At 53.1% G+C, this 70,513-nt stretch overlaps 1 protein-coding gene across 2 annotated transcripts; it reads right to left on the reverse strand.

The window, feature by feature from the left end:
• Positions 1-11,035: 11,035 nt before the first annotated feature.
• Positions 11,036-23,457, reverse strand: Cxcl12 (chemokine (C-X-C motif) ligand 12). 2 transcript variants are annotated; one of them, XM_005411778.2, is made up of 4 exons: positions 23,263-23,423; positions 19,793-19,910; positions 17,886-17,972; positions 11,036-13,707 (listed from the first exon to the last, which is right to left on the reverse strand). In XM_005411778.2, the coding sequence occupies exons 1-4, from the start codon at positions 23,321-23,323 to the stop codon at positions 13,692-13,694; spliced, it is 282 nt and encodes a 93-aa protein (XP_005411835.1). In that variant the 5' UTR covers positions 23,324-23,423; the 3' UTR covers positions 11,036-13,691. The 2 variants fall into 2 exon arrangements, with proteins under 2 accessions (XP_005411835.1, XP_005411834.1); XM_005411777.2 differs by lacking the exon at positions 11,036-13,707 and adding an exon at positions 13,714-15,668 and having other exon boundaries at positions 23,263-23,457.
• Positions 23,458-70,513: the final 47,056 nt, after the last annotated feature.

Consider the following 70,513-nt stretch of genomic DNA (forward strand, 5'->3'; position numbering starts at 1 on the left):
CTGGGGTAAGGGAGGAGGGCATCCTAAAACTCCCACCCCACCTGCTGGATATATATACGCACAGATAAACACTATGGTGCATTGACTAATGGTCAATTTGTAACACCCAGCTGAACTGAGTCTGTGGTCCTGGGTGTGGAAGGCCCACCTGCGGACTGTTGCCAACAGCACACGAGGAGAACTGGGGGAAGATAGTGTGCTGTTGATTCTCCTAGAGAAGCTTGTCATGCTGGTTTTCCTGATACGAACTCAGCTGTTATCATCATCAGAGAAGCTCAAGACCTCAGTGTCTCTGAGAATGGCTGCAGTTCTTTTCATGGGAGCTCTGGTCCTTACCTTGAGCATTACTTCCTGGCTCCAGTGCAGATCCCTCAGCCCGCTGGCACAGATCCTTCATCCTGCTGACACAGACTTTCTACTTTCTAGCTCCCACCACTGACCTTTGGGCTTTCTCTGTGAAGATCTTTGATATGGACTTGCAGATCTTTGATATGCACTTGTCTCATAAAAATGCATGAGACATTTTCGTGGGCTCTAGGCCTCCAGCTGGACCTGTGGAAGACATTGCCCTGGGCTCTAAATCTTCAGCTGGACTCATACAGGACATTTCTGTGGCATCCAGGCCCTCAGCTGGATTTTTTTGGTTTCTGGTGTGTGGACAGCTCTTGCACTTTTCTGAATTTGACTTTTTGGGTGATTATCATAAAATAATCCTATAAATTATGTATTCTGTTTTAAATCTATTCCCTTGCAGACCCTGACCACAACAGACATACAGACATGCAGATGGATGTGTGCAAAAAGCCACTGACAGACACACAGAGACACACTAACAGATAGATACACAGACCAACACACAGATATATGCACAGACACAGATAGATGCATACAAAAGCACACTGACAGACATGCACAGAGACACACTAACAGATGACACACAGACCAACACACTGACACACAGAGAGATACACACAGACATACACACACAGAGATATACAGACACACACACACACACACACACACACACACACAGACAGACACTGGGCAGCTCACAAGAACACAAGGTAGATGCGATCACTGTGGAGGTGCATGGAGCTCTGGGGAGCTCTGAAGAGTTCAACTTTGCATTTCCAAGGTCAGGTGTGTACATGTACATGCATGCAGGGGTGGCTCCAAGTGTTGGGTGGGACAGAGTGAGCCCGCATCAGGACGCTGGGTGGGGGTGGAGGCAGGATCCAGGTTCGTGCTGGTCTGCCTGCTGGAACCCTATATGTCCAGTGGGGCTGCATCAGCAAGTGGGTGGTCGAGTGTCATAGGGCAGGGAGAGGGTGCAGGACACAGGGGGCTCCCAAAGCTGGGACTCACACTGGGGCGGTAGTGCATGGGGAGAGGGCTTGGCTTCCTCCATGCTGGCTGGGATGGCACCCTGTCTCTGTCTTTCTACCTCTGTCTCTTTGTCTGTCTTCAGACCTGAAGCAGGACCCTTTGCCACAGCCTTCTGTCTGCACAGGTCTGAATAGAAAAAGCCATGCTGCAGGAACATCCTAGGAAGGAGGGAAGGACCAGTGAGGCCTGGTGGAGGCCTCAGGAGGGCTTCGGCTCAGAAGGCAGAGACCCCTGGGCTCACGTTGTCTGGCACCCCTGAGCTGCCAGCCTTCTCCTCCAGTACTCTGGGGCCATTGCTCAGTAAGACAGTGCTTCCTTGAGCACAGCACTGGGTACTCGGCTCCAGATGACCAGACCATGGGGTGACTCACAGGTGGCAGTATATGGCTGCATGGACGCAGAACAGGGCCCAGCCTGATCCAGGTGCAAGCAAGAAGTCCTGGGTAGGCTGTGGGCTCCCTGAGCTTAGGGGGCTGCTCCCAGCATCCAGGTCACCTGCAGAGCCTCCCAAGCACCACTGTCTGTGCTATTCCAAAGCCTCAACTCACAGTGCTGTGGCTGTGGCTGGGACCCCGAGTGTCCCTGGGCCCCTGTGCTGTGGGCCTGGTCACTGTGTGCTGCACGGAAGGCTGGGGACCTTGAGAAATGGGGTCTCACAGGGTCTCTTGGTCCTCATGGGAGCACCATCTGCACAGGAGCAGTGACTGCAGCATAGTCCACTCCGAGGCTGTCTGCCTGCTGGGAGGGACTGGTCGGTCTGTATTACCTACTTTTTATTAAAATGAATGTGATGTTTGAAGTTAATGTCCCTGTGAATATAACCACAAGAAGTCTTCAGAGTAGTACCACTGGCCACAGATCCACATGAGGATCATTTGAGGGTAAGGCAAAGTCCTTAGGGTATGTGGGCCTCTACTAGAATGAAACACCCTTTCCTAAACATGGAGCTCAAGGTCCACGCCCTTCCTTCTGGGGGTGGCACATCAGGCTGTGACCACGGGGAAGGAGAACACTTGGACATGGCTGAGGACAGAATACCTCAGAACCAGTGCAAGGCTGGCTGTGCAGGTGAGGTGTGGGGGAAACGGCTCCCTAGGGGCTCACACAGGGACACGCCACAGACCTGTGGGTAAAAGGAGACTGAGCTGGAAGCAGGCTGGGGAGGATGCAGGGGTCAGAGAAGAGGGTATTTAGTAGCTGCCCCATCCCAGCCCAAGCTTCCTAGGGTGCCCTTTTCTTTGCAGTGGTGGGAACCTGGCTTGTCCTCTCTGAAACTCCTGTTGAAAAGATGACCATTGACCTTGGACTTTCACCCCCACACACACACCTGTGAGCTGAATAAACTTCTTTCCTTTATAAATCACCCAGGTGGGGGCTGGGGATTTAGCTCAGTAGCATAGTGCCTGCCTGGCAAGCACGAGGTCATGAGTTTGATTCCCGGTACTGGAAAAAAACCAAAAAAACAAAACAAACAAACAAACAAAAAATCACCCAGGCATAGGTATTCTCTGTTAGCAACAGAAAACACACAAGGACCTCTGCCTTGTTCTGCTTCACTCTGATGCAGGATGGTGGGGAGATGCGAAGGAACGACACTTCAGTGCCGTGAACTCTGAGCTTGCTCTGCTCTGCCCCAATTCCTGTGAAAAAGCTCATTGGAGCAGGGAAGGGGAAATCTGTCTACTCCTAGCCTTCATCGGATGTTTCTGCTGATCCTCAGCAAACTCTGGGTGGCAGCAGGCTGAGGGCTGAGGGCAGGCATGCAGAGGCCCTGGGGAGGGCTGTTTGTCTTACTTGACTTACTTACTTCTTTTAAGGGGGGTTAGGAGTCCATCTGGCTGGCAGAGGGGGACCCTTTTCTGTGAGGCTGATGTGCAGTGGTGCTGGGTCCTGCTAGACAGCTGGTGGGATGAATTTGCTGAGGCTGGAATGATGGGGGGGTGAAGGATGGAATTTGGGAATCTGATCTCCCCAGAACATATGTGCTCACAACTGTGAGATTGGTGGTTTGTAAACCATCAGCAAAACAGAATGAGTGAAATGACAAGGGAAGATTTGCTGTTCACAGGTGAAGAAGGAAAAACGATTTCCAACCTTCTTGGCAGCAAATTTATACCTCGCACCTTGCCCTGAATGCTGCAAGGACAAATGGCCCTGAGGAGCCCCAGCGTCTGGTATGGAAGCATGGCTACCCGCTGCTCTGGGGCCGCAGGTCTGAGAGCTATGCAGTGGTGATTTACACAACCCCGGGCTTTTCCTATCCTTAATGTTCTGTATTAAGATGTCTTGCAATGAGTTCATGGTGGGTTAGGATGGAATCTTAGGACCTGGAGATTTCTGTGATATTTGGCAAGCTGGTAACTCAGATGGATAGATTTAGGCTCAGAGCAAGGCCCACAGCCTGGGTTGGGCAGGGCATCTTGGCAGAGAATTGTGGTGGGTACCTGGGTACACTGAGACCAAGGCCAGAGCCCGAGTACAGGACAATTCCCAAACCCTAACCTACTATGAAGAAGTGAGTCTTTTGGCTACTCCAGAGACCCCAGCCACTCCCGCCAGAGTGTGGAGGGAGAGGCCTGAAGAGGCCGGGGGTGACTCTAGCCATCTCCTGTGGAAGGAATGTCCTCAACACAGATGGCTGAAGGAACAGCACCAAGAGGGCCTGCACCTCGCTAGATGGGGTCTGCCTGCAGAAAGGGGCAGCAAGGGCAGCACAGAAACTCAGAAAGGACACACAGCTTGCAGGCTTCTAGGGACAGAGCCAGGGGGCAGACCCCATCTCAGCAAGGTGCTCCCCAGCCCCAACAGCTTGCCCAGCCTCAAAGCCCCAGCACAGCCTCAAGCCAGCTGCGATAGGCATGAGGTAGAGGCCCGCAGGGTGACCAACAGCTGAGCCTGTGAGTGACCTCTTTCTCCCCGGCCGGCAGCTTTCATGACATCATATGTCTGGGGTAGCCACCCTGCCTCCAGGAAGTATTTTATTGCTAGTGTCCCCTTTTAGCAATCCCTGCCCCAGCTCCCAGAAGGATCTAACCCTTCCTTCTTCCACTTCCATGAACATTTCTGTCACCTGCTGCTGCTTGTGGCTCCTGACCCCCGCAGTGTGTCAGCACACCACATCACAAGTGCTCGAGTATGTGCCAGGAGCCCACAGAGCCTGAGTCCTCTCACCCTGTAGTCCAGACGTGTAGTACACGCTTGGCTGAAGGTGACCTCTCCTGTCCCCAGAGCCCCTTCCTACCCTGACATCCTCAGGATCCTGGGTGTCTGTGTCTTGGACACACAGGAAGCAGGAGCTGACTGGTAACACTCTGTGTGGACTCAGGGTAGCAGTGCTGTTACACGTGGCTTAGGAACGTGCTTCACTTGGCTGTTTTCCCATCAGCAGGACAGAAGTACCATCTCTCGTGCAGGGCCAGCACGTGCCAGGTGCCTGGCACACAGACACACAAGGACTGCCAGGTCGGTGTCCTATCTGTGCCAGGTCCTCCCCTACCCTCTCTCCCTGCACCAAGGCTGGGCAACTTCTTGGGGCTCCTGTGTGGTTTGATGAGTCTGCATTGACCTGTGTCCCGCATTCCTTCCAAGCCTGTGGACTCTGGTCTCCCCTCCTCCTGCCTCTTGGTCTTGCTTCCTCCTGGTCTCAAGAGAGTGGGAGAGGCCAGCCTGAGATTCTGATGCCCCAGAGGCAGGTCTAGGTTGGAGAGAGAGTGGAGATGAGAAAGGGGACTCAGGCCTGGTCCTGGTTTCCAGGAGGAAGTGAGCAGGGGGAGGAGTTTGGGGGCAGGATCCTCACTTCCCCAGGGGAGGGCTCAGCAACCCACAAACTTCTTCCCTCTGACAGTTTGATGCAGACATGCAAGGGAGCATCGACAGCATCCTGGGTACTATGAGCACCCCTGTAGATTCTGGAACTGCAACTTCCCCTCCCAGGACTTCAGGGCCAGGTGTTGCCCCTGGCTGCTTCCTGAGTGCAGACCCAGCACGGTGCACAGCAGCCAGGCTTGCTTGGGGGTGACAGGAGCTCTCTGTGCCCTGCTGTACTGGAGTGACTCAGGGACCTGGGACAGGGGCATGGCTCCTACAGGGGACTGAGGTTTCCTTGTTCTGGAGATGCAAAGTGAGGACTGCACTCTTCCCATGATGTTCCAAACCATGGGAGCTCCCAGCAAAGCCCAGAATGAGTCACAGATAATGGCTTGGGTCCCAGAGCTGCCACTGTGTGAGTGTGACATCCGGCTAGGTGGACCAGACAGCCCTTATCTGTACCCATGATCGGCATCTTGGTAACACTCCGTCACTGGTTTCATTACAGTGTCCCTGGCTGTGTAAGGGAGGAAAACAGGAACTATTAGATCCATAGCTTGCCTGTACAGTGCAGCCCAATGTTAGGAAGGTCAGTGCTCTCTTCTAGTGCTTCTCATGCCCGGTACATCAGGTGTTACCATCTGCCAACTTGTTCTTCCCTTTCTCGGAGGAAAGCTGGGGAAGCTTGTTCCTGGTGTGAGCACTAGAGAGGGAGCTGTTCTGACCACAACCGAGAATAAGCCTTGTATTTTACACCATCCCATGCACAGATGCCCACATGCACACACGTGTGCACACAACATACGCACAGGCCCACCTTTCTCTTTTATTCTTTCCTTTCTCCTTGACGCTCTTTCATTTTTTTTTGCTGCTGCTTCTGAAGGGTGTATGGGTTTCACAGCCCAGTCAGCCGGCATTTCCCCAAATGTGCTCTCATTGAAACCTGGCAAAATCCTTGGGGCATGAGCACAGGCTGAGGTCCCAGCCCTGCCTCGGGTGCTGCTGTGCAGATGGCAGGGAGAGGCTGTGGGGTGTTGCTGCCCCACTTCCCTGCCTGTAGCTCAGGTCGGTGTCTGGATCTACTGAAGAAGGAGCAGCAGGAAGAGCTGTGTGGGCTCGGCTATCCCGGGAAACACCAGCCTGATGGAAAGCCCTGGCCAGGTATCCCTGTGTCCCCAGGAGCTCAGTCATGTGGCCTGTGTGAATGTGGTGGCCTCCCACTCCCCTGGGAGGAGTGCTCCAGGAGGAACCAGAAAGAGCTGGACCCAGCTGCTGCTTGCACCACACTAGAACGCACCTATAGTGGCCGGAAGGACAGCAGGTACCCTGGGGCTCAGAAATGCCCAGAATGGTTGTCCACTCACGGCTGCAAGGCCATGTGACGGGGGCCCATGGTCCCATGTTGGGAGGATGCCAGGGAAGAGGAGGAGACAAGGTCAGTGGTGCTGCGCCTGGGCTCTGCGGACTCACGGAGCGGCCACACCTCCTTCTGAGCCACCTCTCTGGCTGTAGTTCCAAGCTTGGCCAGCAACTGTTCTGTACATAGTCTGGCCCTGTCCCTTGTGCTCCCTGGGACTGGCCACCCTGCCCAGGGTGTCTGGGAGCACCAACAACTGAGCCAGGCCACTGCTCAGTGGGCAAGCACCGTGCCCTGGATCAAAGGACAACAAGCTCACATGAATAGCTCTGCTTCGAGCCTGGCAGCCCTCTCTCCAAAGACCCACTCTGTCACTGCCAGCTCCTTTCACATGTGGTGCGGAAGGACCCAGAGAAGGCTGCCAGGTGCTGTCTGTTTGGCTTGGCAGTGTCTGGGTCACCTCCACCACCAGGGCGCTCCTGGGCCCCCAGCCTTGCACTGCCCACATCACTAGCCTTGGGACCTGTGCTAGCTGGCGCTATCACCTGTCCCCACGTGGCCACCAGCTGCGAAGGCCAGAGCAACTAGGCCAGGGTCAAGGTGGTCACAGCACTTTTTAGGGCACTATGCCAGAGCACTGGGCAGGGGATCTGGGGAGCAGGGGCTCTGGAGAAGGAACTGATGCCTTAACCTGGATTCCCAGGAAGGGAACTACAGTGGCATCCACATGCTGGGACCTGGAGAAGTGTCAGACCCAGGAGACCCAGAGAGGCAAAGTGCGGGCCCCATAAACAGACATCAGAGTGAACCAGACCTGGGTCTGCAGAACAACTTACCAAGTGGCAAAAGGGCGCACAGCCAGAGGCAGGTGTTGCCACCTTTGTCACAGAGAAAAGCAAAGAAAGTGTCCGAAGGGTGGGGGATTTTTAGCTGCCACCTACAAAAAGTGACTGACTGGAGGGGGAAACGGGTGTGGAAGATGAGCGGAGAACAGAGGCGCTGGGCAGGCGTATAGGGAGAACAGCACGAGGAGGCACCTGCTGGCTGCTCTCACCATGCCGCAGGAGCAGAGACACACAAGGGCCTTCTCTGGCGGAGCTTGAACAATGCCCGGCGCTGGGGTCCTCCGCCCAGGCTGGCAAGGCTTGACTAGTGGCAAGGGCCACATCAGAGGGGCCAGGAGCCAATGGCTTGAGAGACCTTCATGGGATGTTGCTCTGCGCCCTGTGGCTGCCTCTGTCACAGCCACCTATGGTGGGCAGAGCCACCCCTTGCAGGAGCGGTGGAGGAGGTGGGTCTCGGAGTCACATGCTTGTGCCTGTCATGCCTCTCAGAGGGGAGCCGGGAGTGCAGCCTGGAGCCCAGGAGCGAGAAGGTCAACCAGCTGTGAGGAAGAGCTGGAGGACTGAGCCCTGGGGTGCTGGCCGCCTGGAGGAGGAGGGACACAGCAGAGCCTGTGAGGTGTGGGGCGGGGAAGAGTCAGGGTGAGCAGAAGCACTGTCCGAAGGAGACGATCAGCAAGGTCTAGCCATGTGGGGGTGCTGAGGGGCCAGAGTTGATAACTGGCTTTGGGTTTCCCAGTGTCCATCTTCTGGAGACCCTGACAAAGACCAGTTCTAGTGTGCAGCTGAGAGATGGGAACTTACTGGGGATGGGGTTAAGATTAAGGTTAGGTTTAGGGTTAGGGTTAGGGTTAGGGTTAGAGTGGACATGGGGACACAGCACTCTATGGGATGCTTGTGTGAGGCAAACTGGCACAATGCCAGGACAGAGGATGCACTATTTGGGCAGATTTCACTGTTATATTTTATTTTTCATCAGGGGTGTTATTATGCTGGCGTGGTGTTGTAGACCGTGAATTTTTTCAGGACTCGGGATTGAACCCCTTTCCACTGAGCTATAACCCAGCTTTTAAAAAAAATTTTGAGATAAGGTCTCACTAAGTTTCCAGGTTGCCCAGACTGCCCTCGAAATTGTGATCCTCCTGCCTTAGCCTCTTAGAGTACTGGGATTACAGGTGTGCACTATCATGGCTGAGTTGCAGTGAGAGCTTTACAGCATGGAAGGGAGGGAAGTCAGAAGAGGTGTCCTCTGATCCCCTCCCTAGTGAGCAGTGCTGGATTCCACCTCTCTGGGGCTAGGTGGCCGGGCAGCCTGGGCTCCACACAGGGGACAACAAGGACAGTGGCGGCCTTGGATGAACAGTCTGGTAGATACGAGGTAGAGCTTGTGTGGACCCCTCTGCCTGCTATTCATTCTGTGACACAGGAAGCTGGACGACAGCTGGGAGTGAGGTAGAGATGCTGCCAGGTGGGGAAGGATTGACCCCCGCTTGCAATGAGTCCAAGCCTCCCTGCTTGTGCATCGGCCATCAGCACTTCTTTCCTATACACCACCCCTTCCTTCCCCAGAAGGAGCAGGAGGGCTGGGGCTTGTGCATGTGGCTGCCTCATCTGTCTTGTTCCCAGGTCGAGCAGTGACCCTACTACCCCGAGGTGCTGCAGAGCCCCAATCCTGGGAGTTGAGAGCAGCTCCCACCCCAGTGACAGCACCAGATGTGGACAGGGCTGCCCAGCAGCTGCCATTTGCCCTTGGTCCAGCCTGAGGACAATAGTTCTGTCATCCAGTGCCCACTGTGCCCTCCCACGACTCGGGGCTGCAGCAGGTGCCAGGGTGCTAGGCACAGGCTCCTCTGGGAGCTCCAGGTCCCCAGAATGCTGGTGTCTGGCCGTATGAACAGGGCCCTGGCAGAGGAGGAGCAGCTCAAGGAATGGTGGAGAGCAGAGAGATCAAAGGAGGAGAAGGGAGGAACTCTGCCAGGCCACACCCCCAGTGCCCCACTGCCTCCTCCAGGCTTCCCCTCCTAGCATCACCATTAACTGTAAACTCACCAGTCTACCAGTATCACACCCGATGATCCAGTCACTTCCCAAAGTCCCACCTAATAGCACATGAGGCTTTGGGGTGACATCTAAATACGAAGCATAGCAGAGGTCAAGCTGAGCCAGGGAGAGGGCCGGGGTCTCTGTCAGCTGCCCTGTAGGTGCCAGCCCTTTCCCATCTTCTCCCCAGTGCCTCTCACTCACTCTGTGGTTACTTGGGGCAGAAACCCTCATTTTAGGCTTAAGGGGAATTTATCTGGAGCCCATGGCAGCCAGGGCATGGGGTCGGGACCTCTCGAGGACCATGCCTCCCAGCCCTGGCCTGGGGCTCCCTGATCTCACAATCCCACTTCACTTCTGAAATGTGGTTTTCTGCTGTTTTCCACTGCCAGCCATCCTCAGCATGGGAAGAGGGACAGGAGCAGACCTGATGCTGTCTGGTTCATGACTCTGTGCTCCTAGCACAGAACCAAACCAGGCTATACTTCCTGTCAACCAAGACCTGTCCCTGTGGGCTGGCTCAGCCCAGCAGCCTGTGCATGGTTTGTTCCTGGCAGGAGAGAGCTGGGGGCCAGAGCCCACCCCACCCTACCCTCTGAGCCCTTATCTGTAGGCTTGTGTAGGTTTGTGAGAACCCCGGTGTCTCACACAATGAAGACACTCCCAACCCTGGCTCCTGCGCTAGCCCCAAGAGAGAACCAATTCCTCTCAAGTTCCAGCTCCAGGACCCATTTTAGGGACCTTGGATCTCGTGATGCCTGACACCCTACACTTTGTTAAAATGCTCCTTCTTGCCTCAGGTCCTGTGGGATCAAGGAGTTGAGTCCTGTCCAAAAAGGACCCCTCAGACCCAAGCAGGGCCTGGCATCTCGCCACTGCTGCTAAGTAAGGGTGGGGTGTGGAGGGTAGCGGCTGTGGTATGGCCCTTCTGGAAGTCACTCTGAAGGGGAAGCTGGCCACACAGGCCCTGAGCCATTCTGAACAGGGCTTCTTTAAAAATGGGGGCTGTTGTCCAACTAACTCCACAGTGCTCCTCTGGCTGGATCTAGTCCTACTTCTTCCCAGCTTCTTGGGGCTCTAGAACTGATTCTCGTGGGCAGATGGCCTCAGGATGGCCCTGGTCACCCCAAGTGGTCCTGTTCCCTGGCACCAGTGGCCTGCAAAACCAGATCTGAGATAAGATCAGCCCAGCTGCAGCCAGACCCAGTCTGGCCACTAGTTCCTCCAGTGTAATCCCAGAGCCAGATGTGCACCCAGAGATGGCCTTAGGGTACTGATCCCTATTCTTCCCAGATGGCCCTACTGAATTAATCACTGCTGCACCCGTCCCTCTGACTGGCCCTTGAGGGGTGGTTGGTGGAATCCTACCTGCTGGGATCTTACAGTCAGACTCTGGCCCAGGGCTCAGTTGTAATTCCAGCAAGCCCAGGGTACTCCAAGGAAGAGGCACCCTGTGAAGGTGCAGTGTCTCAGCTTCGACTGGGTCTGGGACAAAGATGGCCAGTGTTCTGTCAACCACTGTGGTAGGATTATAATATCCTAGGCCTTGGCTTGGAGGGGGAAACCAAGTGTGGAAAACTGCAACACTTATTTCAGACCCGAGATGGTTCCATCTGAATATTTTTATTAGGAAAATGTTAAGTGCACATACAACTTTCAAACTGATATGACTTTAAAGTAAATTGCTGCTTCTCAAAGACTTGTTACTTATTTTAAAAAAAAAAAAAAAAAAAGCACACATTTTGCACAGGGACGCCTTCTCCTGGGCCAGCTTCACATTATCGGGAGATGCGATGGACAACACAAATACAGTATTCGTCACATTGAACATGGAACCCATCCCTGCTCAGCCACAGAGAGCTCAGCGAGGCTGCGGACTGCGACCTGGCAACACCACAGTCGGCCTGGGGGATCTGGAGGTTTCTGGGAGCCTTTCTGGGGTGGGCTTCCTTCAGAATGGTCAGGGAAATTACATAGAGGAATTGGGGGCCCACCCTCTAGGAAAGGTGCTCAGTTCCCAGGTTGGAAGCCCCTAATGGGTGAAAAACCAGAGACAAAATTGCACCATGGAGGTGAACATAGGGTTCTTGGGACGGGGCTCAGGTCTCTGAACTCCTGACACACAGACAAACTCTGCTCTTCAAAGCTGAGCCTTCTTCCTCTCCCAGGATGCATATACCCTCACTGGTGTCTCAGTGGCTGGCAGACGAAGATAGACAGTGGTGTAAAGGACAAAAGGCACAGATTTGGACGCCCACACACAACACACCCCCAGCCCCCTCCCATCTGGTGCAAAGGCTGGCAGCTGAGGAGCACAGGTCACAGAGCCAAGGGAATGCAGGGACAGCCAGTGTCCCCCGTCACAGCTCCCTAGTGCTGTGCACTTGACTCTAAAGCAAAGGGATTAGAATGGGGAGACTTTTGCTTTGCAAATGGACTATTCACATGCTGATTGGCTACAGCCAGTCAGTCTCCATGCAGAAGCAGATCCTCAGGGGGAGATGAATTGTCACACAAATGGTGCCTCTGCCATCTCCGCTCTGATCTGCTGTCCCCTGGGGAGGAGACACAGAGGTTATTGCTTCACTGCAGCTGGATCTGGACTCACACTAGTTCCTGGGAGCAAGAGGTTTGACTGGATGATCTTGGGTCATGGATTCCAAGAAAAGAAAATACCTCAGGTTACCTGAACAGCAGCCGTCCACCAAAATTTGGTCATTTCATGGATAGCTCAGAATCACTGTAGTGATGGGTCAATTTCAAAAGATGGTTTTGAAATTAGTTCTCATCCTGGGAACTAATAAACCTCCCCCAAACTCCTTCCTTTTTCAATTTAACTCGGCTGGTTTGAGAATTTTAATTCTTGTTTAAATTAGGGGCAACTTTTGGTGGGTGGATTTGCCTTCTGCTCTTTAGTGTCAATTTATGGAAATGCCTGGTGCATATTACTGGTAATAAATGATGAAATTGCAAACACTTACAGCTGAGGAGTTGCTCTTCCTTTCTGCACCTTCTCCATTCAAAGAACTTTACTGGTGTCTCCCATTAGGACTGGGGACACCGAATGCAGGGAAAGCAGACAGGGAGCGTCGCATGCCCATTTTGAGCAGCGTTGCATGCAGACTGCTCTCAGGCAGAGGGCAACACTCTGGGTCCCGGGACTTCTGCTCCTTTCCTGACGGAATACCTGCCCTGCCGGGGATGGGGGACCATGCGTGTAAGAGAAAAGGACAACCTTGCAAGGGGGTGAGGTCAAATATTAATTGAGGAGGAGTCTTCACTCTGGGACTGACTCTGCTGCAGGTTGTATCCTGAAAATAATAAAAGAAGGTGGAGAATTCTTGTTACTCCCCAAACAATGCTGAACCAGAACTCTGCAGTCCAGACAACAGCAGCAGTGAAGTTTGGCAGGGCTGGGGTCAGTGCTCCTGTGGCCCATATTCCCTCAGGCTCTGTCTGCTGGTCCCATGGGGAAACTGAGGCTGCTCTCATTGGCCACAGTCTGCACTAGGAACTGGGTAGAGGCCCTCAGACATCTCCCCATGCTCAGCCTCTGCATACCAGCGAGGGGCAGTCATGCACAAAGACAGGGGTCATGGGGGGCGGGGGGACACTGGCTGTGAGTGGGGACACAGAGGCAGACGGACAGTGTTCCGCATGAGACAGAGGCGCATACAGTGTTTCTTGGGCACTTTGCTTCCCTCTCGGTGCCCAGTGGGAATGAAAGCTTTTGTCTGGAGAGCGTCCTTTTCAGGGTGACGGAGACAATCTGGAGACACAGGACGGACGATGGATGGATGGATGCATGAGACACAGAATGAGGAGCACAGCGATGGTGGAGGGAGCAGCAGGAGGGTTGGTCTCTGCCCCGGCCTGGCTTGCTCAGCCTGGGGAGCCCTGCTGTTCACTATCTGGGGGAGGAGGCAGGCCCATCTGCTGGGACAGGGGGTGAACCTCCCATCTCAACTAGAATACAAAACTCACAGGGGGGCTCCACGGGAGAGATATTATAATAAAGCAAATAACATAATGGCCTTAGCTCAAGAGCCTATCTGCCACAATAACACTGGATTATCAAACTAAATGAGAAATAAACACCATGAGTTCTGCTACAGAATCAATGGCGAGGGAAGGGGAGCTGTGCAAACGAAGCCCTTAGCCCCATGTCCGGCCCTGCCCAGGAGCGGGATGCCGGCCCCTCCCTAACACTGACTGCAGGCCTGGGCTCCTGTGAGGTTCGCAGGCGTCTCACCCACCTCTCACATCTTGAACCTCCTGTTAACAGAACAGAGGAGACACCGTTAAGGGGGGTCCCAAGGCCTGGGGCACGCAGAAGCCAAGGCTCAGCATCACCTGCAGACCAGGCACGAGTCTTCCTGTGGGACACAGCAGGCAGGAGGCAAGGGAGGACAAGCAGGCCAAAGCAGGGGAGAGAGGACTGGAAGTGGCAGGACAGCGGACGGATGACCAGCAGCACAAGGCACGGCACACGGAACACAGGACAAGGCCTCACACTGAGACCACAAGTCCATCCCAGCTAGGACGGGTGGTGGGCACTGCAGGCTCCATGGTCTTGAGAAGAGGCACCTCCGATGTCCATCAGCCCCACATCCATCCTTGGGATCTCTTGGCCGGCGCCATGCCACTCTGGTGGCCTCCAGCAGCAAGAGGTAGCCCCTGGGATCTCCCAGGAGGCGTCAGCGCAGGTGGCACATAGTGGCCCATGCCCCTCACCTGGCTGTGACTGGACTTCTAGTTTCCCCCCAGAGGGTCCAGGCAGGGTCTTCTGCTCTTCAGAGGTGAGGAGTTTCAGCCACCGGGTATGGCCCTTGGGGCTTCATGAGCCTCTCCTGAGATGGACAGCCCACTCGAACCCGCTTGTTCCTGCCTGCAGCAGCTCCCCAGGTGGGGTGGCACTGGATGGCTTAGTTTGAGCGAGGCTACACTGAGGGGTTCTGAGAGGGGAATCTGGCGAGTGGCTAGAAGACACCCAGGGGTGGGGAAAGGGCCAGGTGTAAATCTATTGACCCAGAGGCCAAGAGTGACACTGCTGGGAAGGTTGACCAGGCAGCAGGGGTGGTGGTCACACAGGGGCCTCACTGTGCCAGCATCCTAGCTGGAGGTGGATAGCTGTGTTCTGGGACCTCTAGGTAGCCCATCCAGGCATAGGGATCCAGCACGCAGGGGCCCCCGAGGGTCCCACACAGGGATGTGCCATCCCCCAGTTGCACCCTCCAGCCTCATTGGTTAAGGGAAGCAACACTCTTAGGGTCAGAGGTAGGGCGCTGGTGGAAGGGGACAAGGGTCCAAGAGGGGAGGCATTTGTTTTCATGACTTCCGCCTTGTCTCCTCCCACAGGCCCATCCTCCTGTCTAATCTCTAAAGAGATTTGGCCAAAGTCTCAAACATCAAGGGGGTGGGGAGGAAAGTTCTAGAACGAAAGCAGACTCAGTGCAGGCAGATGTTTCCCTCCAGTGGGGACTGACTGTGCTGGAGCGCTTCCCAGCACGGGGGTGGGGATGCGCCACAGCTGCAGGCTCTGCACACGGCTCTGCGCATATCTGTCCCCAGCGTGGAGGACCCATTCCACAACTCTGGAGTGAGCGCCTTAAGAGAAGGCTCCCTGGGAAACATCTACATCTATATCTGCTCCCATGCACCCAATACCACTGCATAACCCCCAGACTTGCAGGCAATGTCTCTGTCCAGCCCAGCAGGCAGCAGGGGCCCAGGGAGGCAGGGTGGGGAGGGCCAGGCCACAGGGGCAAGTGGGCCATGGCCTGTCCTGAGAAGGCCGCAGGAACAGCGGGGCTGGGGTGACAGGTGGCAGCATGGGGTGCCTCTCTGGGCTAGCAGGCTGTGGATGCTGCTGGCCAGGCAGCACCTCAGGTCCCCGTGGGAACGGGGAACCCAACGCACAGAGCTGGGAGCCTGGGCTGGACCTGCTGTGCTAGGGGGATCCCAAGCACACAGTCTCTGAACAACTATTGTCTTCATAACTTAGCAGGCCAGCAGGGCTTAAGGAGCAGAGAAATGGTGGCCGAGTATGGCCTGGCACGCAGGTCACCAGGCCAGGGGCAGCGGGTTTATAAAGCGCCGAGAGCGAGCGGGGAGCACTGTGGTCCATCCAGCTGGCAGATAACTAGTTTTTCCTTTTCTGGGCAGCCTTTCTCTTCTTCTGTCGCTTCTTTTTTCCTATCTTTTCTTTTTTCCCCATTTTGTCTTCTCTGCGCCCCCTTAGATAAAATTACAACCATTAATCATGTTGAAACACAGGAGCTTTCTCAGTCTGCAAATACTAAGGGGGGCCTTGGGTCGCTCCATCCTCAGCCTTGGCACAGGCCCTTCTCCACACAAGCAAGTGCTGGATGCCATGTGGGGCCAGGAGGCCCATTCACCAAGCCCACCCTGGTTCCTGCTACCCTGAGACTCTCTGGAGATGGGAACCCACATTGGGGTGGTCTGGTCTCTACCCACCCGCCTGATCTCACCGGAGTCTCCTCCTTTCTCCATCCAGAGCTGAGCCTTTTCTGCTTTCTCTAAAAGTTCTCTGTATTTCCAATCTGGTAACCCTTTTGTAGGTGGAGGCCTGAGGCTCACGCACCATCCTGGTTCCTGACCCCACTGTGCCCTCTCTGGGTACCACCAAGGTTATCTGGAGCGAGGGATAGTGCTGGTTAGCAGAGTTCCATTAGAGCAACTGGCTCGTGACTGTCGCATTAGGGTGATTTGAGGCAAATGGTATTTAATGATTTATGGGGTGAGGCCACCTGTTCCGGGGAAAGCCCAATATTAACCATGGCTGAGAGTCACGGGAGTTTTACGTGGGAAAATGGGAAGCTTGATATTACTGGGGTTGAGTCTCGGGATTACATGAGGATGTTAGGAGGACCAAGGAGGAGGAGGGAGGAAGACGGATTAGTGGGTCAAATATTTGTCAGAAAACTGGCACTGTAGTTCCACTTGATTTAAAAAAAAAAAAAGACTCCAAAACTTGAGTTGCAGATTCAGTCTGCGAGTGAGAACAGCCTGTGAGCTGTTGCTCAGCATGGACCTGGTTGCAGGGTCCAGGCACCTGACCAGCAGGTGGCTTAACTCACAGTCTCCAGAAAGGTCTGCACGTTCGTCTCTATGCACTGATAAATAAATAAATCCCCACGTACAGTAGGAGGTTTACACCAGGAAAACCGTTAGCATTTTATTGCTAGTGCATACCATGACACATGATACAACTTTAACACAAGTGAAAAAATACTGCGATAACATTGAGAAGCTGCGCTTGATCACATTTATGTATCATATATATTTCTGTACCCACTGCCAGTAGCTTCAGAGTCTAAGGAAAGAGTGCTACTGGCATTCATATGGCTCCACTTCAAATATATGAATTGTTCCACTACAAATATATTCTGAAGTACACTTGTTTTCTAAAGGAACAAAACGCAAAAGAAAATGTGCACAAAAATATATATAAAAAAATGCCTTGCCGAAAGTTACATATTCCACCAGGGCTATCTGTGAATTGTATTTGTGCACGGAGGTTCCATCTACCCATATTTCTGATTTGAACCTGAGAGCCCTTGTGGCTCCGGAGGGGCTGAGGCAAGATGCTGTCTGCTGTGCATCCTGCACTTCTGATTTCAGAAGGCCCGGTCTGCAGAGCCCCATGCATGCTGGGGCTTCAGAGCAAGCCGGAGACCTGATTCCTCAGCAAGCTCTCTGGCTGGAAGCTGCATTTATTAAAATTCTGCAGATTCTCAAGGGAAAGTCGGGTACAATCGCACCTCCTCCAGGAGGGGCTGGCTCCGTTCTGGAGGGGGTTGGAGGGGATCTCACAGAGGGCCCGGTGGGGAGGCAGGAGGAGAGGGAGGGTGGCTCGGGCAGGCTAGAGGAAAGGCAGAAGCAGGAAGCATGCTGCTGGAGCAGGGAGTCCTCCAGCACAGCCCAGGGGCAGCGGCTTCAGACAGAGCCCAGACTCATCACTGAGATTCCCAACTAGGAGAGGGCTGAGAGCAGTGGTGGCCCAGCCCTGCGGGTCACGGCCACACAGAAGCCACTTGGAGGGACACCCTGCAGGAGCTGCCCCTAAGGACACTTTTGGAGTTCCCTGCGAAGAAGCCGCTTTCCCCTGCCTGTGCATGGAGGCTCCAGGGAGGCCACGAGCCGAGTACAGATCTTGAAGTTATCATTGGTTTAAGATATGATCATGAGGATGAAGGTGATGACCATGAGGGGCTGCCTGGCTTAGAAAACCCCAGGCACGAAAGCTCCTAGGTACGAGGGTTGGGCACGGTGAACGCAGGCTGAATACGGTGCCGTGGCTATGTGTGCGGTGTCTACAGCTGGCAAACCCAGGGGCCGCGCAGGCCTCCTCCCAGCTCCGCCCTCCATCCCTGGAGTCAGCCTTCCTGGCGGGGCCAGTGGACAGTCCGCCTGGGCAGCTGTGCGCTTACTTGTTTAAAGCCTTCTCCAGGTACTCCTGGATCCACTTCAGCTTTGGGTCGATGCACACCTGCCTGTTGTTGCTCTTCAGCCTGGCGCTGTGGAGACAGAGAGAAGGTCTGGGTTTCAGAGGTACTCAGGGTAAGCTGGGGAGAGGAAAGCCTGGGGTGTGGCGTGCTCCAGTCTAGACAAGGACAAGGTGCAGAAACTCCAGCTAGGATGAACACAGCCCAGGAGCAGGCCTTTGCAGGATCAGCAGGAGTTGGCACATGAATAAAGCAGAAGGGAAGGCCAACAGCGAACACGCCAGCTGTCAGGGCACACAGAAGATGTGGGGGCAAAGGATGGGGGCTTCGGCTGGGGGGCCTCGGAGACTGAGCTCAGGCCTTCTCTTGATGGGGCACCTTGACACACGTGGGGCAGGCTGGAGAGAGACTCTGGATGGAACTGCTGAGCTCTGAGCAGGGGACAGCTCTGGGCAGGGGACAGGAGGGGTGGGACAGCGCAGGGACAGCGCAGGTGGTAGAGGGGGAAATGGGGAAATAGTTTCCTGAGTGCTATGTAACCCTAAACAGCCAAGATACCCTGCCCAGCCTGGCATAGCTGTGTGGTCAGCTGAGCCCCAGCATCTCCCCCTTGCGCACAGCCATGAGAGTCCGCGGGTGACTGCTGCACTGGAACTATGTGCAGGTGCATGGAATGCAGGTCTAGGCACAGCTGTGTGTTTGATTTAGGCTTTGCCCGGCTCTAAGCTCTGTACTGGTCCCTCCCAACTTTAGGATGTACCCTAGTAAGTGAGCTGGCACATCTGTGCTGCACAGCAGGTCCCATTGGCTACGCACAGCTCCTTCCAAACGCCCTTCCCAAGAGACAGAGTATCTTACTTGACGCACCCACCAATCAGCCATCTTAGCCTCCAGGGCCTGAAGCAGGAGCATCTCAAGTTTGAGGCCAACCTGGACAAATCAGTGACTTAGTGAGACCCTGTCGCTAAATGAAAAATTAGAAAGGGACCGGGATATAGCTCAGTGCAAAGGCCCTGGCTTCAAACTCCAGTACCAGAAAAAAAAAATCCAACTTCTAAGGCCCCAAGACATATTGTAAATGACATTCAAAGTGCAAAGGGTAAAAAGAATGAGGACAAAACCAGATCTCAGATGGGCAAAAGGGTGGAAAAGTCCTGAGAAGGGGCAGTCTTCCTTCCAAGCCTGCATCCCCACCCCACTTTGAGCTCTAGGACTGTTGACAAAGGGGCCCTTCCAGGGTTCTGGGCCTCCCCTCCTGGGTCAGGCAGCACCCCAGGAGTGCCTTAGGGTTCAGGGTTCTCCCCCCTGCACCTCTACCAGCCTTGTGTGTCCAGGCAAGATCTCTGTCCCCTTGTGCTTGTGTGATGTGGGTTTGTATTGTTTTCCAAAGGAATAAAGTAAAACATTGGCAGCTGCCCTCAACACCAAGCAAAAGCAAAATCTCATTAAGCTGCACTTGAGAGAAAGTACACAGTCTAAGTGAGCTGCAAATTGTGAGGCTTCACCAAATGGCAAAAGATGACCTCAAGCAATTCATTCTGTGCTCTCTGGAAATGAAGAAGGAGTGGGACTGACCCCCAGAGCTGGCAGGAGAAATATGGCTGTGGCCAGCACAGGGCTGCATGCAGCCAGAGCCCTGGCAAAGGAAGCCCCCAGTATCTCTGGCCCCATGGCAGCCAGTTATGTGGGCAGAAGGGACCAGAACCACTGTGAACCCAGCAGAAGCCCAGCGCAACAGGCTTTCAATACTCAGTTCTGGGGGTACATTTTGTATCTTCATGGTAATGACAGCTGCCACCAGCTGTGCTGGGTTCCAGGCCGGGCCTCGGCCTCTGCCACTTGTCCACTGTACTCGGAAGGCACCACAGTGCTGGGCGCAGCACGGTACTCACACAATCTGAAGGGAGCAGTTGGGAGTGTTGAGGATTTTGAGGTGCTTGACGTTGGCTCTGGCCACATGGCTCTCAAAGAAGCGGCAGGGACATCTGTAGCTGAGGCTGACGGGCTTCCCTAGAAGAAATCGGGGAGTGTTACCCTGCCAGCCAGTGCTGGCAGTCCCGGCAAGGAGGAGGGACAGGGGATGAACGAATGTCATGGGTGTATCCTGCTGGGCCATCTCCAGGGGCAGCTCTGTGAGCTTGGACTGGGCACAAGGGGACCTAGGGGGGCACTGCACCCTCAAGGCAGAAGTTCAGATGGAAGCCCCCTTCACATTTGTCTGCAGATAAAGGCAGGAATGACAGGAGGGAAGCGTTTCAGTTCAAGGCCCTGAGATTCCCAGTTTTTCTTTGCTAAATAAACTCCAGCAGGGCCTCTGTGAGAGACCTCTGCAGTCAGGGAGGGAGGAAGAAGGAGGCAGGAGGAGGCAGGAGGTTCCCTCCCCTCCCCTTTGCCAGGAGCACCTAGCTCTGGGATGCCACCCTCCCCCACCCGAACCCCCAATCACCTCAACTTCACCCCAAACCTGGAAACCACAAAAGAACCCCAGGAGCTCCCACCAGGAGACCAGAGGAACAGGGGAACCTTTTTTCCAGCCTTCCCGAAGATGAACTCCAAAGTGGCTTGGGGTGCTGGGGGGATGGGGTGCTGTGGCCTCTGGATCCTATTACCATCTCTGCTTGCCAATTCGACAATTTGTAAAATGCCATAATTGACACTCATTAGTGTAAATTAGCAAGGGGCTCCCTCATCCCTTTAAGACTCACCCTTTAAGTCTAAAATTGCAAGCCCTGGAGGGCTGGGAGTTCTGGGGGTTTTGTCTTGTTTTTAAATTTTTTCCTTGCAGATTTTGTTCAAGCCCGCTTAATACCCCAAATTATTTGGTTTTGCAGCTCTTTTCACTGGGGCTAAACGAGAATATGGAGTCCGGTGACTTATTTTCAGTGTACCAGTTGCAGCCTTCTGGGAGGCTGGGCTTTCTAAGTCTGCACCTGGGATGGAGCTGGGGAGGGGTTGGAGGGCTGACTGCATTTTCTCTGCAGGCCATATTCAGTCCAAAAATGGTTTGGGCTGGGAACCGCGTCTATTTAGCCACAAAGTTATGGGAGAAGAATAACCCACCACTCAGACCAGAAGCAACCCAGGACTCCCTGTCGCCATGGGAGAACCTGGCATCAAGGGGCAGAAAACTACTTCAGGGTGCTTCCAGCAGCTGCACAGCCCCACAGTGGGGCCTCAGTGCTGCCGCTGGAAGAAATCACTGGGGGAAAGCAACCCAGAACAAGGACCCAGCAGCCCGGGCAACCCCGGAGCCAAAGTCTCCCCTTCAGTGCCTTGCCTCAGTTCTCTCCATTGCCCTTAGTCCTGGATGGGGGGGGGGCAGGAGAGCTATATATAAAGCCTGTGGCCAGGCAGGACTACCAGGAGGGACACAGGGACACTTGCTGCGCTGCATCAGCACCCTGGGTGGCTGGGGCTGTTTTCTCCTAGTCCCCAGGAATCCAGTCCCTCTAACCAGCAATGGAGATCAGGCCAGAAATCAGAGCCTTTCTGAGCTCAAAACACAGGCTTTCTTTCTCTCTTCCCCCTGCCCCCTGGGATTATCCATTTCCTTCAAAGGCAATTCTTATTCCTGCTCCCAGGACCCCAGCCTGAAGCAAGCAGGGTTTCCACAGGTCTTTAAAGGGACAGAGCCCCAGGTGTTCCATGAAGGGAGTCCAGTGCTGTGTGCACTTACTCCTTTCCTCCGCTTTTTGTCCACTCTGCTAACTTCTCCCAAAGTTTCAGAGCACAAACAGGAGTTTCTCGGGCTCTGGTGTTGCCCGGGATTTGGGACCCAGTGAGCTTGGCTCCCAGAGCAATTTCCACAGAGCAGCTTGCTCTGCTAAGGACGGGAGTCCTGACTCCACGCAAGTGGGAGCGGGCCCCCTCGGCTTTGCAGGACAGCCAGGGCACCCAGATCCAGCTGCTGGACACAGGAAGACCGCAGGGCCCTGGAGAGACTTCTAGAGCAGCTTGGGGGCTGGGTGGTGCAGAGAACACTAGTGCAGGAGGTCAAGAAAAAGGAAATTTGTCCCAGCCCGGTGTAGAGCAAAGGACCTGCCTGGGCTGCTGAGGGGGTGGCTCCAGGGGCAGCCCAGCCTCTGCCAGGGACCAGATCCCTTGCCCCACTTCCTCTGTGCCTCCCCCAGGGTGGCTGAACCCTAGGTCTCAGCACTGCTGTCTCCTCGAAGTACCCAGGGGGAAGGCAGCACAGGTTCTGCAGAGGTGCACAAGGACACTGCACCTTCCCCAGGTCACTCAATCATTAACCTCCAGCTGGAGTCCCATTCTGGGGGCCGGGTCAGTGCAGAGGAGCCTCTTGCAGTCTCAGTGCCAGAAGGACTCTGGGGTGTCTGCCACAGCCTTGGCTGGCAACTCCTGTGCTGCTAGAGAGCACTTCCCAGGCAGGCAGCCCGGGGTGGCAAAGCCTCTCCTGCTGGGCTCCGCGGAGGGCACTGATCCACACCCACACAGGTGTGGGGTCCTCAGGAGGAAACCCAGCTTAGGCCCCTTGACTCGATCCTGGGGGACAACAGCTGCAGGGTAGCACTTGGTATCCCTCGGCCACTGCAGGAAACTTCGCAGCCAAGGAAAAGCACGGCCGGCCCCACAGTGTTTTGTTTTGTGGGTCCAGAGGCAACAGTTTATTTTGGTTTGCAGCAGTGGTGTCCTGTAACAGCACAGCGAGTTTTCTCGCAGGCGTCAAAAAGGAAAAAAGAAAGCGGAGCCCTTTCCCAGTGAAAGAAGACACCACAGTTCCCAGTGGCCCAAGGCCTTGGCGATTGAACTCCACTTCTACTCAGTCCTGGGCACAAAGGCGCCGGCCTGCAGGTGTGTTTGGGGGCAGAGTAGGGGCGCGTAGTGTCCGCGGCCTCTGGGCCTGGCTCTGGAGACACAAGAAGAGGGAAGCTGGCGGTGAATAGGCGCTGCAGGTCCGCGTCGTTTCGCGCCACCGAGCCGTGCAGAAGCGCAGCGGGCAGCGGTGCAAGTGGGACAGCTGCTGCGCGCCCGCCAGCCGCCCCGGCCCGCGGAGGAGAGGACCGCTCAACTTGTAGACTCGCGCACCTCACTTCACCAACTCCTGGCCACCGCCAGCACCATATGGGCTGGACCAGGCGCAAAGCGCGCGCTCTGCACGCCGGGTGTGAGCCTCCCGTGAGCAGGAGGCCTCCGGAGCCCTAGCTGCGGAGACTGAGCAGCACCAGCGGGGAGGCCCCAGCCTGCGGCTCCTAGATAGCTCTGCTCCAGACCAGCGTCCTGCCCAGCTTCCTCGCACCCCTTGGTCCGCGGCCGCTCCGTGCGGGACGCAGAGCCTGGAGAGCGGCTGCCAAGTGCCTACCGAGGTCTTGGGGCTGGGACGCACGGGCAGCAGAACACTCACCGTCTCCGAGGCAGAGCGCAGCCAGCACGAGGGCCAGCACGGCGAAGACCTTGGCGTCCATGGCGCGGGCGGCTGGGGACCGGCGGTCGGACGAACAGATGGACAGATGGACGCACGATCGGATGGAGAGACGGAGGCGAGCGCAGAGAAGAGCGAGGCGACCAAGGCGCGCGGGGCGATTTAGCGGAGGCCACGGGGCGGGCCGGGGGCGGGGCGGGGCGGACCCCGCGGCCCCGGGCTCTGACGTCCCCGCCCCCGTCCCGCCCTCCCTGGAGCGTGGGGGAGGCCGAGGATCCCACCGGTTCCCGCGCCCACGGTTCGTTCGTGTCGGGGGACGGGGCCGCCAGCAGGCTGCGAAACGTGGCCTCTGGACGGTGGGGACTGAGTGAGGACCCAGCACAGACGAGCTGTCGGCCCGGGTGCGTCCCGTGGGGGCAACGAGTGCCCTGCAGTGCACGGGGCCAGGGTGCCCGCTGGCTCAGCCCAGGGGCTCATTGGCCTCCGGGACACAGCGACCCTGGCCTCAGCCAAGGCGCCACTAAGGAGCCTCAGTGTCCCCTCTCCAGCCGGGCATGCGCCGCTGCTGCAAGGTACCGGCATGGTCACTCCCCTGGAACCTCAGCCTTTATGCCTCCATACCCGGTACCCCTCGTACCTGCGGCTGACAGCCCGCACCCGCAGAGGGGCTGGGGCCCCAACTTCTCATCGTCCTGCCCTGCACACGGTCAGTCCTGCATGGAGGCTGAACATGGTCTCTCAAACCTCAGGACCTGCTGATCTCCTCCGGGTCACCCATCGCGGCTCAAAGCCACCAAGACACAAGGCTGTACCTCCTCTAACCAGCGTCCCCGAGGTTCCCGCCCGGAGGACCCCGCCTGGCCTGGCGGAAGGGTGCCCCTGACCAAGGTCCCGCGGTTCTCTATGGGCACAAAGGGACAGCGCTGCCCTCGAAGTCCCAGAGTCCCGGTCTACGCCCTCGGCGGCCAGGGGAGACTCGCGCTTTACCTGGGGACCAGCGATGGGGTCGCAGAGGCTCCAGTCCAGTCCAGGCGCTGGTGGCGGGAACAGTGTCTTCCACAAGTCTCCCCAAACCACCATAGGCCCCAGGCAGATGCGCCGTGGGCCTGCTAGCAAGGATTCATCCATCCATTCATTCATTCATTCATTCACTCACTCACCCAAGCCACGCCCACTCGGAGCGCAGGGCCTGAGACTAAGTCCCACCGACTCTGTTCCCGGCTGTAAAAAATCAACACCCCGTGGAGGGCCGGGCTCGGGCGCCCTCTGGCGGCCGTGTCTCCCGCCTGCTCGAGATGTGGAGCCCTGGCTAGACTCCACCTGGCCCACACTGCACTTGGGGACTCGCCAGACTCCCCAGGCCTGGGCTCGCTGCAGTCTCAAAAGTCTGACAGTAAGTGCCAGAGCCTCTTGATGCCTTGTTTTGTCCACCAAATCTGGTGGGCAGGGCCTCCTGCAGCCCAGGAGACCCCAGGATAGAAGTGTGGGGTCAGGGTGCCCGCTGTCCCCCAGCTGCTCATTATAACACTTGCGTGAGCAACTACGTGCTCACTGTGTGCCACACATGGGCTCACTGTGAGAAAGGTGAGAAAAGGAAACCAAACCCCACTCTCCCGGAGTCTGTATCCTGGGATAACAGGTAGGATAGAGCCACAAGGCATCACTGGGTGCGGGTGGGGGGACGAGGCAGATGGAAAGGAAGGTGAGGGTTTGGAGAGGTGGCCAGGGACCTGTGCTTTAGATGCAAAACCTCCGCAGTGTTAGCGGGCAACCTACAGGTACAACCCTGTGCATGCTGGGGGCCTGTTGGAACCGCAGGTGGATCAGGCATCTGCCCTCTTCACCTGCTCTGTGCTTGCCCAGGGAGCCCCCTAAACTTGGGGCAGCAGAAGCCAGCTCTCTCTCCCCATCTCTTGCTGATGTGCCATCTCCACTTGATTCCACCTCGATTTCCCCTCAGCGAGTCCCAGCTCCCCACTTCACTGGGGGTGTCCAGCAGCACAGAGAATCTGGAGCACCAGTTTTGCAGAGTTCTGTGGGAGACAAGGGGTGCAGTTGGGAGCTGGCGGCAGGTGCGACCCGAGTGCTCACACTCTCCCTCAGGGTTACAGTGGGCTTGCACGAACGCAAGGGCCTGGGATGGCCACTACATCTGAGTTGAGGAGAGTGTAGCCAGCAAGATGACTTTACCTGAGATTCTTCCTTTCAAGTGTTATCTTTTAAAATATAGATTTATATCTTTATAAAATAATAAGAAAAAAGCATGATGGGAACCTTCCAGTGTGGCATTCCAGGTGTGGTTTGGGATTCAGTTCATCTTTTTCCGCATGTGATTCAAGTTTTAAAGAGTGACTCAGTTTGCACTAGCATCCATGCACTAGTCTAGGCCTTGATAATGTAGCGAGAATCCTGACAATGACATAGAAAGCCAGAGGTGCTAAATCCAGTGCAGCTCTTGAAATTCCCTGGGGGAAGATGGTGGCGGATAAAGAAATGAAGACAAGAGTCAGAATGCAGAAAGCTGAGGTCAGGTGGAGCCCTTTCTCCCGATGGGAGAAAAGGAACTGCTCAACGACTGCAGTGCGTTTGTTTATACAATCAGCAAGAGGTTGATAACAGGTGAAACTTTTCTCCCAATGGGAGAAAGGACCTGCCTACAACTTGTTTGTCTGGCTCACCTCGGGTACTCGGTGTTCTTGTGCTGGCCTTGCTTTAGCCCTACATGTGTGATCAATCTCCAGCTCAGCTGCTCCCAATACTGAGGTTAGAAAAGATCTGTGAATGAAGAAGGATTTTTAATTTGTCTAATGCTGTCCCACCCCCGACCCCTGCCTTTTTAAAAGTAAATGAATAGGCCTCAAAATGGTAAAGAAATCAGAATAGGGAGGAGGTGCAATGTGTCCCTGGCACCCCTGCCAGCTAGGAGAACACTGTACAGGAGTGTGTGGGTCCCAGGAAGGGTATGGGGGTGTGGTGAGTCTCTGGGGGCCTTGCCTCCTACAGGGTCCTGCTCCAGAAATTCCTTCCCTGCATGGTGGATCTCGGGAGATGGGGGCATGTTCGTCTTCACCTTCTGCTCCCTCCACTCCATATGCCTATGACACCTGCACTGGGTGCAAGAGCAGCGCCAGGGTGAGAAACCAGGATATCAGTGAGGAAGGCCATCCCAAGAGGCCCACTAGCACCGTGAGTGGTGCTGGATCTGCCAGGTTTGACTCCAGAGTGGCCCAGGAAGGGCCCTTAGGGAGATGTGGACAGTGCTGCCATGCAGGCTGAGCTTGTCCTCTCTGTGTTTATCACACTTGGTTCTCACTCAGGTAAAGCTCACAGAGGAAGTCTTCATTGCAGCTCTGGAGATGAGGCACCATGGTTCAGTCTAGCTGGGAGGCTTGGCCAGCATGGCTGGGGCACGGGCACCAAGTCTCCAACCAGTGTCTAGATCTGGGACCATCAGTCTGGGACCATCGTTTCTGAATCTTGCGCTGCCAGCAAGCCAGGGGACCTTGCTTGGGGACATAGATCTGTGTATGTTCAGACATCCAGGGGCCTCTTGGAGTCTTTTACTCAGGGCCTAGGCTTGGCTGTGTTTTCCTTGATTGGCCCCTAAACTGTCCTCAGGAGCTGTTCCTATAGCTGCAGGTCACCCTGAGGGAAAGACCCTAGCTGAGCTGCTCCCTACTGGCCCTGGGGGCTCACTTGAAAGGGCATGTATCACTTGCAAACTAAGGTGGCCCTGCCCGGAGCCTCCTCCCTGGCCAGCCGTGGGGAGCTCAAGAGATTCTTTCCTGGGACATCCACATCAGAGAGCAGGGCTGATGTTCTAGGGAGGACCAGACCCACGGGCCAGCGCTCAAGTCTGAGTCTCCCCTGCCAGCTCCAAGTGCCCTTCTGCTCTGCTTGAACTGTGTCCAGAATCAGTGGGGGGAGGCAGTTCTGGCTTTGTTCTGTTCCTGTCCTAGTTGCACCGTCCCTATCACCTCTGCTTCTGGAGGGACTGCACCCCACTGGAAGGTCTAAATTCAGAGCACAGCAGCTCCCTCTTATCCAGGCTTCACTTTTAGTCACCTGTGCTCAGTGGAGCCCTGAAAATGGAAAATTCTTGGAATAAACATGTACATTTTAAATTGTGTGCAGGTCTTCTGAGTAGTGATAGCATGTCTCGTGATCCATTGCATGGTATGTGGGGATATGAGTTAGCTGTTTGCCTGGTGTAGCCACAGGATATGAGCTGCCCACCTGTGAGTTACTTAGATGCCTTTGTTATCAGATGGAGAAACTATAGCACACGTGGGGTCTTTGACTGAGGCCCCTGTGGACCGGGGCTACCGTGTGTCCTGGCTGTGGCTTTCTGAAGCAAGAGTGCCAGCCTGGGTGTGAGCAGGATGCTGACACACAAGGAATTCAGTGCTGGGCACCTCCTGCATCCTCCACAGTATACCTACCCTATGGGATGGGTGCTGTGCTAATCCCACCCTGGACGTGGACCTGACCCCACAGCTGTTATGGCAGAGCTGGGTTTAAGTCCACTCTGGGGAAGGGTGTTCCAAATGAAGGACAACAATAGGTTTGCTGTGCAGAATTCAGGACACCCAGATAAATTTCAAATTCAAATCAATACTGTTTCTTAGTATGGTGTAGTTCGTGGGGTTTATTCATACTAGAAAGAAGGACCTGTTATTTTGAACTTTGAGCTTCCTGGGTTTCCGGTAATGTCTTCGCTGGGTCTGGTAACCCTGCTCCAGGGACCCTTGTGGGTTCTTGGGTCTGGGTTCGAGGACACATGGTTAAGGGTTGGCAGGCAGGTTCTGGAGCCGCCCCCTTCCTCACTGAAGGCACAGCTTAGGTTTTACGAGGACAGAGACACTGTAAAGCGGTGCATTAAAGCCACAAGTGGATGACCTTTCTTTGCTCCTTTTCTGTCAGGAGCAGCTTAAACAACTCCTGCTTCCACCCTCTCCTTCCAGAAATCACCCTGACCTCTCCTAAGGCAGGGAGTCAGCTCTCCTCCCCACAGCCTCCGAAGAGCTACCAAGGAAGGCCACTTTCCTTCGGTCTTGGGTGGCCTCAGCTGCTATGGGGAGGGAATGAACCCCAGGAAAGGGTACCACCTGAGCATAGCATGGTCGGAGATCTGTGGACTAGGAAAGAGGCCAAGAGCCACTGAGGACTGTGGAAAGGCCCAGGTCTGCTGCCTGCATAGCCACTCCCTGCCACAGTCATAGAAGCCAAAATTCCAGCCCGGTTGGCCCTCCTGTTCAGGAGGAGAGGCTCACACTGTTTTCTCCACCTACAGGTCTGTGGTTGGGCATGCGAGTCTTATGCACAGGTGCACTGGTTCAGGCTACACATGGAGTTGTCCAAGGTAGAGCCCATTGACAGCCTGGCCCAGGGGATGCAAGCGGGAGGTAGGCTCAAGTGGGAGGACTTCTAGTACCTTCCATGCAATCATTCATCCATCTACCTGTTCAACTACCCACAAATCTGTCTGTTCACCCACCTATCCACCCCTCCATCCATCTATCCACCACTATCCCTATATCTACCCTTCATCATTCATCTACCCCTCTGCCCATCCCTCCATCCATCTAGTCACCAACATCCACCCATCCATCTTTCTACCCATCCATCCATCCATTTACCCATCCATCTACACATCCACCATCCCTTGGCCCATTGACTACAACCCATAAGTCCATCTATCTACCCACTGCCCACACCATCTATCCATCCATCCATCCATCCATTACCCATGCATCCCTTCATCCATCATCATCCATCCACCCCGCTCTACATCTCTACCCATCCATCCACTACTATCCATAAGCCCATTTATCAACTCACCATCCATCCTTCTATTCATCTGTCCACCATTCATCCTTCTATCATCTATCCATCCATCCCTGATTCCATCCATTCACCATCATCCATCCACCCACCTACCCATCCTTCTATTCATCTATCTACCAACACACATCCATCCATCATCCATGCATCCCTCTATCCATCACCATCCATCCACCTGTCCCTCTACCCATCCATCCACTACTATCCATAAGCCCATTTATCCACCCATCATCCATGCTTCTTTTCATCTACCCACCATCCATCCTGTTCATCCATCCCTCTATCCATCCTTCTACCCATCCATCCCTTATCCATCTATCCACCATCACCCATCTGTCCATTCATCTTTCCACCCATCATTCACCCACCCACCCATCCACCCACCTTCCGGCTGTCCCCCATCAACAACTCCACACTAGCTTTATCCAAGTGCTCTAACCTGAGAGGCCTTTCCCTTGTGGGCCACAGGGGAAAAGAGCCAAGTACCAGGCCCTAAACCTGGACATCATGCATCAAGCCTTCACCATTCTCCTGCTGAAAGCATGGCCATCTCCGGAGAGCAGAAGAGCTCCTGGGGACGCCCACCCAGATGTGTGCTGAGGGGAGCAAGGCTGAGCACACCTCCCCCCAGTGCCCATCCCTGAGTTTCCTCCATAAATTACAAAAAAAGAAAAAGACAGGAAAAACTAGGAAAGAAATAAGCCTTTATTTCTCTGTTTACTCCCCTGCATTTAATGAGCAGTTGTTAACATGACTGAAGCCATCTGATGATTTTTACCAAATGGAAAAGTCTCCCTACAGAGGCAATAAAGCAAGTATTCGGGACCGAGAGGCAGTCATAAAAGGCATTACCCGGCTGTAAGCAGAGGCGGTTCGGTGATCTATTACCCTGCTTGGCAGCTTCCAGTGGCTCTGGGATTCCAGGAGCGGTCTGACCCCAGGCGGTATTTACTTCTGTGGCTTCTCAGCGGGTCAGTGTGGGTATAATTCTGTCTCCCATTTGACCGGAGCTGAGGTTTGGAGCAGGAAGCGCAGGCCCTGAGTGCCCTTAACTCAGGGGGAGGATGGTACCCTGCCAGGGCTTGCCAAGAAAAGCACATCGTAGGGTCGTGGAGGGTGGGGTGACTGTGGATGGGTGACGGTCAGTCCCTGAGACAGGCCTCTTCTGTACCCCGGGCAGTGCTTTTCTCTGCTGCAATGCTCCAGAATTCTCCACAGCCAGGCCTTGTCCCACATGCCACCCTGTGGTGAGCAGCCCTGGCTGGACAGCTGTCTCATGCATCCTAGCCAAGGTGACCACAGCTCACAACGGTCTGAACGTATGAAGGGAATCATAACTTAACTCAGGGATGCACTGTCCTTCCCCAGAGACTTCGGGCTGAGCTGCTTCTTGTGGCAGCTGCCTCCTGACACCTACAGTGTGGCCCCGTGCCTGGCAGGTCCCAGTGATCACAGAGGCAGGCCACTCCCCGACTCTGCTAGGAGCTTCCCAGTGGCATCTTGGGGTCAGGGTGCTGTCCCAGCTTCTGGCCAGTCACACGGTTGGGCTCTGAACGGTTCATGAACACCTGTGGCCCCTGTGTCACTGGTCACAGCCTCCAACTCAGGCCCCAGAAAAGTAGTGGGGTGGATGAGGTGGGGTGGTCTGCACACCCTTCCCCCCCACTGCAAGAGTGACTGGGACCCTCTCCCTGCCCCTGACCAGCTAGGCCAGGTGTGCAGGCCCCGCCTGCCCTGAGTGCATCTGGGGCCAGGAGGAGCCCAGCCTGTGCACAGCTGGACCTGTTCCGTTCCTGGATGACAGGGGAGGAGAGCAGAGGAACTTGTTTATCCAGGCGGAAATGCTTTGCCTGCGTGTTTGACCTCCAGCGCCAGGGTTGCCAGATGGAAGATGTGCTTCGCTGGCAGAGAAGGGAAGGGCAGAGAAAGGATGGAGAGCACACGGCCGCTCGCACCTGCCCCCACCGTGGCCTGGGAGGGACAGGGTGCGTGCCCTGAGGTGACTCCAGCATGCCCGGGGTCCTCCCCCATCACCTGCCTGGGTAGTGACTGGACCTGCAGGCCCACAACAGCCTCGCGTGGATGCCGGTTTAGCTCCGGTGGCAGCAGGCAGGGAAGAGGCTGGGCGTCTTGGCTGCCAGAATGTCCCTAACTCCAGGTCTGAGGTTGGAGCCTCTTGGCCTGCGGGCCTGCACATTTGGGGTGCAGTGGGGTGTAGCAAGTTGCTCAGGGAGGGAGGCTTAGCACTGTGTCCAGCCCGGTGGTAGTGTGGCCCTGGCTCTGACCCTCCTGGAAGACTGTGTATCTCCTTGTGCTGAGTGACAGGTCCATGCTGAGGCACAGATGCCACCCCTGCCTGGCACCAGGACTTCTTGCCCAGCCCCATGCTTCCTGGGCACCCAGAATGTGCCATTTGTGGTTGCAGTGGCCTTGCTTCCACCATGCCCCGTCCAGATCTCCACAGGGGTCTCCTGGACTCCTGTGCCTGTCCTTTCATGGGTGCCATGGGGGGGTCTGCAGTGCCTCCAAAGACCCCCATGCCAGAGGATTGGGCACCAGCCTGTGGTGCTATGGGAGGTGGAGGAGGCTGCAGAAGGGAGGTCTGGTGGAGCAGGTTATCACTGGGGACACAGGCTGGAAGGCGACATTGGGACCCCAGTCCTGCTTCCACCATGAGGTGAACAGGCTTCCTCTGCCCTGTGCCCCATGTGATGGATGAAGCCACCACAGTCCTAGACAAGGGCTGAAGGATTCTAGGCTGATACAGTGAGCAAGGTGAACCCTTGCTCCTAGTGAGCTGTTGGTCACAGTGAGGAGCTCACACACACGCTGCATGGGTCCCCGTGGAGTTGACTAAGCACAGCTGTCTGCGGCATCCATGTGGACGGCACTGGCATTAGAGGCCCTGATGGCTGCTGTTCCTGGAGGGCAGTCCTGAGAGTTCCGGGGCAGCAAGCAGGAGAGGGGCCGAGGGGACCCAGTGCCTGGCTGCTGACATCCCTCCTGGGAGACATGGGGTCTGGGCTCAGGACTTTGTGGAGATACAGTGAGTGGCTGGTCCTGCTCCCCTTTCTTCCTTGATGTCTGGGAATCAGGGCCAGGGAGGAGGTCAGGCATGGTATCCCGAGGAGGACAGGAAGGGCAGCAGAGACAGGCAGCCCTGGGCACTGCGGAAGGCTTGCTGCAGGAGGATGAAGGAGAGCTCTGCTAACTGTGGAGAGACCAGCAGAGTCGAGGGGAAGGGGCGAGGTGCAGGGGTTGACGGTAAGCCCTGGGTCACACCGGGGACACTAGGAGCCCACGGAGCCACAGGGGCACAGGAGGCAACTGGGTGACCCGTGGCTACCAGGTTGCTGAGCTGAATCAGACCCAGAGCAGGGAGCTTCTCTTCTAGTGTCAGTGTCCCTGCGACCCCAGCCTATGGACACTGGTAGGTCTGCATGTGCAGGAATCGGGAACCACCTCACCTCCCTAGAGCCCTCATCAGGGTACACTGAGGATAGAGTGCCTGAGGTCTGCCTGCTCTGCCCACCTGGCCACACAGCTGTCTGGGGACATCCTGACACAGCTTTCCTGCTGGGCCACCATCAGGGCCTGGTTGAGCCCTCACTGGGTCGCCCTGGGCAGCACACAGGCGCCCCGTCCTCCCCTGTGCTCTCCCCGCCACAGCCCCTGTCCCCTCACCTTCAGTTCTATGTCTGTGCTCTCCTCCAGATACCCGGCTGAACTCCCAACTCCACTGTGCCCAGCAGGACGTGCCCAGGAGGGTCTGGGCTGGCCCACTGCATGGTAGCTGTAAAGAGCCCAGCAGCTTGGGGACAGGAGAACAATGACAGAGACTCATGTCCTTCACCGGCACAGAGGCATCTTCATGCGCAGCAGGTTCATGTGGGAGCAGCCTCAGGGAGGCTGCCATCAGCTCTGAAGACACAGGATTCCTGTGTGTCCCCTGGAGGATCACTGGAGAGGCAGGACAGTGGGCAGGGCTGCTCCTCTGGATCCAGCCTCCAACAGGGTGGCCATCAGCCTGGGACACTACCATGTCTTTGGGGCCAGAAGGGGGTCTGGTGGGCACCCAGGGTCTGCGACAGCCCCTTGTCAGCCCCTTGTCAGGAGCCTGGGCTAGCAGAGCAGCCTGGTGTAACGGGCTCCAAAAGTGGGTGGTTCCTCAGACAGCTGGCCATAGGGCCTCGTGACAGCCAGGGGAGAGCTTCTGGGGAATCATTTCAGGTGAGTTTGGCTGGGTTAAATAATTTTCAGAAAAGTTTCTCCTGGAAATGGCAGGCTATAAAGTCCCCCAGCTTGCTGGCACAGTCTATGGACCAGTAAGGCCTGGCTTTCATGCTAGGGGAACACTGGAAGTCGCAGTGACAGAAACCCAGGCAGAGAGATGTCCTGGTCTTTATAAACAGGCCAGGCCCACTACCCCTACTTTTGGGGAGTGGTTGCTGGGGCCGGAGGCTGGGTGCTGGGAGCTTGCCTGGCCCCTGTGGGTGGCCCTGGCATTGAACCCCCACCCCTACCCCACCACAGGGACTGCAGTGTGGCCTGTCAGGATAAATCAGTACTGTTCCCTAGAGACTTCAGCCTCTGTGACAAGTGCAAGGGAAATGACCCCTTGCGTGGGAGGGGCACCTTCCCCTCCCTTCCTCTCCATCCCTTGAACTTCCTGTCACTGGATATCTGTCAGCCAAGGAGGGTTTTCTAGAAGCCAAGAGTCCTCAGCTGCAGATCTTAAAGGAAGAATGCAAGTGTCACCCGAAATTATTTAAAAGACAGGAAAATTCCTAGGTTGGCATTCAAAATGCCACAGAATTGAAACAAATCCCTCCCTGTGAAATAGGCAAAGCCCCTCGGAACACTTGTGCAAGTGAAAGGAAAGCAGGGGAGCAGGAGGGCAGGAACAGTTCCGTCAGCCTCAGAACCCAGCTGAGTGCTCACCGTACCCGGAGGCAGCTGTGGCCCCGGTCTAGCTGGTCCTTGATCCTTATGGCTGGCTGTCCCACACCCAGCAGGTTCGGGGGCGTCTGGGCAGAGTTGCCCATCCATTCTTGGTCACATGGCCCAGCGTGGCCCAGCATTGGTGGCAAGTAGTAATGGGGACTCACACTGCTGCTTTAGGGTCCTGGGGCACTGAGTTCCCACAGCCCCCACCTGGAGCTCACCAAGGATAGCACTAGATGCTGGCCACCACGTGGTTCAACAGTCAGGTCCACTGCCACCAAGTCCACGACAGGTCTTTGTCTTCGATGTGTGTGATGCCTTCAGTGTGCGGGGTACACATGGACAGGAGAGGGCCAAGGTCGCATTTGCCAAGCGCCTACTGTGTGTCAGTGCAGGCTTGGACAGAGATGGACCTCACAGCTGGTGACCAGCAGACAGACCCAGGCAGCAGGCAGCTTTACCACCAGTTGTCCCTTAAGAAAGAGGCCGCGACCTGGTCTTGGAGCGGCTGAGTGACCGGTGAGCCTGTGAGTGCCACACGCCTACATCTGTCTGGAAGTGCTCCTCCCATTGTGTCCCAGCAGGGGACATCACTCCACACTCAACCTGTGAGACAGACAGACAGCGTCTTCACCTCCAGTGGGGCCTTTTGCTGCGAAGATGAAGTGTTAAGTGTCATCTGTGAAATTTTACCTTCTCTGCTGGCCACTACTTGGGGCACAAGGTGACAAGGTCACGCTTTTGGCCAGCTTTGTGTTTATTTTAAGATCCCCTCCCTCCTAAGAACTCTGTGAACAGCCTGACTTCTCTCACCCTAGCTCAGCTCCTATTTTGAGTTGTGGGTTTGTAAACATGACTCCGACCTTGAAGTTCTGAGAGTCAACTGGACCTAGGCCCTCCCCGCCAGGGCCTCTGCTGTCCCCACCTTGATACTAGTGGGTCCAAGGTCCCCAGTGTGTGGATCAGACCACTAAATGGACAGGAGGGTGGACAGGAGGAGAGGTCAGGGGACACATGCCCAGACAGCAAGGCTCAGAGCTGGGAGCTTGGGGAGTGGGGAGGGGTCCCCAGGCCCCACAGCTTTGTTTTAATCAGCTCTGGCAACCCCATGGAAGGACTGGAGTTGCTTGTTACACGGATGCAGAAATCCTACCCCTCTGTGACCTGTAAACAGGGGCGAGCCAGGTGCCAGACATGTCTCCGCCCCTAAAGAGGCAGTTGACTGACAGCCATTGAAGGCCCACCTCCTGCACCCCAGGCAGACATGGCAGCTGCTGAACCCATCCAGGGCCTGCAGTGGAGAGATTTTAGTGCCCTCCTTCCTAAACTCACACCAGATGAGTTCCAGGAGATGAAAGTTAGGGCCATAAAGCCCCAGGGGGTCCATTCTGCTCTGCCTGAGAGCCTTCTTGGTTTACCTGCCGTGCACACAAAGCCCTTCCTATGGGGTCCCCAGGGGATACCGAGCCATGGAGTCAACAGGGTCAGACACTGGGGCTCCTGAGCTGGACCTGGAGACCCCCCAGAGAGCCAGGACGGCCTGGCTAAGGGTGCTGGACTCTGGCATGTGACTCATCTATGGAGAGTCACAGTCGGGGGACAGGAGATGGAAAGGGGAGAGGTTGAGCACCCCAGCCGCCTGAGGGAGGACGTCCTGGGGGAGGGGTCCTTGTCCCAGCTGATCAGAAACAGGTGAGCAGTTGGAGCCAGGGGGGTGTGAAAGCTGGCATAGCTCCTTGTCCTTTGATGCTACTTTGATGTTTTCACTTTTTATCCCCTTTCCCCTCCAAGTGCCTCCAGCCCAGGAGGCTAAATTCTCCTGCTACCTCCTCTGGGGACAGCCCCTCAGCAACTGGACAGCAGGCTCTGTCCCAGGCTCCTGTCCTCAGGCAGTGACGCCCTCCCTCCCCACTGCCTCCAGGCCAGCTGGCTGTCACCTTCCCGGCAGGCAGCAAAGTCCCACAGGAAGGAGTGGATGAGTCACACCACATAGGAGCCTGTGCCTCACACCAGCGCATCCTGGGGACCCTGTAGCCACTGAGTCCATGAGCAGCTCTGTCCATCCTGGGACGCACACCCTAGACCCTCTCCTGCTCTTGCCCCAGTGCACTTTCCTGCCCACAGCCCTGAGTGGGCCCCTCCACTCAGGAGGGGAGTGCAGCTTCAGAAGCCCAGTGTGTCCCTAGGTGAGGTGCTCTGGGAACCAACTGACAAAGCAGGTTCCCTAGGCTCATATCTTCCTGCTTTCTTTCAGCCCCACTTCAGCTAGGATTGGGGCACCGTGTCTGTGAACCCCTCTGCAGTTTTTCTTGGGCTGTGCTGTGTTCCTTTGGTTTTGGGCTCAGAATGCATTACTTCTGAAAGAGAATAACCGGGAGAGATTCCCTGTGTGCAGTCTGGGTTGGCAAGGGTGGAGAGAACACGGTGGGCGCCGTGGGCTCCTGGCGATAGGGTGCACCTTCGAGCACGAGGGCTGTCTTCTTTCTGCCTAAGTTTGCAGATTTGTGATTTTTGTACTTTCCCGCCCTCTGTCTTTTTCTCTCTTTCTTTTTCTCCCCTCATCTCTGTTTTTCTGCCTTTCTGTCTTTGTTTCTTTCGGGGGCTGGGCTAATTAATATCTTATTATATTCCCCCTCTACCTCCAAAAGACACGAATTTTGTTTGATGATGAATTATGCACCACTATTCTGCTTCTATTTCTGAGTTCACTTCCTTTTCTACTTTTCATATTCTTTTTAGCGGAATTAAGATTTAAAATGTATTAAGTAGGGTTCTTAACTCATTTGATTTTTCTATTTTCATATTTGTTACTGAAAATACTAATGGCTAAAGATTTTTCTCTGATGATTGCTTGAACAGTACCCAAAGATGTTGATTAGGATAGGAGCCTTGCTTTTAAGGAAATTCCATGAGCAGCTTGAAGTTTTCTTTGACTGAAGTACTGCTCAGGAAGTAGCATTTCAAATTCCAAAGTTGTTCTTGTGATTACCACAGTGACTAAACTTCTACTCTATTGACATTCAAAACTTTCCTGCTATTATTTTTTTCATTTTCTTTTGATTTTGAACTTTCTTCTAAATAAGTACAGTAGACAATGAAATAGGCTATAAACTTTCTGTTTGAAAATTATAGAGATGTTATAAATGAATGTGCTTATATAAATGTAAATGTGTATGTTATATACATGACAATCGCGTTGCTGGAATTATTCGGAATTTCTGTGTCTCACTCTGTCTTAGTTTTTCAGGGAGAAATGCCGGATTGAGAGTGGGAGCTGTGTTAAAGCCTGTGTACGGCTCTGCGTTCTGCCGTGTCTTCCTGGTGATTTACTGTAGCTTTTGCCTCATTTATTAAGCTTGTGCTGCTGTTCAGCAAACAAGGCCCCTGAACAGCTATAGTTCTGAGTCAACTGATTATTAGTGTTATAAAAAAATTGTAATTTATGTTGAATATAATATTTTGATACTGAATAGTATGACATCATTCTCTCTTTGGCCCTGAGTGTAACTGTGTGTGATAGTAACATCTGGTTTCCTATTTATTTGAACTGGAATATTTTTGCTCTTTCTTCTGCTCTCAACCTTCCTAAGTCCCTTTATTTTAATCTCCTAGTTTGTAGAATGCAGGTGACTTAGCACAAGGTTGTTTTGCTTGCTGCTGACTGGGCCCCTTTCTTCCTAAGTGCAGTTCATACGTGTACATCTACCCCGTGGGTGACCGCCTTGGTGTTGTTACCGGGTGCTTCCTCAGACTTGTCCATTTTTTTTCTCTCATTGGGTATGGCCTGAGTTCTCCCACCCCAAAGACCATCACCAGTCATTTGAAGGCAGTGTTGTTGGGTTTAGTTTTATTTTATAATTTAAAATGATGAATTTGACCCCAATACTGTGAAAAACGGTGCCTTTAGCCATAGGGGGAAGCTGTAGCATTTGAAGCCTCTTCAGAGTGAGGTCAGATGGGCACCCTGTCTGGCTGTCTGTGAGTTGATTTTGAGGTGTGGGTGTGGCCCTTCTCAGGGCCCCTGCACTGTGAGCTGTGTCTCCTGACCTCAACTCTCTGGCCTGTAAAATTTGGCCTCGGAAGATCATGACACTGTGAGGAGATTCTGCAAGGCTCCCATGCCTGGGTGGCGAAGGCTGAGTGGGGCTCACTCTGCCCTAAGTCAACTCTGGCCTCTGCCCCAGGGGCACCCAGAGGACATCCTTAGGGAAGCTGGCACATGGTGAGATGCCCTGGGTCCCTATTAATGGCTGGCCCTCCTTCTATGTATAGTGAGTTCTCCCGCACATCTGAAAAATTTTGGGTGGAAATACCCAAATCTGCCGTCTTCTCTTGGTTGTGAACTCTGCAACTGAGGACAGCAGTCCACCCCTATCTGCGGTTGGCTTTCTGTAGTTTCAGTTACCCACAGTCCACTGCAGTCCAAGTATATTAAATGGAAAATTCTGGGAATGATTGATAAGTTCTAGACTGCACCCTTTTCTGAGGGGCAGGATGAAGTCTGTGGTGTCCTCTCCCTCCTCCCGATGTGAGCCTTGTCCCTCTTGTCCCCCTGTCCAGTGTGTTCTCGCTGTACATGTGGCCTGCCTGCTACACTATTGGTAGCTGCTTGGTTATCAGAGTGACTGTCACAGGGTCACAGTGAAACATTCAAGAGACCCTCATGTCATAGTCCAATATCAAGTCACAGTGGCTGCCTCATCTACCTCCCCTCCCCACATGGGCATCATGTGATCATCACCAGAAGAATGAAACAGTACAGTGGGGAGGGGTGTGTGAGAGAAAAAGGAACATTCACATGACTCCTAGCGCAGCATATTATTATCATTCTTCTATGTTATTATCAGTTACTGTTGCTAATGTCATGCAGTCCCTAATTTATAAATTAAACTCTATCATAGATAGGAATATACAGGAAAACATGATGTATGTAGAATTTCATGTTACCAGGGTGTCAGGCACCCTTTTGGATAGGAGTCGACTTTCCTTCTTGTGGTTGGTAGGCAGAAACAGGATAGAGGGTCCACTAGAGGTGACCTACTCAGCAGGGGTGGCTGGGTCAGGGGACAGAAAGAAGCCTCTGGCCTCTGCCCAGGCAGTGATGCTCAGTTTCTGAATCCCAGCTGCCTGCTGCTGGGCACACACACCTGTACAATGAGACAGAACAATTCCACTGCCTTTGTTATGAATGCCTAACCCCGGCCCTGTGGCCTTTCACTTAACTTTCATCTCTGCTGTATCTCATTGTGCTTTAAAAAAAAAGTTTGAGATATAGAAGCTTTAGTTATTTTTTAAAAAAACAAAGAGAAAAATTACTTTTTAAATCAAGCCTTTAAAAACATTCAGGGTGTATTTTCGTGGAATCTTGATTTTATTATGAAAAAATCCAGAAATTCCTTGGGAAAAATAATTAATGGCCAATGTTGAAAATGGGAAGTTTAACTTTCATTGAAGAAGAACCATTTTCAAGTTCGTAGGGACAGCAAATCCACCTCTGGAGCCAAGACACTGTCCCAGGGAGCCCTGGCCATCTGGAGAAGTAGTCTCCACACTAAAATTTACAGTGGTGTGATTGTATTTTAGTGCTTTTGCTTTGGTTTCTCATGAGAAATTTCCTTATTTTGGTGAAGTTATTTAAATTTGAACTTGGCTTGAATGGTGTCCAGAATTCCACATCCTCATTAGAAGGGGTCAATGCCTTGGCCACATGTAGATATTCCTTTCTTTTGATGGAGCAAGAAAAATAGAATGGCTGTTCCACGCTTGATAAGAGACCTTCTAAATTTTATTTAATTTACCCTGAAAATCCTGGTGGAGAAGCCACTTTCGTTGCTTTCTCTCTCCTTTTTTCTCGTGTAGCTCAGAATGATCAGGGAAACTAGAGGAGTAAGTGTGCGTCAGTGAGAAGTAGACACATCCACTTCTGTTTCCCATCTTGATAATCTTTCGTTTAGCAGCAGAAGATGGATTCTAAAGATGAAGGCCATTAAAGCGTAGTGTGATGCATGGCAGAGTGAGTGTGTTCTTGATAAGGCTCCCGTATCCTGGAGGTTTTGTTTTGGTCATCAGATTTATATCAGTTATGTGCCTGGTATTTTGTCAAAACCACTTGGCCCCTACCGATGGGAAGGACCAGTGATAGAGCAGAAGATGGAGGAAAGCACAGTCACCCTGGCGTCTTAAGATGCTTGACATTGTCCCACAGCTCTCCGATGGATTGGGCTTTAAACTACATTTCTCTTCCCATTTCCAACTGGCCAATTGCTGTTGGTGGCAACTCTTTCCCGGGTTGGGCGCTGTTTCTAACGGGTGTGCAGAGGGCATTCTTCAGCGACGGTCTGGGTTTGTTGTCCTTTCTGTACTTCTATTTGCTTCTGTCTTACAGTTTCCAGGAGTCACCCTCTGTTCCTGTGCCTGCTCTTCTCCAGCGGAGCCTCCCTCTCACATATAGACTGGAGTCTTCATATCCCCATCTGGCGACTCCAAAGTCTGCCTGGTTTGTTCGGGTGCTGGTCCAGATGTTCGCTGTCTCCGAGTGAGCTCTGCTGGCCTTTCCTTGTGCCCCCCCTTTTTTTCTGCTGTTGTTGAAAGTGGATATGGAGGATCATGCTGATGTTCCAGGATGTTCTGTCAGCCTCTGGTTCCATAGCCCAGGGAAACCAGCAATGGGTGTTGGCCTGAGGACTACTGTCTTGGGGCTGCTCTATGCTGGACCTGCTCACCCCCAGCTCATGAGTCCCCACTGCATGCTCTTTCTGTGAAGGTCCCTGCTGGGATCCCTCCCTGTCCAGCAATATGACTGAGGCTGTCTCAGGATGTTCCCTGATCTGGTGACCTTCAGGGCTCCTGGAAGACAAGCCCACAAGAATCTGCTAATGCCCCAGCAATCCACCCCCTGGTCACCTTCCACCTTCTTCTCCTTTTTTTCCTCTTCCTGTCTTCCTTCTCTTTTCTCTTTTTCTGGTACTGGGGACTAAGCCCAGGGCCTTTGCACTGAGATATATCCTCAGCCCCTTTTGTATTTTATATTTTGAGATAGGGTCTTGCTAAGGCACTAAATTGCCTGGGTTGGGCTTGAACTTGCAATCCTCCTGTCTCAGCCTCCCAGGTGGGTCACATTCTGCTACCCTATCTGTGAGCTTGCTGAGGCATTAGCTGAGCCTTTTTACCAGCTCCCATGGCACCTGCTGGCGCAAGGCAGGCAGCACATGCTCAGCCTTGTCTCCTGCACCAGTCTATCTCCCTCTGGATTTCTAGGTGGCTGGAGACCTGTGACCCCAGGTCTCTGATGGGTTCAGGGAAAACTGCGCACTTAGAAGGTGTCTGACTTTCTTTCTGGCTGTGAGGGTGATGCCGCTTTCAGCTCTCTGGCTCCTTGCTCCTCTTCTGGGAGGGCTGCCTGCTCCACTCCCAGAACACATCTGCACAGTGTACTTGCCAGGCCTGAGCACTGCGGCTTCCCATCTTGGAAAAGGCTGTGGAAAACTGGGGTGAACACGGGATGGGCTGTAGCAGGATTTGCGTCCCCAGCCTGCGGGGTGCTGGCTGAGAGAATCACCATATGCAGAGCTCCAGCGGTCACATCCTTGCTGCTGCAGGACCGGGGCAGCCCCTGGCTGAAACACTCTTGATGGTGGTTTCATACAGGAAGTGAAAGCTTCCTCCTGTAAGCCTGTAAGCAAAGCTGTGTAGGAAATGGTAGAACAAATATTTAAGGAAGCATCTAGGGAGATTAGGAATCTGTCCAGCCCAGGAATTTAATCTCACCTGAGGAAAGTTTCATGAACCAATTTGGAAGGGACCTGCAATGGCTGCCACCCTCCCCTAGGGATGATGAGAATTTCCCTCCCCATGGGAAACAGGGAGCTCAAGGAAGAGAGCAGGGGCTGGAGGGGTAAGTTGGAGATGACCTTCCACTCCTTTATGAGTGGCCCAAGCTGCAGAAGAGCTCCCCACACCCACCAGGCTTCACGCTTTGTGATGGGGAGCTGGTGAGGCTGGTGGGGAAGGACCTGGACCATAGACACCAGGTTCTCCTGGACTCTGCACACCGCGTTCCCTCACCATGTTCAAGTCTCTCCTTGTGTTAAGGACCCGCCCCACCAGCAGTACCTCTCCTTAACCAACTGCATCTGCAGGGCCCTCTTCCCAAACAAGGTCAGGCACCAGTGCAGCCTGAGCCAGCATGTGAGGGAGAGCCATCCAGCTCCTGAACATGGAGTCTTTATGATAACCAGGATGTTTAGAGGACTGTAGCCAAGAAACCCAGGCAGCTCCAGGGGAGGGGAGGTGTATGCAGAACTTAGAGGGAGCTGCACTCAAGCTCCAGCTGGCTGGCATGTATATCAGGAAGAGCTGGAGGACAGGAGGAATCAGTTCCCTGAGTCACAGTGAAACAGCCATTGACCACCCTCACAGAAGGTTATGCAGAGAGGGATGCCCTTGGGCCAAGGTCCCACTAGGGTGGGTGCATGTCTTCTCACTCACGGGCCAGCATGTGCAAGGTAAGCACCAGGCGAGCCGGCTGAGATGCTGCACTGGAGAAAGGCTGGGGCCAGCAGCTGTGGGTGGGACTAAGGGGAAGATGTGGGGCAGGTGTGGGTAGGGCTGAGGGTAGGGTGGGGTGGGCATGGGTGAGGCCAAGACAGGAGCTTTCGTGGGCTGGAGTGTGGGTGTGTCTGGGGTTTAAGGGTTTAGGTATCCATCCAGTTCCAGGATTTGAACTCACTGTGTTTTTGATCTTTTCTAGACCATGCTGATGGCTGGCGGGGGAGGGAAAGATGATGGAAAATTTGGTCCACCAGGAACTTTCCAGAACTCAAACTCTGTGGCTCTATGGTGCCTCTTAGCTAGCCCTGGGGATGGACTGCTGTTCTTTCCATCTCTACTATTGTGTAGCCATGCTGTAGCCGTCCTGTAGGCTCACACCGAATTCTGCCTTCTCTGTGGACAGCTCCATCTCCCTCTGGGAGCAAAGGCTGAGTCCCCTCCTGGCATCTCCAGCCCAGTCCCCTGAAGCTCATGCCTGGCTCCTGTTCCCCTGGGTGGGTGTCTCATCCAGTGAGGGGTGGGTTGGTGTTTGAGGAGAGGATGGGAGGAGGGAAGGGGGTAAAGGGGAAGAAGGAAGGAGGGGAGGGGAGGAATGGAGGGAGGCCTTGCTAATCAGAGGCTGTCACTCCACAGGTCTCAGTGGGTGGGGTGAGCACTCATGGGTGGATGTGTATGTGGTGGGATGACATCTCCTCTCCTAGGGGGCTGCAGGTGGGGTTCAGGGCAGAGGAGGATGGGCGACCCTCCCAGTTACTGACAGATGGCCTTGAAGGCTCCTCAGTGGAGGGATGAGAGGAGCAGCTCCTGTGACTGCCCTGGCTGGCCCCTGCCACCTCTAATGATGCCCTCAGCACTTCTTGTTCTGCTTTGTTGGTGGATGTCACCTGTCTTCCACGATGTCTTGGAGCCTAAATGCTGGCTATGAATATAAGTCCTTAAGGTCACTCTCCTTCCCCTGAAACCTGGCCTGGCCTCTCCTCTGGGTAAGAGGAACAATACAGCACGCTAACCTGTCTTCCTTTTCCCACCAGGAGCCACCCTGGAGCTGAGTGTCAATCTGTGTTGCAGCTTGTTGACCTCTCTGAGCCCTGGGTTCCTCCCAGTTCATCCCTCGTTGGCGTCAGTGAAGATCGACTGATATAAAGATGTGGTTCTGAAGTAGCACTTGGGGATGTGGAGGAGTGGCATGTGGACCCTCCTGAAATGCTGCTCAGAGCAAACCCAGAGCCAGGGTGGGGGCACAGGGCCAGTGGGTGTCTCTTTCCTCCTGTACCCAGGGGCTTGGCATGGGAGACGAGCAGGTTGGGCTCCTCTGCTGCCTGAGTGCCCGCTTTCTCTGGAGGGCAGATATCCTGCCCCTCCTGGTCATACACGCTGCCAGCTCCTGAGCATGGATTGCTGGACATGTGGCCCCCAGGCCTGAGGCTGCAGCTCCTGGAACCAGCCCCACCTCTGTGCCCTGTACATGCTGCTATCTCTGAACCAGGGCCCGAGTTGGGAAAGGTCAGCTATTTATACCTCTGTCAAGTCCAGCTGCAGGGCGCTGGGCTGTGGTGGAATTTTCCATGAGGTTTTAAGGCTGTATACTGTAGCTGGAATAGGGAAACTGAGTGAGCTTGGGGGGTTTCAGACATGGGCAAGTACACTGAGAAGAAAAGCCAGAAAATCAGTGTTCCTTTGGCGAAGGATAGAAAAATCAAGCAGCCTCAAGATGCTAGCTGGGCCCCCTCCAGCCTCTAGACCTGGGGAAAGGAGGAGAGCGTGTGCATAACCAAGGCCTGAGCAGCTGCAGACACTGGCATGGTCCAGGCTGTTTGAAGCCGGAATTAGCCTCCCCATGATAGCTGAATGGGTCTCCTGCCTGCCTGCATGCAGTTTTCTTGGTAAGAAAGTGGGGTATGTGGGCTGAGGGTGCAGTGGGGTTGCAAGATGGACTGGGTGCATACAGGAGCTCCAGCAATGATGAGAAGGCTCTGCAACTAAAGCTTTGACACCTGCGGTTTGGATTGTGGAGCTGTTTTTGCTCAGGCATCTCTGGGGACAGCTTTGTGGCCTCTGTCCTGTCTGTCAGGTAAACTAAGCATGGGCTTAGTGAGTCAGAAGTGTGCCAAGGGTGATGGCCTTGGCCTTGCACCACTGTGCAAAAGGGGCATCACCATGAAATTGACACGAACATGTCCCCATGCTGCCCAGCGGATCCAGAAGGAGGGTGAGGGCTCACTTGTGCCCCTGTATCTTTCCCCATGGAACTCTGCTCAGGCTCCTCAACTGTCCCTATCGACCATGAACCACGAGGCACTGTCTCAAAGCAAAGTGAGGACAAGACACATACTGTGGTCCCTTCACACCCAGGGAGGCTGGTTCCAGGACTTGCTGCAGATCCCCAGGTCAGGTCCCCCGAGTCCAGTCTACAAGATGATGTCACATTTGCCCACAGCCTGAGTAATCCTCTGGTACAGCATAAATCACCTCTCAGTGGCCCAAGATCCTCAACACAATGTGCAAGCTACACAAATAGCTGTCCTAATGCATTAGGCAGTAGCATGTGAAATAAGACTTGTACATTTAGGAAGACATCGTTCTTCTGCTGGGCATTTTCTGTTTACAGTTGGCTGAATCCACAGTGCAGAACTAGAGGACACAGTGCGCAACTGTGACCACTATCCTCTGGAATCACCATTGGGCAGGCACTGTGTGCCCAGCACTGTGATAGACAAAGGCTCAGAGATGCTGAACACTTTGTTCAGGGTCATACAGCTGCTCAGCAGACAGCAGAATCAGGGCATGCATGCAGCGTGCCGGGTCCCCCTGCATGATCCCCACTGTGACAGCCTCAGCCTCAAAGCAGGGGATTATTAACTGAAGGCAGCTCCAGTGTGTGAAGGTCACCTCCTTCCAGAGCTGCACAGGTACTCACTGGGCATTTTGCGGGGCAGAGGAAGGGCTTCTAGGATCTGATGCTCTGCTGCTGGCACTCCTCAGCACTCAGGCTGAGCCTCTGTAGGGAGCTGACTGTGCCATGGCATTGCTGATAAGTGCTCCCCAGACTCACGGGGTCCCCTTTCATGCCAGGGCACTGCTTAATCAGTCAAGAAAGAGACCACTGAGCCCAGCCGTCTGTGTTTTCTTCTTCCTCCTGAGTCAGTCAGACCTTATAGGGTGTCAGCCAGCACCTCACATAAATCAAAGCCTGGGCTGTCTCCCACTGAGCTGCTGGGGCTGCCTCTGCAGCCACTGTCCCTTCCTTATTCACTTACTCACTCATTGATTCATTCTGCAAGCAGGGTGGGGCACTGGTTCACTTTGGGCACCATGTGTAGACTCACAGGAGCTGGCACCTGCCTGTTAGGAGGTAGCCAGGGTGGAGTCTGAGTTGCTCCTGTCTCTGACCTCTCTATATTTGACAACAGAGACCCAGAGAGGCCCACCCTCATGCTCCTGAGCCCTGCTCCCGCCAGCTCCCTGCTTACTGAGAAAACACAGTGTGGTGTCAGCAGGGGCCCTGTGGGGGCTGCTCATGCTGGTGCTGATGGATGGATGGGACAGCGGAGGAATTCTCCCCTCTCCCAGGCTTGGTGGCCTGGCCCCGCTCCATCAGGCTCAATCTTAAAGAGACAAGGCCAGGGACAAAGGTGGCTTGTGTCCAGCAGCCCATAGGTTGTCACTTCCTCACCCCAATACCATCGCTTGGTAAAAGGACCTTGTGGGTCCAGCAGAACCTGAGTTCAGGTCCCAGGCCAGTGAGCAACAAGTGGGAGATGCTGCAGAGGCCCTCACCCATTGGTGTCTGGGGGCTACAGAAATGCCTCTATACAGGGGCTCCAAGGGGCTGAAGGGATGAGGGACGGGGTCACCCTGGACCCCTTGGGGAAGTGGGAAGGGACAACTCCCCCTGGCAGGCTAAACAAATCTCCACCCAGCCTCCTTGGAGCAGCTACAGACCTGGGGGGATGGTAGAGTTTTCTTTGCTACCTTCACCCAACACCTGTCCTGGGTGGCACAGCCCAGGCCTCCGGCACCAGAAAGGCAGAAGCATGAGACTCCCCACACCTTTGCATCCACATCACCCTTCCTGCCCTCCTGACACCCAGCTTTCCTACATCCTCTGTTTGTTTTTATGGTACTAGGGATTGGACCCAGGCCCTTTGTACTGAACTGTACCCCAGCCCTTTATAAATTTTTATTTCGAGACAGGGTCTCCCTAAACTGCTAAGTTGCCTAGGCTGGATCTGAACTTGCAGTTCCCTGCCTTGGTCTCCCTGAGTGCTGGGATTACAGGTGTGCACTCTCACACTGGGCCCTTGCTGTCTTATTATAAAGCACAGGGCTCCACCTGGGGTACCTTTGAGTACCAGCTCCCTCTGGCCTGCTCCGGAGCTGGGCTGAAACTGGAGCTGGAGGTCACATAGTCAGAGTGGCTTTGGGTGAACGAGTGTCCTGAGCCTGGTGTGTGTTATGCCTGGAGCCTTAGAGTCACCCCTACTCTGCCTAGGTGGGAAGAGTAGATCTGGGGTAGGCTTGACACCCAGGACCTAGGCCACACCTTTGTCCACACCTGTTTTCCCTGAGCAAGGACAGGGACCACAAGAACAGCTGTCATCCCTGTGGCTGTCACAGTGGGGAAGTCCCAGGAGGCCAGTATCCCAGCAGGGGCACCGAGGGGGTGTGAGAGGGTGATGTCCATGGTGACTGGGAATCAGGCACAGAGGAGGAGGGGAGGCAGCTGGACTGACCTGGCCATGTTGAATGGAGAGATCACCACGTCCCAGGCCAGCCCTGAGCTTGTAGTGGGAGCTGCCTCCCTGTGTCCCTAAACATCATGGCCCGATGGGGCTTCTGGGCCCCACACACAGGCGCTGTGCCTGCAGGCAGAGACATGGGACTTGGGGAGGGGCTGAGAGGTGGCCTCTGTGCATCCTCCCACACGGCTGTCCTGACCCTGGCTGTGTCTGGTCCTCAGGACCTGCTCAGCCTGGTCTCAGCCTGGCTCAGAGTCCAAACCCAGGCCTGGAGCTCAAGTTCAAAGCTGCCACCTGTGGCAGTGGTCTGGATATGCCCAGCCATTTCCTGCAGGGCAGGGTGGGCATGGCAGGAGTCTGCAGACACCAGGCATTGCTGGAACTGACGGGCCCTGTACAGCAGACTGTGGTAGTCTGATCCAGTCTCTTGGCCGCCATCTGGGAAGGGTGCTAAATGCTCAGTGTCCCACCCCAGTCCCTGGCCCTACACCCCCTGGGAGATGCAGCCAGATAGGAGCCAGGGTCTCTAGTGCTGCTGGCTGTCAGGACAGCTTTTCCGTGAAGCTGGGTCATTGTGGTGACTTTACTTTGTAATCCCCAAGTCTCAGGGCTGCATTAAAGTCACATCTGACTGTTCTGCTCCTTCTGCACAGCCTTATGTGGGAGCAGTGCACGCACTTGGGCTGGAGTTACACCCAGAGGTAAATTTGGGGCCCAACTCCACCACACTGTAGGGCTGCACCTCAGGCACTGCCTTCTATTCAGAGTCGGACTCCTTCCTGTAAACCCGGTGGGTGGGTCTGCCCAGGCTGGCTTGCTACGAGGTTTGAGAAACCAGACCTTTACAAGGTGCACTCCAGCCAGAAATACCAGTGGGGCTCGATTCACACTCACACCCATGTGCCTTTCCCTGGGAAGACCAGGGGGGTCCCAGGCCCTAGGTCAGCTCCCAGGGTAATCTCAGGGGTGCTGGGGTCTCACAGTACTGGAGTCTCAGGGTGCTGAGGGGAGAGGTGGTCAGCTCTGCTGGAGGGAGGTATCTGGGGAGGGCAGGCTGGCAGGGAGAGCATGAGATTCCTGTGAGCTGGGTTTCTTGCTGGCTGTCCTGGGCGGGCAATGAGAGTACCTGGGACCTGCCCACTCTGCTGCCAGCCCTCAGATCCTCTCCTGTGTGTCTGGGTGTTACTGGACACAGAAGGGGCTGAAGGGAGTGGGAGAGGGTGCAGTGTTTGGGACACAGGGCACCACTGGGGATGGTGTTGTGCTGTTTAGTCCCGAAGGCTGGGCCTTTTCAGCAGCTGGCTTCTCAGAATTCAAGGATCTTGGTCCCTGCTCCTCCTCAGCCTTCAGGTGTGGATGTGGGAGATGCAGGCCGGGCCCTGGGCACCTGGAGCCTCCGCTGTTGAGTCAGTGACAGAAACCTGGGATGTGAGGAGCAGGACCGATGCCTGGCAGTGTCCCCCATACTTGGAGCTCCTGCCTGTACACACCAGCACGCCTCACAGCACCCGCCCAGCCCTGGGTGGCAGGTGTGGGGGCAGAGAGGCCTGGGTTCAGGGAGGACGTGGGGATGTGTAGGTTGATCCAAACATCTGACCAGAAGGCCCATGGTAGCCAGAGGTGTGCTTGCAAGATCCTGATTCTGGGGTGTCTGACTACACCTTGGAGCTTGGGCCTTGCCCCATGGGGCAAAGACCTTGATGTCCCTGGGGCATTGCTGGGAAGTAGGGTGGCCACCAGCCAGGTACAGCCCTGGGGAAGATCTTGGGCTCCCACCACACGGGTAGTCTGATGAATGCTTCTGGCCCTTGTTGCGGCCACCTGCCCTGCCCTCTTGAGACAGTTCTGGCAGAGAAAGACTCACTGCCCTCAGAAGGGGCCCCCTGAGCCCAGTATGCTCATTGTTTGGACCTGTGTGCCGGCTGCTGCAGCCCTGGACCCTCAGCCTGGGTGGCCCAGATGTTAGGAGAAGGTCCTGGCTACCGTGTCACCAGCTGGCCCTCTCTGCCATCCCCTTGGGGAAGGGCTGGGGCCTCACTATCTTGGGCCTGAGCCATTTGGGCTGTGGGAACAGCAGATCCAAGGTCAGGGCTCAGCACTTCCAAGCAGTGTGTGGCCTGGGCATACCCCTACCTCTCCGGGCCTCAGTTTCCTCTTCTGTCATGTGGACACAGGGACTCAACCACCACCTGCCCAGGACTCCACACAACTGGTCCTCATACTTGAGTGCTTCTGGGGGCCAGAGGGGCTGTGGAAGGCACAGAAGGTAAGACAACCTTGTCCATAATTTGAGCTTCACAGAATACAACATAAAACCTCAAAATTAGCCCCTGTTCTGCCTGCTAAAACCCAGCCAGGCCACAGGGTTCCTCCTGCAAGCCTGGTGTCCATTGCCCCCAGAGAAGGCGTATGTGTCCCCAGTGTGGAGGCTTTGCTACTGTGCAGTCCTGTGTCAGGGCCGGCTTGGCTCCTGTGTTTCTGGCACTCCAGGCCCTGTTCCTTCTTTAAAAAATGTTTTATTAGTCATGTGTGCAGTACATAATGTTTACACTCCTCTTGGGGTAGGCACATGTACACACCACACCTTAATTCTTCACGGTCCCCTTCTCCTCCACTCTAGGACCCCCCCCATCTGTAGAACCTCTGGTATTTGCGAAAGAACTATCTCCTCATTTCCCATTGTCTATCTTGCATTTAGGTTTTTGAATTTATTTATAGTCTGAGTATCTCATATGAGAGAAGTCACTTGATATTTAATGTTAGTGAAGTAAAGTAAGTTAGTGAAGTAAGTTAGTGAAGTAAATCAGACATGCAAGTTTAAGAATCTGTGCCTCCTGAGACAACACTAGGGATGAACTCCTGAGCCTGGTCCTGCCGTCTCATCTTCTGAAAGAGGCCATCAGGGCCTGAGAGATCTGCAGGGGCCCTGTGGTGAATGCCAGGGTCCTGGAAGCAGTGAGGGGGATGGGAAAGAGCAACCACAGCTCCCCAGCTCCAAATCAGCAAGTGGGGTCAGCTGGTCAACCACCTACGCTGCAAACCCAGGCTGTCACAGAAATTTTAAGGGAGCATTAGAGATAGGCTAAGAGAAGACTTCAACCGGTGTCCCGTAAATTGCACAACTAAACACGCAGCTGGCTGGGAAAAAAAAAAAGGAAAAACAGAAAAGGTCAATACAGAGAATAAAAAGTTACAGCTAAGTAGGTGTTAAACTGAATATATAAATAACCACTCTACATAGGAAAGGTCGAAGATGAAACACAGACCAACAGAGTGTGTGAGAAATAAAAAGGCCAATTAAGTTGTCATAGAAAATTCACTTTCAATACAGAGACTCAGACCCATTAGGAGTGAGGGCGGGGAAGACGAACGGTGCTCATGATAATCCAGAGCCGGAGGGCTGCGCTGACTTCTGGTGGAGGAGTCAGCAGAACAGGAGGGCTTTGGACCAGGTGTGGCCAGGGGGCAACATTAAAGAACTGTACCTTCTCAGCAGCAGGGGACAAAAATAGGTGGGTCTGGGGAGAAAGGGACCAACCCACCCCACAGCTGGAGGCTTCCGCAGCATCTCTTTGTTGCTGACCCATAAACCAACCCAGCAGAAAATCAGCAGAGACAGAGATCTCTGGACAACGCTGAGTCACCCTGCTGTGTTGTGATGTTTTAGGCCAGGATGCCCAGCAGTAGGAATGGGCGTTATCCCAAAGCTCCTAGTGGTGTTCACCAGTGTGGACACATTCTAGACCCAAATATACCTTGGCACTTAAGGGCATGAAAACAAGTGTATTCTCATACTGCAGTTGGATTCAGCTGGAAATCAATAATGAGAGTGTAGCTGACAGTTCCAACATATTTGGGAATAATCCACTGGTGAGCTAAGAAGCCTTAAACTTAAAACAAAAATATCTTGAACTAAGGGAAAATTAAAATACAAATTGTTACACCCCAGAGTTGCAGATATGTGGTTTGGAAAAGAAAGTTTGTAATGTCAAATGCAGGTATTTGAAAATAAATCATATATAATCAAAGATCCAGGCTTCCACCCCAGGAAGCCAGAGAAATAAGAACAAGTTATATCTAAGCAAGCAAAAGAAAGAAACTACTAAAAATCAGAGCACACATTCATGAAATTGGAAGGAGAAAAACAACTAACTAAATCAAAATTAGTTCTCTGAAAAGATAAAAAAAGTGATAAGCCATTAGCCATTCTAACCAAAATAAAAAAAGAAAATATTAAATTACCAATCTCACAGCAGAGGACAGGAACAGGCCCTGGCCTTAAGGAATGCCGACGGGAGGGGAGCTCATGAGTCCACGACAGAAACTGTGCACCTGCCCTGAACCCCAGGGGTAGAACATCGACTCTGAGATCATGGCTCATGGGTCCTGGAGTCCAACCATGAACTTGAACCTGACTAGGGGGCCAGGGAAGGGGCGATTGGCCCAGTGGTGTCAGAGCTGCTTTAACTCATGTTTAGCTCAGTGTAGACCCAGATGCACACATCCATGAACACTCATAGGTGTGTGTATGCCCACGAGGTGCAGCTCACATGTACTTCCTTGCCTGTCTGTGGTCAGGAAGCAACAGCATCCGGACCACACCTCATTCCACTTCGCCCAGGTCCTTCCTAGTGCTCTGAAGTGAAAGGACCCAGTGCCTCAATACAGCAGAGTAGGGCCAGGCAGGGGTGCAGAAGGGCCTGGTGCCAGGGTATGTGGAAGGGGTGTGAGGGCCTGGGGGCCACTCCCAGGGCCAAGGCTGGACACCCAGCAACAAAATAGAGAGGTAGCTGCACATTTTAGACAAAGGTCTAAAGCAAATTCCCACAAGAGTATACTGATACCAGCGCATGATTGCATAAATAACTAAGTTGGAAAATGGCCATCACCACTCTGGAGGTCACCTGCCCCAGGAGTCTGGAGGGAGCTCCCCACTTTGAGTGTGGAGACACAATGCAACCTTAAGGGGTGTGAGGAGGAGCAGCTGTTCAGGAGGTTCACGGTGTGTGCCTCAAATACAATGTGATGAGGACACAAGCCCCGAGGCTTCCCTGTCAAGACTCCATGGGCCTGGTCTAAGGAAGACAGCACGCAAAGTCAAGGTCATGCAGATGAGGTTATTCTGACAGGGAAAGTCTGAGACACTGACCAAATGTCCAGTGGCATCCGGGGTGGCACCCTGGCGTGGAAAATGTATACTAGGTAAGAACTTCGATAATAGAAGACTGAATAAAATACAAACGTCGTGGGTAATAACATATGGACATTGTTGCCCTCTTGATGAATTTGTTCACAGTAACGAATAGCTCCTGCTATGTAAGAGGAGAATGACTGGGGACAGAGGCAGGGCACATGGGGACTTCGGGAACTGTCTGATGAATTCCTACTGATTTCAACTCTAGGATTGACAGTTTCCTTTTGAAAAGGTGAAAAGAGATTGCACAAGTGAAGGGAAGGTGGGAATGAAGGGTGGTCGGAAGATGTGTGGATGCAGAAAGATCCAGCCCACAGAAACTCTCCGGGTGCAGGGGTTGGAGGCTGTCGGAGCTGGTCCACACCACTCTATACCATCACTGGGTAGTTTTAGAACCCTGTTATCTTTGTCACCAGGGGAAGCTTCCTGGTTACTCTCCATATTTGTGCACCATCCGCTGCTGGGGACGCTGGAAGGCACCTTGGAGCAGCAAGGTGAGGGCAGCAGGGAGGGCTGGGTCCAGGGGAGGAGGTGGTGGGCAAGTCCAGCTGTCTTCAGGCAGATGAGGCCCCCTGGCTGCAGAGTCTTCACCTGATGCTGCTGTCTCCTGCAGTCAGATCCCACACCAGGGCCAAGGAGCAGACCCAGCAGATGCTGGAGTGCAGTCTCATGCTTACTGGTACTGTGCTGGAACTACTGGGGCTGGGGTCTAAGGAAGAGAGAGGTTTATTTAGTCCATAGCCCTGGGGGTTTGAGAGCAGCATGGTGCCAATGTCAGCTCTGCTCTGTGAGGACCTCTAGGGATGACTGCCATGGCTGGGCATGTGAGAGGGACAAATGACATGGTGACATGGGAGGCCCAGGGAAGCCCCCAGTGACCCAGACACCTCGCAACCACCCTGCCTCTTCCTATGGCCACACTGAGGACCAGGCCACCAGCACCTGGGAACAAACCATATCAAAGCATGAAAAGAAGGTCCCCTCTCCGGCCCCTCTGAGTCACAGGGACCACCCATGGGCTCCTCACTAGTGCCCTGAGCCCATGTTCTCCCACTGCCTGTGCCCATGAGATGCTGCCACCACCAGGCTCTGTCCTTGGCCTGGCACATGCCTTCCCAGGGTACTGAGTGGTAGCGACTACTGCTGCTGTAAAGTGACCCCACACTTGCCCTGGCTGAGCACTGCTCTACAGCAGGGAGGACCAGTCATGTCAACTTCCCCCAGGCAGGTGGTGGCTGGAGACACAGGTCAGCCTCTTTGGCTCACAGACATGGCTGGCCCAGCACTTCCCTGGAATTCTTGGGCTGGTTCCCTGCAGAGAACTTGGATTAAGGCTAGGCCTTTTGAGGGTTGAATCACATTCAACTTCAGCAGCTGCTTTATGAGGTTACACTTTGGGGCAGCTTAGGCTAATTATCATGGATCGAAAAGCGTCGCCTACGGAGCTGGCTGCATTTACAGATGTTCCTGGGTTCCATCCCAGAGGAGGGGCCTGGGATCAGGGTATTTACTGTGCTTCCTGGGAGGCTGGGGTGCAGATTGAAGTGTCTAGGCAATGAAATAGAAAGTTCATGTAAAATACGTTTCATTTTCTAGGCATAGTTTCCCATGCTTGTTTATGGATCGGGATGGAGATGAAAGGGCAGTTGGGAATCAGAAAGCAAGTGTCTGCAAGAAGGAGTGGAAAAGTCAGGTTCTCTGGCTGACTTGTCCAGAGAAGGAGCTGAGTCCAGCATGGAGAGGGCATGGTCAAGGTCAGTTGACCAAGAATGGCAGAGCAGGGTCAGCTGAGGCCAGGTGCCCGGACCTCCAACCCAGACCAGCAGGCCTGAGACCCCCGGGGTAGGTGACAGTTCCTACTTGGTTTCCTGAGCGCGTGACCCCTGTTGGCACCTTCCCAGGTCTCTTCACCCAGACCCCGGGGGCTCAGGGTCCTTTCCACTTGACCTCAGCTTCGCTCGTCTTCCTCCACCCTCCTGGACTGCAGTCTCCCCGAGAGCCGGCAGCCAGTTTGCCCGTTCCTGGACTGAGCCTGGAGTGGCTCTGCTGGGGTGCAGGAGTGAGTGTCATTCCTGGGCTGTAAGGGGAAACCACCTTCCACAAGGACAGGTCCACAGTGCATCTTGGGCTGCAGAGCCTGCCCCAGCTTCAGGAGAGGGAGGTTGAGGCTGTGAGTTGATCTGACATGACCTACAAGGCCTGCCAGTGTCTTAGTCAGGACAGAACATGAGGCACTACGCTTTCATGATTCCTGTGTGTCACCCACTGGTACTCAGTTTAGAGATATTCTTTCCAATCCCTCAGGAGCCCCAGGAGATGCTGGGCTCAGGGAGTGTAAGTGATAGGCCCTGGGTGGCAAGGCCTGTGTGAGGTGGGGCCAGGATGGGCACAGTCCTCAGCAGCCCGCTCAGCCCCATCTGCGAGTTCTGGAGTACATTTCTGCCTCCCACACGTGTTTTCCAGGAGAATTTGGTTCTGGTCCTTCCTGGAGGTTCTTGGTGACATTCCAGTGTCTCCCAGTGGCTCGGCACCCAACTACGACCAACAGAGGTGAGTCCACCTGTCCCTCTAATCACATCACAGTTTTGTGGTCACCTTGGGGAAGAAGAGGTAGGGGCAGAGCCATGGGACTCCCAGCACCTACGCCATCCCTCGAGAGGAAGGAAGTGGGCAGCAGAAGGGCCAACAGTCATGAGGAATGACCTTGATGGGTGAACTTGCTTGGAGCTTGAAGTGTGCTGGGTGCTCCCATGTGGACCTCACAGAAGCCTTAGCGCTGCCAGGCCCTGCTGACCCCTGCTTTCAAGCAAGGGTAAAAAGCCTTGGGAAGTTAAAGCCTCCCAAACTTCACAGGGCCACTGCCTGTGAAAGCCAGCTTCAGTACAGGGTGACTTTACCACCACAGCAGTCCTGGACCCCTGAGCAGCTCAGACAGTGCTCGCCACTCATGCAGCCCAAGATGCACTGTGGACCTGTCCTTGTGTAAGTCCTCCTGGGCCCTGTATCCTGGGGACGTGCGGATGTGGCTGCCCCGGTCTTGCCTCGGCCTTGCTCTCTGCTGATGGGCAGCGTCATCCCCTGCTTGCCTGTGAGACCCAGTAGCTGTGAATGTTGAGAACCCACAGAGCCCTTTTCTTTTCCCGAGGGGTGATACAGAGCAGAGGAGGGAGGTGGATGGAGTTGGTAGATAGTCTCAGCCTCAGCTGGGCAGTGCCATGCTGCCTTCTCTCATGTGTTGGATAGCCCCCCCACACCCCGTGCCAGGTGCACCAAGGACATGGTTAGGGTGGGAATTGCCTGATCTCAGCGACATAGGGTTTCTGCACATGTGCATCATGTACACTCTGACAAATGGAGCCAGTGATGACCCGGGGTGCCTGTGTTTGCCTCTGCGTGTGGGCCAGTGTATGTGTGTGTGCATGCATGTGTGTGTGTGCACCTTGCAGGGAGAGGCAGGATTATGAGCCACAGGTTGCAGAGACAGCCGTGGCCACACTTGGAGGACTGAGTGTCAAAGCAAAGAAAGCTGGCCTTTTGGACGGTGGGCAAAAGAAAGCCCTGACACTGAGAAAGCAGAGGACCTGACACTATCACCAGGGATGCTTTCTTCAAATTTGGAAAATGGGCTTGGAGGAGTTAGTGCAGTGAACTGGCCCTCACCCTTTCCCATGTCCCTACAGCCCTGAGCCAGAGATAGAGCATGGTGGCCGAGCCCCCCCACACACACACATCCTGGCCTTTCCTGGTTCATCGAGTCTCCTCTTTATGGCTCCTCTTCCATCCATGCAGTTGCCACCTCTAGTGCCCTCTCCTTGATCTCTGCCGTAAGTTGAATCATGTGTCCCCAAAAGATGCATTCCAGTCCCAGCTTCTGACACCCGCGAGTGTGCCTGTGTTTGGAGAGAGGCCGTCTGCAGGGCAACCAAGGTAGGACTTGGTGGTGTTGGAGCCGAGTGGGCCGTGTGCAGAAGTAGAGACACAGACTCACGGGACAACACAGTTCTGGAGGACAAGCGCCATCCTGGAGGCCAAGGGGTGGCAAGGAACACAGTCCCTCGAGCCTCCTGACGTTGGAACCCCAGCCCCGGAGCTGAGGGATTCCACTGCAGCCATGCTAGTGCCCGCTTGTGGGGTGGGTAAAGGGGCCCTGGGGAGCTGGCCTGGTCTCCTCACCCCACATGGTTATAGGCGATTTCTTCACCAAAATGTGCTTGAGGTCTCACCTACCCTCCACTCTGGGGACAGGACCTGGGCTGTTCTGTGTTGTTGTCCCCACCCTGAGTCTGACAGCCTCTGAGGTCTTCCTGAGCTGTGATGTAATGCCTGCTGTCACTGTTCTACCTTTGACTCCTTACCTCAGAGCCGCGGGGGCCTGGCTCGTGGCCCTCCTTGGTGACAGCTTTCCATCTGCAGTGCTGCCCATGGTCTCCAGCACCAACATGAACTCTCCAGGAGTGCTGTCCAGAGCACTTGTCCCTGAGTCCAGGCAGCTGAGTGAGGAGTGAGTGGACATTGCAGACTGGGGAGCCCTACAGATTCTGTGGCCTGTGACATCACAGAGCTCAGAAGAGCAGGGAAGGAAAACTTGGAGGAAGGGAGACTTTCCTCTCCCCATATCCCTGCTGTGCAGTTCTGAGCTGAATCCCTTGACATTCATCCATAAAGGGAGAGAAAGAATGAGCACATCCAGAATCTCTGGGATGGCTTAGCCAGGAGAGGGGGATGAGGAGGCAGTGAAGCCTGAGCAATCCTCACGAGCAGAAGTTGCTTCCCCTTGGCCAGCACAAGCCTGGGAGTGATCAGAGCAGGGGTCGCCCTGACCACTGTGCGGAGCAGCAGCAGGGCTGCTGGCCACCCTGCAAGGAGGCTGACCCAACACAGCCCCGGAGGCTGCTCCAAGCCCTCGGCTCCTCTACTCACCCAACACAGGAAGTGAAGTGGTCACCGGGACCTGGAATCCTGGCCTCAGTTTCTGGTCCTACATCGCTACATCTGAGCTGCATCAGTATGATGCAGCCCACCTGGCCCCGAGAGGCAATGCTGTGCACGTTTCCTCTGCCCTCCTCTCCAGGTGGTGGTAGCACATGTAGGGCTCACCACACAGCCCTTCCATAACATGCAGTGCAGTTCAGCAGTGTCAGTATGTGCACTGTGCTGTGCGTCCACCCCTCGCTCCAGGAGGGCCTTACCACCCCAACTCCACCTCTGCACCCAGAAATAACAGACAGCTCTCCTCTTCTGCTCCAGCCCAGCAACCACTGCTCGACCTCCTGTCCCTGTGAATTTAGGCACCTGGTACATGTGGAGCTTTACGACACATGTCCCTTATGACCAGCTCACCTCACCGAGTATCACAGCCTCAGAATGTACCATGTTGTACCATGTGCCAAGGTTCCCTTCCTTTTCCTGGCTGAGTAATACTCTATTTTATTATCACTGAGATTGAACCCAGGGCCTTGCTCCTGCTGAGCATATTCTCTACCACTGAGCTATGCCCAGCCCTTCCTGACATTTTATTGATCCATTCATGTGTTGTTGATGGGCAGGGGTTGTTTCCACCTTTGGCTGTCATGCTGGCTCTGCTGTAAATACTGACAGATAAATTCCTGTTCAGGACCTTGCTCTCCACATTCTGGGCATGTTGTGACTCTACGTTTAATTTTTTGGAGCAACCACCGTACCATTTTCCCACTGCTGTGCCTGGGCTCCAGCTCCTCCACATCCTGCCCAACACTTGCAACATTTTCTTTTCAGTTTTTGATGACAGTTACACCAATAGGCGTGGAATGCACTGATTTCGCCATTGTGCAAGGATTCGCATTTCTGCCCCACCCCATTATTCTCTCGGTTTCTTCACCCACTGTAATGCAGAGGGTTTGTCAGAACCCTCGTGCTGCCTGTGAAATGCTTCCCACCCCATTCCTCTGCACCCTCTGTGACTATCTCCCCACCCCTGTCACTTCCAGCTGAGAGCACTGGGGGCTGCCAGAGGAGGGGGCTGGCTGCCCTGGGTGCCACCTTCTCTGGAGTCCCCTCAGTGTGTTCTCAGGTCCATCCCGTCACAGTAAATGCCTGATGACTATTTTTCTAACGAACTTCACTTAATAGACTGGAGTGAATCATTTACGACCTCCTGAAGCAGAGGAAGCACTAGGGAAGAAGCTGAATTTCCTCACCACCGTCTCTTCCTCGGCAGAGTCCTGTGTGAGTTTTCCTTCCCGCATGACTCCAGGTGTTCATTGGAATCTGAGCACCTGGTGACTGGCCTCGGCCTGGAAACACAGAGGTGGTGACAATGGCCTAGGGCGACACAGCCACCTTGGTGATGGATGGAGCCACTGAGGCTGGGAGGCCCCACAGCAGTGCCCTGTGGGGAGGGACATTCGGTTGGCTCCAGCTCCTTATCCAGCCAAGCTTTGTGTTGGAGACAGCTGTGTTTGTTGTTGCTGTGACACTGGAGACAGAGGGCCCAGCTCCTCTCAGTGACAGGGCGAGGTCACCAGGCATCTGCATTTCATTCTTTGTCACCACAACAGCAGCCCTGGGGTTCCTGGGCCACTTTCACCCCCACCGCAGACAGTGTCTGTCATCCTCCTGCTGGGGACAGCTCTGCAAGTGCCCTTGGTGTTTCTGGGAGCAAAGGCACTGGGCACCCTCCAGCTGTCACTTCAGCCCAGGAGGATGGTGCCTCCCCTGAGCAAAGGGCGAACTCCTCCACTACCCTCATGATCCCCTGGAGCCCAGCTCAGGCAAATTCGCCCATCACTTACTGTGAAACCTCCCTGTCTGTGTCCCTGTTTCTCTGCCTCAGTGTCAGCCCCCCATGTGCAGGGGGACAAAGGATGTGCTGCCAGTATCCAGACGCTTACACTGGGCTGTGCCTTATAACCTTTGCCTCTAAGACACAGACACCCCAAGATCACGCTGCCTCCATCAGCATCAGCTCAAATGTCCAATCCTCTCTTCTGGGGTTTCCATTGCTCAGCCTGGGCTCAGATACCGCAGGTGGGAAACCTGTCCCATCTGGGTCCTGCTGTATCCAACCTGCTTCTGGGAGTAGCCTGCAGATGTCCAGAACAGTGTGGTTGAAACAGTGTCCTCAGCTCCTCCTTGACCGTTCCCAGCTCTGTGGGCTCTGAGAAGTCAGAAAAGTGTTCTTCAGATGAGTTTCCATGTCAGCAGGTCTATGGGTCATGACTTTCTCTGGGTTGTTCAGAAGTTGGTATCTCTTCCCATTAGGGTAGGAGCCCAGGCTTGGGTCCAAGCATCTTCTTGCTGGTCCTGATGCCCATGAAGAAAGCACTTCACCAGACCAACCAGGTGGGAACTGGAGCACAATCCAGCCACACCCTGAGTCTTCAGGAATGGGGAGTTTTATTTCTTCCTTATCATAAAATCAAAAATGTACAGAAGTGTGATCTATTATTTTTATTTCATCAATAAAAAAATCAGACTGTGTTTGCTTATCATCTTGTCCTTGGGTAGGAGGGGGCAGCAGGTGTGGCCCCAGAGCTCTCGGGAGTGTTGGGGTGGCTTTGTGCCCCTCAGGATCCTTTGGGCTGAAGAAGAGGATCGTCTGAGAATCAGGGCCCCCTAGGAGACACTGTAGTCCATGGAGTAGAAAGATGTGGTGAACATCCAGCCTCCAAGGACACACTTGCCACCAGTGTACATCACACTGCAGTTCCTGTGGGGATTTAGAAGAAACCAAGGTTAACTGGGAGTAGAATGCATGCCTGTAATCTCAGCACTCAGGAGGCTAAAGCAGGAGGATCACTGGGAGTCTGAGGTCAGCCTGGGCTATAGAGTAAGTTCAAGGCCAGTGACAGAAGGTTATTGAGACCCTGTCTCAAAAAAACCTTAAAAAACAAAACAAAAACTACAAAAACAGAAACCACAATTTCTACCACTAAGAGAAGTGCATATCCACAGGTTCCCTTGAGAAGTCAGCACGTCTTGCAAAGTGGGGTACCGCTGTCATGTGGGACCATAAGGCACAGGAGGGTCTTCTCAGGCTACCCTGTGTCCCCAGTACTGGACTAGGGGCTCAGGGCTCATTTGCTGCATTTCTCTCTGTTTTGTACAGAAATATTTCCACATGTCCAGCTTTCTATCAGTGTGGGGAATTAAATGCAGCCCAGGTTTCCCAAGCCATGGTGGGGAGGGTCTCTTCCCATGTCGCCCTCCTACGCGGCTGTCCCCCTCTTGCTCCCCAGGTTCTGGCAGCTCCTGGTATTCTCAGTGGTTGTAGAGGTGCTGGGACGCTGAGCAGAGGGTTTAAGAATCAAGGCCCAGGCTTTAGGCCAGGGTGATGGGCAGTGGCTCCAGCCCAATGTGGGTGGCCAGGCCTTGACAGGTATCTGCTGTGGCCTTCCTCAAGACCCAGCTCACATGGGATGTGCAACATGACCCACACATCTCTGGGCCTCAGTTTCCCCTTCCATGCCCTGTCGGTGCTGACCTCTGCCCTTCTGGCCATCAGAGTGAGCGAGTGCCAGGGCCTTGCTCTTTCATATGCATGCAGGAGAGTGGAGGAGTAGGGGCCCTGGCACTAGCTCACCTTTGGGGCTTTTGCTACATGAAGGCGGAGAAAACCCCTCTTCTCATCTGCACCTTTAACTCATCCCTCTGCTGTGTCTCTCCATGATGGGTTAAGTCCTGGGACTGGGCTCAGGGAAGCCACATGCCCTGCACCCCAGCCACCCACCCTACCCCTGAGCTCTGCCTGGTCTTGCTCCCCTCCCGGGCAGAGCCAGAGTTTCTGCCATTTCCGACAGGAGATTCACCCACCATTTGTCATCACTGACATTTATGGTTGGGAGATTGGGGTCGTTGAGATTCCTGGGCTGAGAGACAGAGCCCTATAGGCACGGAGCAGTGACCTGGAGAGTCAGGACCCGGAGGGAGCAGTCATCATAGAGAAGTGGCTATCACAGCACAGCCATCTCCGATGAGGGCGCAGCTACCTGGGGGCATCAGGTGCGCATGTCCCTGCCAAGGATCTAGCACAGCATTGGTCCTGGAGAGGCAGGAAGGCCAGGGCTGTGACAGTGGACCCTGGGGACAATGCAGGGACACTCCCTGAGCAACTGTGGTTAGCGCCAAGAGCAGGGCCCAGAGTAACTGATGTGCATACTTTATAGGAACGTGGTTAAACCCTGTGCAGTCGCTAGCAGTGGTATGGGAAGTGCCTGCAGGGATTTGGAGGTAGAATCTGTCCTCCAGGAAAAAGGCATGTTACAAATTTGTCATATGTGTACACCGTTAGTTTTTAGAAGAAAGCATTTTTCTACAACTAAAGGTATGGGGCCTGGAAAGTCACTCTGGTCATGGAAATGCACACCCTTGTCTGCTCACACACATGTACATGGTCCCCCCTGCCGCCCCTCCCCGAGCGGGGCTGTAGTTTAGGACAGTTCATTTGCCCGCCCTGGCCCTGTGAGGGAGCAGGAGCTGTGCTGAGCATCTGGGGGATGCAGGACACACCGTGGGTTCCATGTGGAAAGCCCGAGTTTTCAAGTGGCAGCAGGGGCATGGTCCTCCAGTTCCCACCAGGAAGGAGGGCTATTTCTGTCCCCTAGAGGGCTCACTATAGGTCACCTTGTACCGTGGCCATCACCCAGTGTCCCCCTGCCTGATAGTCACCAGAGCAGTTCTTGCACAAGCTGTTACTCCACTCTCCCACAATGGTCCCCAGCTCTTGCACGGATCGTCTCTGTCTTCTCCCACAGCTGCTGTGTGATTTCCCCAGCACATACAGTATAGCCTTGGAAGGAAGCCTTGGCCAGCTACGGGCACATGTGGCCCCCCATCCACGGGTCTGAAGATCCCAGAGGACATGCCCTCCTTGACGCTTGTGGAAGGGTTGCTTGGCAGGTGGGAACAGCATGACTGCAGAGGTTGCACGCTCGGCAACGTCTCGGGATTGGCAGTGTGATGGCAGCTGCAGGACCGGTTGGTGTTGCCGGGGAGCATGGCCCTTGCCTGGCTTCCACTGCGAGGCCAGAGAGTGGAAGAGTCGGGAGAGGCCGGGTCCTGGACACTGCCTACCACCAGAGCACCTTCGTGGGAGAAGAGCACCGTCCTGGGCTCACTGCAGAGCAGCTCTTCAGCACTACCAGAAGCAGCCCAGGGCTGACCCGTGCCTGCCAGAAAAGCCGCACAGAAGACACCACAGTGCTGCCCAGACAGGCCATGTTCCTGAGCTCGGAATTTCTTCCAGGTTCTCTGCACTGGGGTACTGAGATTTTCTTTTTTCTTTTACCCTGAGGCTTTCTTTAGTCATCAACTGCTTTCTGGTGCTGACTCTGAGCCCAGTCCTGGGTGAGCTCAGCGGTGGAACAGGTAGGCCCTGCCAGGTGGCGATGGGTATTTCCCTGGGAGTGCAGGCCCAGGGCAGAGCTCCCAGGTGGGTTCTAGTGAGCTCACCTGCCCAGGAATGAGGGCGAGGAGCCCCGAGCTCAGCTGGTGAAAGCTGGAGAAGTGGCTGGGGCAGAAGCAGCAGCAGTTCAGCCTCCTCAGGAGTGGTTCTCATCATCGTGCCGGACATCTGGCTGCCCGAGCATGCATTTCCCAGTGTCTCTGAAATGTGTGTGTCCCTCTCCTGACTGGAGCAAGTGATTGGTCAAAGCTGGGTCACTGCCTATATCACCAGGTTTTCCTGGTTCCAACAGGAAAACCAAACACAGCTCTTTACCCTCAACAGCCAGCATCGGGGAATTCACATCACTCTGAAAATCATTAAAATTTTCCATCAGCAGTTCTGCAGCACACACCAGCTAGGGTCCTCTTGTCCAGCTCAGCTGTGACATTCACTGCCTGAAGTGGCCACAGATCTCACATTTGGAGGGCTCAGCCCCAGACTCCCTGCCGGTACTACAGATGCTGGTCAGAAGCCCCAGGGTTAAACCTTCTTCTCACTCACCGGGACCCCAAAGTGAATTAATATCATCACAAAGGATATTTTGCAGGATTCAGGTAGCTGGTAAGGAGATTCCTAGGGCGATGCTGGGAAGGGTCCCCAGCCCAGGAGTTCTGTCCTGGTGGAGTTGAGGTTATTGTCCTCTTGGCTCATGAACCTGTTCTACTCACCTTCCTGGAAGCCTCCTTTGCTCTGCAAGCTCCTCAGACCCTGTCCTGTGGGACTTATGGGGGTTTCATGGCATAGGCACAATTGATTGAATCATTGGTACCAACCCTCTAATCTGCCTTCTGGGGGACCCACTTCAACCTAAATCTGGGGGACCCACTTCAACCTAAATCCACCTAGGTGCCACCAATCTTCAGATACTCATGAGTATACACAAAGCCACCATCATTTTATATAGTCTGTTGGACTTTGGACATATAAGGCAGGAAATGGGGTTGGAGACTAAATGAACATTTCCCCATATGACTCTTGTCCTTGGGGATTCCAGGGACAGAGTGGTAGGCTGTGGGGTCCTGCTCACAGCCAGCAGTTCCATGGATATTTCTTCCTTTAGATTGGTCTTCTGGATAAAAGGGAAGGGCCCAGGACGTCCAAAGCTAGTGCTGATGTTCTGTTTCTTAGCCAGATATAAATTTTAGTCGGGGAGGGGCATGCTAGAAATGAAAGCAAACCTGGGACACAAGTTATAGGAGAGTTTATCTGCAAATTCCAGATTTTGGAGCAAGATGCCTTTGCACTTCAAATTGTTTATTTTCCAATGACATCATCTTAAATTATAATAGTAGTCAAAGTTATCTTGGTTTTTGGGGGGCACTGTTAAGGCAGAACATGTTTAAATCTTGCAAAGAAATCCTTTGACCTGCCAGGAACTGGAAGAAATACATTTCTACTCAAGAAAAATGAAGGCAACCCTTGTGGGATTTCCAGCTGAGTCAGAGGACTTGGAGTCCAGAAGTCTGGGGCCCAGTGACATCTTCCTTAAATTACAGCTGAACCACAGAATACCTATGTAGAGTGGAGGATGATGGCCAAGCACTTGAAGGAGTTCTCAGGACTCCTTCCTGCCTTGCACTCAGTCAGATTCCTTGGAGGAGTGTGTCTGATCCATCTGAAGCATTCTCCAGGGCCATATATTCTTCTTTACCTACCACTTCCGTGAGTAACCCAAACATGCAGTCTCCCCTGACCGTGTTACCACTCCAAATGATTGTTGCAATATTCACTTATTCAACACGTACTTTTGATTTTATAATTAAATGTGCCCTTGAGGACAGGATCCTGTTGGATGTGGGTCACTGGGAGAATGCCTTGAGGACACAGAGCTCTTCCTGTAGGCTCTGCTTCCAGTCCTATGCAGTGAGCAATTTTGCTCCACTAAGACCTTCCCCCTGATGTTCCTGCCTTGGAGCTGGGAGGCCATGGACTGAATCTTCTGAAACCATGAGCCAGATTGACTGCCCCCCTTCCTTCTTTAAATTGTGGGTGTCAGGTATTGTGTCCCAGTCACAGGGAAGCTAGCCAACACAGTCAGGGTTCTGAGAACCCTGGGAGGGAGATTTCTGTTCCAACATCATCAGTCACAACCCGCAAATGAGGGAGAAAGGTTGTCTGGAGACAAGGCTTAGTGGGGAGAAGAGCTGTCTTAAGACAGGAGGCCCACTGCTAGCAGACAGGTCATCCAACGACCCCTGAGGGAAAATCTGCAAAGACTGTCCACGCTCTTCATACTTGCAGCTCACTGGTGAATTCTCCAGAGACAGTGTGGAGCCACAGCAAGCAGTTGGCAGGTAGCACCTCAGCCACCTAAGACCCTGCCATGCTGGGTAAATCTCCTAAAATTTACTCTATGGAAATTTAATGCACAAATGCCTGTGTTGTAGGGATCCAGAGGTAAGCATTTGAGAGGTAACGAGAACCAGGTGAGGTCATGAGGGCAGGGTCCCTATGATGGCAGTAGTGGGTTTGAAAGAATTAGAAAAGACAGGAGACCTAGAAGCTTGGGATTACTTGTCTAGGATTCTGCAGGTTCCCAAGAAGGAAGCTCCTCACTAGTCACAGCCTCTAGCCTTGGACTCCAGAAGTAGCCAAATAATCTTTCTTCTTTATAGATCACCTGGTATGTGGTAGTCAGTTATAGCAACAGAAGCCAGCTAAGAGCTGGCCAGGTATTTGGAAGCAGTGCTGCTTGACAGGCCAGCACAAGACTGTAAAAAGCTGAAAGGCTGCACGCATGAGGGAAAGACCCAGGCAGGGGAAGCCACCGACATTAACCTCTGCCTGACCAAGAGGCCCCACAAAAGCCGGACACCTGTCTCCTCCATGCACTCTGCGGAAAAGGGTGAAGGACATATGGGCCCCCCAGGCAGGAAATTCTAGCACCAACTAGTTGCAAGGACCCAGTGTGAGGCCAAGGAGTCAGGGCTCCAAAATAGAAAAAGTGAGGAAAAACAAACAAACAAAGCAGGCAAGGAACTCCGTAGCCATACATCACAGTGAACATAGAATCTAAAATTTAGCAGAAAAATTTCTAAAGAACAATCAGCAACAAGAAAACCCAACAACCAACCAGGAATAAAAAACATAATCTTGCAGGAGGCATCTGGTATGGAAGTTGTGGGGACAGACTGTCAGTGAATCAAGAGAGACACACAGATGCAGGGAAGAAATGTGATTCTAAACAGACCTGGACAAGCACGGATGGTAGGCAGCAAGGATCAGTGGGCTTGGAGACAGTCGACTGGGATTCTCCAGTCCTTGTGGGACAAAAATCTTAGAGTTGAGAGAACAACCTCTCACTGAGAGAACATCAGTGGTCATAACAGTGTGTTTCTCATCTGAAACAACAGGGGCCGATATGTGGAGCATTTCATTTATTTAAACCATTTGTTTATGGCACACTGTATATGTGAATTGAGTTGCCACACTATGCCCTGTATGGATGTACTAATACAGTAGTCAATTGAAAATTTAAAGAGATCAGTAGATGAGACGCTATGCTAATTAGCTTAACTTAATCACTCCCCAGTGGACACACATCTGGATATCATACTGAATGCAATTAATATATATAGTGACTATTTGTTGATTAAAAACTACACAAATATGTTTACTTAAGATGTAATTTGCACACCACAACACTCACCCTTTGAGAGTGTGTGATTCGTCTGTTCATTTTTTTGCAAAAATGAAATACTCTGAAACTCATGTGCAAATACAAGGAACCCGATGTAGCCAAAATGACCCTAAAAAATATCAGATCTGTGTAGTTCAGTGGTTAGTTTGCTCTATTGCAGCCCTTGTCACTACTAACCCCAGAATACGGTCGCAACCCCATGGCCCCCAGCATTCCCTCCCCATTCCTTCCTGTTTCTCCCCTCTTGCAGTCACTAATCTACTTTTAACTCTGTGTTTATGTGTTCTGGACATTTCACATAAATGTGATCACATAATATGTGGCTTTTGGTATCTAGCTCCTTTCACTTAGCATAACATTTCAAAGATTTTTATTCACACTGTCGCATACTGATGCCATACTTCATTTCTTAGTATGGTCAAATACCATTCCATCGGATGGAAATACTGCGTTTTGTTTACACTGTCATTGATTGATAGAGATGTGGTTATTTCCACTCTTTGGCCATGGCGAGTACTGCTGCTATGAGCATTCATGTAAACGTTTTTGTATGAATGTGTATTTCCATTTCCCTTGGGTATGGACTTAGGAGTTGGATTTCTGGCTCATATGTAACTCTGTCTCCACGTTCAGCATTTTGAGGAGCTGCCAAACTTCCTTTCCCGAGCAACAGCACCATTTCTATTCCCACCAGTGATGAGTGAGGGTTGCAATCTCTTCATATTCTCTCCGGCACTTTTTATTGTCCATCTCTATTATTATTATGGCTGAGTCGTGTGAGGCAGCACCTCATTTTGGTTTTGATTTGAAAACTGGGATGAGGGAAAGAAGAGAAAGAAAGTATTAAGGTGTTATATACATATGGATTAGTGGCATAACTGTACTGCTGGTGTCTGATGGTTCGTTGAGGGGAACAGTTAATGATTAAAAGTTTTTTTTATAATTAGACAAATTTTGCATGCTTATATCTGGTAATCTGAGCAACTTATGTGACGACAACAATTTGCAGTATAACAACCATTGGTGAATTCCTACAATCCTGTCTAGTGAAACTATGTATTGTCTCTAATGTTCTTTTAAATTATTATTTTCTTATTCCCTTTAATGATTTGATCAAGTCTCTATTCTTGCATCTGGTAATCTGAGCAACTTTGTTGAAGATAACAACATGTAATATAACAGCCACTGTTAATCCCTATCATTTGGTTTGAAACCTCGTATCATTTTTAATGTCCTTGCTTTGTTTTGTTTGTATTTTGCTATTGTTCTTTTTTTTGTACTATTTTCTTCAAAATAAAAAATGTAAAAACAATTTTTAAAAAAGACTAACGATGTTTAGTTTCCTTAATGTATTTATTTTATCTGTACATCTGCTTTGGAGAAAGATTTATTCAAATTATCCTCCCATTTTTAAGTTGAGTTGTTTGTCCTTAGTTTTGAGTTGTGTTTTTTATATATTCCAGGTATAAGTCGCTTGTCAGATATATGACTTGCATATATTTTTCCCATTGTATGGGATTTCTTTACCTTCAAGGCACACACTTTTTAAACTTTGATAAAGTAAAGTTCATCCACTTTCACTTTGGTTTTCTTTGGCTAGCTTGTGTAAGAAAACATTGCCTAATCCAAAGCTGTAACTGTTTATACCTATGCTTTCTTATAAGAGTTTCATAGGTTCTGCTCTTACATTCAGCTACTTAATTCATTTTGAAGTAATTTTTATATGTGGGATAAGAGTCCATCTTTATTATTTTCCATGTAATATCCAGTTTCCCCAGAACTCTTTCATGGAAAACTGCTCTTTCCCAGTTGAATTGTCTTGGCACCCTGTACACTGACAGCAAAAGTGAGGGGCTCTCAGCTCCATTCCATGGGTCCTATGTCCATCCACATGCCATTGCCACGTAGTTTTGGTTACTGTATCTTTGTAGTAAATTTAGGAACAGTGAAGTGAGTTTTCCATCTTTGATATTTTTGGGGATTGTTTTGGCTATAATGGGTTCCTCGTATGTGTACATGAATTTTAATATGAGTATGTTTATATTTGCAAAAATTCTTTAAAATCCAGCTAATATTTTTGATAGAGTTGCATTTAATCTATAGAATAATTCAGTAAAGAGTGTCATATATAATATGAAGTTCTTTAATCCATGAACCCAGGATATATTTATATTTATTTACATCTCTAATTTCTTTCAGAAGGTTTTGTAGTTTTACTAGTGTTTCCTATGTTTGGTTGAATTTATTCCTAAGTAGTATTGTTTATTCTTTTTGATGCTATTGTAAATGAAATTGTGTTCTTAATTTAGACTTTCAGACTTTTTATTTCTAAGGTGTAGAAGCACAACTGATTTTTGTATATTTATTGTGCATTCTGCAACTTTGCTGGACTCATTGATTAGTTCTGGGAGTTTTCTGGGTAGATTCTCAGGAATGTTTCATGAGAAGAGTTAAGCAGTTAAGTCACCTAACAGAGGCAGTGTTGTTTATTCCTTCCCAGCATGTATCCTTCTATAGTGGACCCTTGACTTACGAACTCAATTTGGTTATGAGGGCTGGTTGCAACTCCAGTTGGTGGTAAGTTAGGATATTTTTCCCATAAGAAATAAACACCCATAATGTGTTCTGAACCTCCCAAAGCATCCCTTGACTAATCTTTTCACGATAAAAAGTGCTCTATAATGTGCTTAATTTACCAGAAACACCAGTAATTTTCCTAGTATATTCACAAAATGTTATAAAATGTGCTAGTTTACCAGGAGAAATTTCATACTGTACTCATAACTCAAGTTGAAGTATTTGGCTTGCAGGAAGGGAGGATGAAATGGAAGGTTGTTATTGTTTGGAAGGAGAGTCCCCTTCCGTAAGAACATCAGGAATCTGGTGTTTCCTTTCTCTCCCTGGGAGTCTGTAGACCACTAGGATCTGATTCTGGTTCACTAGGTCTCAACTTTTTCAGAACTAAAAATTGTCTAGTGTCATCTGTTTCTGTCTTTTCTTCAACATTTTTCTGTAGTATGACATGGCATTTTCTTTAAGTAAGTGAATGCAATAACTAGCTTTTTCTCTGTTGGGTGGGTCAATTAAATGTTTGTAGCTCTGTCCATTTTTTCAGGATTATCTTTATTTCAGAAGTAGAACTTTGCTACACTGATTGTTGATACTCTTCTTCCTCTTCAGAAAGTCCTCAGCTGCCATTCTCTGTCGCTCAGCCAGAAGTTGCTGAAGTTGCTCTGTAGACAGTTCTTCTGAGTATTCATCTACCAGTTGCTTAATGCCACCATTGTCTACCTGCAAGCCTATGGACTCTGTTCTACTGATAATGTTATCAACTACAGGGTCAATTGAAGGCTCAGATTCCTCTACATAGCCTCCAATGTCTCTCTCCTGTAATTTTAGGCAGATATTTCTTCTAGGCAGATCTCAATGTCCTTAGAGAGACAATGGCCCAGGATTGCTCAGTTAATCACACAAGGAAAGGATGGTGTAATCTTCCTTCCAGAATGCTTTAAGGGTTAAATCTGTATCTGACACCATCTGGAAGCACTTCAGGCACAGTTCCTTGGTGTACAGCTTCTTAAAGTTGGCTACAACCTGCTGGTCCATAGGCTGCAGTAGAGGAGTTGCACTAGATGGGAGGAACTTGACTGAGAGCCATGGAAATTCTTCAGCCAGTTCTTCTTCTAAGTTTCCTGGATGAGCAGGAGCATTGTCCTTGATGAGGAGAGCCTTAAGTGGTAAAGCTATGTCCTCTAGATATTTCTTAACAGTGGGACAGAAAACTTCCTTGATCCATTCAAGAAAAACTACTCTTGTAACCCAGGTTTCCGCATTAGATCTCCACATGACCCCTAGCCTATTCTTCACAACTTTATGTTTTCTGAATACTCTAGGGGTTT

This window comes from Chinchilla lanigera, unplaced genomic scaffold (genome assembly GCF_000276665.1).
Source record: "Chinchilla lanigera isolate Chin_1 unplaced genomic scaffold, ChiLan1.0 scaffold00145, whole genome shotgun sequence".
Lineage (NCBI taxonomy): Eukaryota > Metazoa > Chordata > Mammalia > Rodentia > Chinchillidae > Chinchilla > Chinchilla lanigera.

Bases quoted from the DNA above. Each gene is read 5' to 3' on its own strand.
- Cxcl12 (XM_005411777.2), bottom strand. From the start codon at position 23,323: ATGGACGCCAAGGTCTTCGCCGTGCTGGCCCTCGTGCTGGCTGCGCTC. The intron at 19,911-23,262 runs GTGAGTGTTCTG...GATTTCTTCTAG, and splicing joins TGCGCTCTGCCTCGGAGACG to GGAAGCCCGTCAGCCTCAGC. The intron at 17,973-19,792 runs GTGAGTACCGTG...CTGTCTCCACAG, and splicing joins AACTGCTCCCTTCAGATTGT to CGCCAGGCTGAAGAGCAACA.